Source organism: Balaenoptera musculus, chromosome 10 (genome assembly GCF_009873245.2).
Source record: "Balaenoptera musculus isolate JJ_BM4_2016_0621 chromosome 10, mBalMus1.pri.v3, whole genome shotgun sequence".
Lineage (NCBI taxonomy): Eukaryota > Metazoa > Chordata > Mammalia > Artiodactyla > Balaenopteridae > Balaenoptera > Balaenoptera musculus.
Genome location: NC_045794.1, coordinates 42,001,030 through 42,069,779, shown reverse-complemented (window position 1 = coordinate 42,069,779; position 68,750 = coordinate 42,001,030). Strand labels below are relative to the sequence as shown.

The following is a 68,750-nucleotide window of genomic DNA, read 5'->3' as shown; positions in this document are numbered from 1 at the left end:
CCCAGCAAAGGCTCCTGGGCTTGGAGAAGGGAGCCAGGGCTGTGCGGTGTGGCCTTGGCCTGTTAAGAGTCTATAAGTGAAGGGACACTCCATGGGGCTTAAGATCCTTGGGGGAATTCACGACCCCTAGCCCACCTCCCTAAATGTGCAGAGGAGGAAACTGAGACTTGGAAAGGAGAGCTCACTTAGCCAAGGTCACACAGCAGCGAGCTCCCTCTCTGAGCCCTGACTGCCTTTTCTGCCTCCCAGGTGGGGAGGGCCAGGCCTCCCCGACTCCAGGTGCCCTTACCTGGGTCTGGGGCAAGTGTCAGTGTCTCCATGGAGACCGGGGGGGGCATTGTTGGGCTCAAGGCCAGGATTGGGATACTGCAGAAGCCAGCTTCTTCCTGAAAAGGGCGGGGAGGCCCGAAAGCAGGGAGATAGCCTGGCCTCCACCTGGCAGACAGCATTTGTTACCTTGTAAGGTACTTTCTCTTCTCCCTCAAACAGCTTCTGACCGAACTAGGTGGGGCTGTGTGTGTAGGAGGTGAGGCTTAGTCTTGGAGCCGCGCCTACTTACCCACCCAAGGACACCTGAATAGCCCTCCCTGGGAGCAGCACGGTCCAGAGCAGCCCCCTAGCCTGTCAGAGAAAGGCAAACAACATACAGGCACGTCTGAGGACCCAAGCCTGGCCTGGGAACCACGATCCCTGGGTTCCCACCCTCGCCCCTCTGGGAGGGGTTGTCTACCTGCGCTTAACCTGCGCTGCTTCCCCCTCACCTCTGATTTACAGCCAATCTGGCTCTCCTGCCCTCTCACACTCACACCCAGACATACACACAGCACCTGCAGGGGGAGGTGGGGGGCAGGAGGCAGGAGGCTGTGTGGAAACCGCACTTGCTATCCTTCCCTGAGGGCAGTGAGGCCTGGTTCCCCAAGGAGGGAGCTGCCCATCAGGCTCCCAGGGCCTCCTGCCTCTTGCCCAGAGGAAGCAGGCTGGGCACTGCCCGGGAGTCCAGCAGGGCCATGTCTGTCTCCGTCTTCGGAGGCATGGAGGGATCCAGGACCCAGGGCCGGTGGCCGGGAGGGGCAACAGGGTCGCTCACTCACCGGACCCTGTGGGGCCCCTGCCTGACTCTGAGTGAGGAGTGGTGTCCGGGGGTCCCAGTGACAAACTGGACTGAAGTGGAGGACCGGGGCCAGGCCACCATCACTGATGTCCACACCTGGCACAGGGCAGGCCACACTGAACACCTGATGAGGGGCTTTAAGGCCGGCTGGTCACTCACTAGCTATGTGACTTTGGGCAACTATGAGCCTCCTTAAGCCCTGGTTTTGTCTCTGTAAAGTGGGAGTGATAGTTTCCTCCTCCCGGAGTTGTGGACAGTTTGGACAGTAGCACATGATGGCCTGCAAATGGCCTTTACTGGGCAGCTGAGGAAGGGTCAGTGTGCTCCCCAGGGTCTCTGGCTGTGTCTGTGGACACCAAACCATTTCAGCCCCTACAGGCCCTAACCAGAGGGAGCTCCAGGGGTACAGGGCACTTGGTCACCGAGGAACACCTCAGGAGGGGCTCACAGCACCACCGGGGAAAAAGCACTGAGGACAGGGCCCATGCCAGGCAGGCCCCTCTGCCCCCAGGTCAGCATGTCCTGGCCCCAGTGCCATCTGTGCACACAACTGTGTGTGTGTGTGTGTGTCCAAAGTGCCACCAGGCCCCCTGGGCCACACCCTGGTGACTCAGGGCTATGGCATGCACCCTGCCCAGCCAGTGGGAAAACAAAGCCACCAACTCAGGGCCTCGGCATCCAGGCTGAGTCACACGCAAACACACCCAGCCAGGTGCCCCCATGCCTCCCAGGCTGGTCCCACCCCAAGGGATCTGCAGTGGAGAGCAGAGGCAGCCTCTCACACTGACGAGGGAGGGAGGGGGGTTGGCGTCAGGGGTTAGGGTTAGGGGTATGCCCGGGCGCAGCTGACTGACAGGCGCCTGACTGACAGACAGGTCTCAGGTCTAGACCAGGGCCATCATCCCACCTCTGGGCCCCCAGACTTCACTCACCCCAGGCAGCAGAGTCACAGGCCTGACCCTGGGACCCCAAGTCTGGCCCTGAAATGTGTGGGAATTGTGACAAGGTGAGACGGCCAGGCCTTCCAACTACCACTCTGGTTAAGGCCGGGTGAGGAGTGGTTTCCCCACCTGAGCCTGGGAGTCAGGGTGGTCAGGAGAGGGGCCAGGGCTCACCCTGAGAAGACCCTCCATCTCCCTGACCACCAGTGGCTCAAAGAAGGAGCAGAGGTTCCCAGACAAGTGTCCAGAGTGAGAGAAGACGCCCAGGCAGGAGGGCAGGGAGCAGGTGGGTGGCCTTCACTGGCAGGGAGGAGCCCCAAACCCCAGGCCAGCCCAGGGTGGCATGGGGCCCCTGCTTCAGCTAATACCCAGGCCCTAGAGAGTCCGGGGCTCAGCTGCAGAATGCCACCTCCTTGGGCCCCCGCCTGAGCACAGACGGTGGAGGGGGTCCTGCCACCATCTGGGGCCAGAGCATCCAGTCTCCAGCCGAGGTCTTAGCCAAGAGCAGCCCACCAAAAAGGGAGAGGACAGACCCAGCAGGACACCACAGGGCAGACAACCAGATCCCTAAGACCCTCAACCAGCTGCGACCATGCCCGACCCTAACACGGAAACCCTGACCCCAACCCAACCCAAACTAACCCCAAACTGTGCACGACGCTCACCTGGGCTTGCCCCACCCCCATCCTGAACCCATAGCCGGATCTGGCACTGCACTAACCCCAACCCTAAGGCCAAGTCTGAACCGTACCCAACCTTACCCTGAATCAACTTCACTCCAAACCCGGGTGCTTCCCTATGCCCAAACCTTACCCCATTCGCAAAACTCAGCCCTAAAGCAATCCCATCCCAAACCCCAGCTCTGACCTGCACCCACTCTCAGACTTTTGCCCAAAATTCCAATGTCAGCCCAACTGCAGCCCCAAACCTACAACATTCCTCCAAACGCTGGCCCTCCCTTAATCCTAACCCGTATTCCACATCCCAGTAGACCCCATGCCCTGTCTCTACTCTCACCACCGACCCTACCCCAAGATCCCCAAACCCCAAGCTCCCCACAAGCCCACTTCTACCCCACCCACCCCCATTGAGCCCACCCTGTGTCCATTTTCTGACAATCAGAGACCTCTGCTGAGCCCTGGAGTGTCAGGTGGGGCATAGATCCAGGGTAGTGGGTCAGGTCCCACATGCCCAGGCTGCGAGTTGAGGTAAAAGGGCAGGGGCTGTGTACAGGACATGCCCCCAGTAAGAACAGCAAGCACTCTGCCAGTACCATGAGCCCTGCACCCAGTGGCCCCATGTGAGGACTTGTATGGGGTGGGGAGGGTGTCATTCAGACTCTGGGCCTGCGCTAGCATGCCTGTCCTCCCAGCTGAGGGGGGAGTTCCACTCAGGGCAGTCCAGGGGCCCACTGTGCCCACCCGGCCCAGAAACCCACCACAGTACAGCCCCCAGCCCACTCCTCTACCCCAGACCCTGGGGTACCCACACCTCGGGGGAGGGAGTCAAACCCAGGCCCCTGAGACTTGTGCCAGCACTCCCCAGGGGGCCCCAGCACCCCTACCCCCTGTCCCTGGTCTATAGGCCCAGTAGGCTGAGCTCGAGGCCCTCCCTCTGCAGTCTGGGGGAGAGGGAGCAGGGATGCCTGGCTGGTATCAGCCGCTACCTCCTGCCCCCAGGCCCAGGCTGCATTCCCAGCAAGCCAGGACCTGCCACTGGGTAAACAAGCCGAGCTCAGCACCCTCCTCCGCTGTCCTCCCAGACTCCAAGGTAGCTGCTGCAGCCAGATGAGAAGGTCTCTCCCTCCGCTCTAGCCTGGGGCCTTCATGCTGCAGTTTCTGTCACGAGACTCCCCAGGACTCCTCTCAAGCAGGCCCAAGCACCCCAAACTCCTCAGGCCACCACAGCCTTCTCTCACCCACTCAGCCCTGCACCCCAGGGACCCTGCACCCATGGCAGCAGCATGATCCTGAGTGGGTCCTTTCCTTAGCCTGCCACTCTCTGTCAGAAGACCTGGCCCTTAGTGGGACAGTCAGGAGCTGCGGCTTCATGCCCCCCACCATAGTGGGCAAGGGAGACCCTGAGAGGCCGTTAACTCATCACACCTCACCTAGGAGGGTTAGGGGGTAAATTGCCTTGCCCCACCTCAGGCCTCAGCCAGTCCAGGGCTCGCTCCAGAAGCCTGGGTAAGCGTATGGGGCCTCTGGAAGCAGTGGGAGCTAGAAGACGCAGGGGACTCAGGGATGGGGAAGGCAGGACCAGGCCCCCGGGACAGGGCCTCCCCAGACCTCGGCCCTGGAAGTTCTTGCAGTCATCCAACCTGATTCCCTACAACGCAGTCCAAGGGGAGAAGGAGCTTTTCCTCCTCTCCGTCGCTCCGGGCACCAGTCAGGTCTGGACCCAGGCGCCTCTGGCCTGGTGCCCACTCTTCCCCACCCCTGCTGCTCTCACTGGCCCTGACCCTGTCGCTCCCATGCTTAGCAGAGGGACCCAGCCCTCCCTCGTCCGGGGGTCCGGGCTGCCCAGAGTCTCCCCACAGCTCCGCTGCTGCCCGTGGAATTCACGGCAGGACTCCCACAGAGTGTCAACCCACCCATCCCAGCAACCAGACCCCTGCTGCTCCCCACCTGCCCCTGCCCGGGCCACGCTGGCCCCTTACGTTCTCCAGAGAGGCCGTGCGGTGTCAGCCTCCTGGCTTCGCTCAGCTGCCCCACAGCCTGGAAAGCCCTCCCCTCCACTTCCACACAGGAAGCAAACCCTATCTGTCCCTCAAGCACCAGCTCAAAGGCAGCCAGGACTCCTCTCAAGCAGGCCCATCTCCTGCCTGCCGCGCCAGGGACGGAAAGCTGTGGCCGGGTGGTCTGTGCCCTTAGGAAGCAGGAGATCAGGGGTGGCAAAGACCCATCACAAAGCTGCAGGACAGGGGAGGTGGACGTGCCCTCAGAGACAGAGCACAGTGGTCTGGGCCTGGGCTTCCCGGAAGGGGACTCCTCTTGGAGGAGATGGGGCTGTGATTTCACGGTGGTCTTGTCTGACACCTCCATCCCTCCGCAACCGGCTTCAGGCCACTGGGTGGCAGCTGGGGGCTAGTGCTTCCCACCTGGAGCTCCAGTACTCACGACAGTTTTGTGACATTGATGTTACTGTCCCCATTTTACTTACTGGGACACTGAGGCTACAACAAGGTAAGTGACTGCCTACGTGGCAGAGTGGGAATTAGATCTCAAAGCCCACCCTCCAAAGAACTAAAGACTTGCCACAAGTGGGTGTGAAGGTAGGGTCCCCTGGGGAAGGGCCAGGAGGGTGGCAGAGCCAAGGCCAGACTTTCACCTAAGTCGTTGAAACCCTACAGCAGGGTCCCCGGGCCTGGGGGAGCAGCCGGTACCCCAGGGCACCTCCACAGCCGGTAAGCGACTGATGCCCTGCCCGCCCCCCCCCACATTCCAAGTGTCGTGAGCAAACCCAGCACCGCAGTCCGTGCACCGCGGAACACACCCACACACCTCAAACCCGCCCCCGCTTCCGCCCCCACTGTCCACATGCAGACCAACCAGACCGGCTGCGCCAGCCCCGCCACCACCAAGAGAGGCTCCAGAGTCTCCCCGCCCCCACTCGGAGCCGGCGTGAAAAAATTCCGTGGCGCACTAGCGCCCCCAGCTGACCATTGTGGGACAGGCAGGGCACAGGGACCCAATCCTGGCACCAGGCCAGAAGGAGGAGTCCTGCGTGCCTCAGGATCCCTGCCCGCCCACCATTCCTCGACCTCCCTGAGCGCCCAGGGTCAAGTCGGAGGGGGTGAGCCAGGAGCAGAGGAGAGGAAAGGGCGGGCCTGGGGACCGCATTAGCACAAACATGGAGGGGAGAACAGCAGGGCCTGAGGCTGATGGGTGGCTGGAGTGTGGGTTTCTGCCTTGGACTTGGTGATGGATCAGGCCTGGGCTGGAGAAGGGACAGTCGAATGGGCCTCCCAGATTTCTGGCACCGGCTGGATGACGATCAGAGCTACAGGTGAGAACAGGTCTGGGACAGTGGCTGAAGGACTTGTCTTGGTCATGTAGGCCTTGAGGGACCTGAGCGACATCCTGTGGAGACCAGCAGGAATTGGGCTGGAGAGTCCGTGGACATGGCAGGGAGGCAGGGACATTCATTACAGCGCTGGTCCCCTCTCTGGCTTCTGACCCATCCTTGGGCAAGTCTCTCAGTGGGTTTGGTGTGGATTAGCTGCTCCTAGGGTCCCTTCCTGTTCTTGTACTTGTCATTACCTGCCCAGCCTCGCTCTGCCTGGGCCTCAGTCCCCTGCAGAGCCCACCTAAGAACACACTGAGGACACAGATAGTATTAACTCCATTTATTGAGCACTTACTAAGTGCTAGGCACTGCGCTAGGTGGCCTCACCAGCCTGGGGGTAAAAACTGGCCACTTTGACATCAGTGCCCAGATCAGAGGGGCTCCTGGGCCCCACCCATGTGACCCCCACCCATGTGGCCCCCCAGGTACTTCCAGGGCCCCCAGGGATGCTGCCTTGCCCACAGACAGGCACATGTAAAGGCACCCTGCCTCAGTGGCACTACGTTCTAGATGCTGCAATACCACCGTGGGCAAGCCTGATCCCTCCCTTCATGGAGCTTACATTCCATTCTGGGGGAAAAGGACAGTAAACAAATATGTACAACATTGTTGGGGTCACTTCATGGGTGTGAAACCCACGCAGTCACCCAGGGCCCCACACTTGGTTTAACGCTCTGCTGCCACTGTCTTGGAATTCTCAATAATTTTTTAACAAGGTGCCCACGTGTTCCTTTTGCATTGAGCCTGCAAATTACGTAAGCAGTCCTAAACATAGTATGTTCGATGGTCGTTGCCATGGAGAAAAATGAAACAGGAAAAGGGAATGGGGATGACAAGGAGGAGGGATGATAAATTTAAATAAGGTTTCATCCAAAAGCGATGGTTAGTGAAGACTTGGATGAGGTGACGGAGCCAGCCAAACGGCTGTCTGGCTGAGGACAGGGCAAGGGCGGAGGGCAGAGGTGGGACGTGGCTGGGGTGTGAGGAGAGGCAGGAGGCCAGGGTGGCCAGAGAGAGGTGATGGAGAGAGGGCTGCTAGGAGGTGAGGCCCGAGAGGCCCCCGGGCTAGTCACTCAGGACTTGGCTTTACTGTGAGAGACAGGAAGATACAGGAGACTGGTGACCAGGGTGCTGACGTGATCTGACTTGAGGACGTACCAAGAGCCTCCTGCTGCCACGCAGAGGAAAGCCTGCGGGGCAAGGGCAGAAGCAGGAGACCACTCTAACACTTTACTGGGATCCCCGTTACTTTTCTGTGTCCCCAGTAGACCTGATGGACTAGGGGTGGGGAAGGGGAGTAGAGGCCTCGGGGCTGATGCCCAGGTGTCTGGTGTGGGCAACCAGGTGGGTGGAGGAGCCATTCCACAAACCAAGACGGGGACCATCACAAGAGGGCAGGGCCGGTGGGGAGATGAGAGGCCATGGCTGCAACTTTCACCTCCGAAGCTGACCGCAGGCCCAGCCGGGGTCAGGGGTCCACCCACAGACACCCACCCCCCACCCACCCTCGAGCTCATCTGTTCCTAGATGCTGTGGGCAGTATAAAAACCTGGCCCTGCCCCTCCCTTCTCTCCCCTCTCCCTGACCCCGCCCACCCTTGACGAGGGAGCTTCTCCTGTTCCTCTCGGACCTCCCCAGCCCTTCCTGTCTCTCTTACAACCTCAGGGAGGTGAGGGCTCCAGCAACAGTTAACTTGCATTTCACTTAGAAACGGGACCAGCAGGCAGGGCCACCAAGTCCAGCCTTCAACCAGGGTCCCCTCTGCTGCATCCTGTGTAGCAGGTGCCCTCTGCTTTCATGTCTCCAGGGCCCAGGAGCTCACTCTCTCACCAGGAAGCCCAGCCCATGCTTGGACAGCTCAACCAGCCACCATTCACCTCCCTGTTAGTCCCTGCCTGGTCTTCTCTGAAGCCACGTGGAACACAGCGGCTCCCTCCTCCGTGAGATGCGGGCAGGGGGAGACAGAAATGGCTTACTAAGCACCTGCTCCGTGCCAGGCACTTGGGGTGCAGAGGCAAGCAGCGTGCTAGGTTCCTTGCCCTTAGGTCACGTGACAAGTCCCTGCAATACAAATTGAAAAGGAAAAGAACAGCGAGTTTTATCGAGCACTTAACTATGTGCCAGACAATGTTCCAGTGCACTTTATGTGTAATAAAATCATTTAGTTGTCCCAAAAGCCCTCAAAGCTGGGCTCTGTTAATTATATTCACCTATGCATTGGCCCAAAGTCCTGCAGACACTATGGTGAACCAGAGTTCATGCTCAGAGGAGCAGGCTGCTGGAGTTAGCAACTAACTGCCTGTTTTAAGTGCTGGCCAGAGTTTCGCTTCTCAGTTTAAAGGGTTTCTCTCTTCCATCATCTCCAAAATACAAAATGCCTCTTCTCCCGAGAATGGCCCGCGCAGGTGGGAAGGGGCACAGTCCTCTGGCGCCATCTAGGGGCAGAAACATGCATTGCAGAGGGTTAAGTGCCGCCGAGGTGGGCGCCCCCGCCTGGTAGGGACCCAGAGGGACTAACTGCAAAAAAAATCCTATTAGGACGTCAGGCACCTCCCACCTCCCACCACGTGGGTGTGGTTCAGCACTGTAATGATGACTGCACACCTGCTTCATCTAGTTGCCAATCAGAAGACGGCTCCCTGCAGAACTGTGTCCCTAAAACGTTATTGTTTCTTTGGAGGGGTGGGTCCCAAGCCCTTTTTATATGAACACAGGTGACTTTTAAGTTCTGCAATCTGATGCTCTGACAGACGGCTTCATACAGTCCCTGAGCACTGTTAGATTGTCCCTGATTCTGGAGTTAGGTAGACTTGAAACAGAGACCTTACTGGGGGATGCATGTAAGGGGGTATCACTCACAATACTGGCAACATCCTTTTCCTTAGGATGGGGGTGGGTACATGGATATTCATTTTATTATTTGTTAAACTTTGTCTATAAATTTTTATAGATATGAAATATTTTATTTAAAACGTATTAATTCTTTTAGACAAACTTCCCAATGTTTGAAACCAACTCTATTATCGCCCAGTTGTACCCACAATGAACCACAGTGAAACAACCCTGGAAGCAGGCCCCCAGGGAAATCTCCGTTTCTGACCCCACGCCAGCCACCCAGAGAATAAAACCAAGCCCCGAGGCCAGGAAGCTGCATGCAGCTCTATCCTGAAAACTCTGCCCCTTGAGCTACCGAAGCTTAATGTGCAAGAACTACAACGGGTGTTTCACTCATTTGACAAATAGTTAGTAAGCACTTACTATGAGATAAACACTGTGTGAGGTGCTGGGAATCCAAAAGTGAGCTAGGCATGGCTTCTTCCAGCAAAGAGGTGACCCTTTCGGAAATGAGTTCTGACCATAAACAACAACAGGACAAGATGGGGAGTGGGAGGTGCCATAAGAGGGAAGGGGGGGGGTACAAAATGATCACTTCTATCTTGGAAAATCTGGGAAGGCTGCCAGGAGGAAGAGGCATAGAGCTGGGCCTTTAAGAGCACTAGAGGTTGGCTGCTGGAAGGAAGAGAGTCATTCCAGAAGGAGGGAAGAGGGTCAGGAAAAGCCCAGAGGGAAAGGATCCAGGGGTAGGTTTAGGGAACAGCAAGAAAAAGATGGATTTTAGAAAAAGAATCCTGGATTCTCAGGCAGGACAGGTAGTTTGGTTTGCCATAGTGGCAGGCCTGGAGTGGGTCTAGACTTGACTCAGGAGGAGTAGGGAGCCATGGCAGGTGTTTGAGCAGGAGAGTGCCCCATCAGAGTTGCAGCTGTGTGCTAGGTGCTCGGAGCAGGGAGCAACTGAAGCTGACCAGTGAGCTGGCGGTGTAGGCCTGTGCTGGGAGGGGCGAGCAGAGGGAGAAAGGATTGCCCCTTCGGGTCTGTCTCTGTCAATGAGTCTGTGCAGGGTCAGGAGTCATGTGGCAGACCCTCCCACCCACCCACCCGACCAGAGGAGGTGGGAGTTAACCAGACCAAAACAGTGTGTGCACAGCACCCACTGGGCCCTGAGGGGCCACAAGAGATACAGGACAAGAAGCCCAAGCCCACCCATAGGAGCCAGGGGCAGCTCCCTGGAGAGTTGCCTCTACGAGGTGGAGCTTTTAGGAGCCCGCTGAGCCCTTTCCTCCCACCAGAAAAATCCCCCCCACCCATCTACTCGCTAAGGACTGGTCTCACCACAAGAGATGCATTGCTTAGATCCAAACTTTAGTCCTTGTAGTAGATTGAATGGTGGCCCCCAAAAGATATGCCCACGTCCCAGAATCTGTGAATATGACCTTATTTGGCAAAAGTGTCTTTGCAGATATAATTAAGGATCTTAAAGTGAGATCATCCTGGATTATCCAGGTGGACCCTAAATCCAACAACAACTGTCCTGATAAGATACAGAAGAGAAGGGCCTTCCCTAGAGGTCCAGTGGTTAAGACTCTGTGCTTCCACTGCAGGGGGCACAGGTTCAATCCCTGGTTGGGGAACTAAGATCCCACATACTGCGCAGCACAAAAATTAAAAATAAAATAAAAATTAAACAAAAAAAAGTTTTTTAAAGTTTCAGAAAAGGAGGCATGGATACATAGAGAAGGAGAAGGTGATATGAAGGCAGAAGCAGAGGTCGAAGCGATGCAACCAGAAGCCAGCTGTTATTGTTATTATACTGATGCACAGAGAGGTTAAGTGATTCACCCAGGGTCACACAGCTTCTGAGTGATGGAGCTGAGATCAGTAGCCAGGTTCCTGCCCGCACCCTGAATCATTACAGGAGCCTCTCACATCATCTAAGTGCTCCCTGCTTTGCTTCTCTCACAACACTGCTCTGTTTCCTTCTTTCTGAGGACAGCCTTGTAACCAACGCCTTTCTGCCCCAGCTGCTGGGAAAATCGAGTCAACACTAACACCCAAGTACAGCAATGGGACTACCCTTCGTAGTCCCACCAGCTTTGTTTTCTTCCCAATTAAGGGGCCCTAGTTTTCTATTTTATTATTAATGATAGCCTGCTTCTTTCTAGAGAGAATGCGGAAGGCAGCATGTATTAAAGACGTAGCAGTAAGACCAACACAGAGAACTAAAACGCTGGGCCCACAGGAAACAGCGATTGTACAAGGCTGACCGAGTGGCCACAGATGCTGTGATTAAGCGTCCGGGCAGCCAGGGCGGAAGAGGAAAGCTGATCTGTTACTATCTGCAGGAAGCAGGCTCCTTTCTCAGTGGGAACAGAGTTTTTCCCTTATAATAAACTCAAGTGAAAGTTGCTCACATGGTCCTTGGTATAGGGAACGCTGAGTGATGTGATCCACTGGCTACGTCCTGAAAAACTATTTTTGCAGCAAAAGGAAAGTGTATTTCGTGTGACTCTTGGCCAACGTCAAGGGCACCGCACTGAGCCACACTCAGGGAGGGAGAGTCATCCAGGAGAGAGACCAGCATGGTCCAAGGACAGACTGGCCAGAAGTCGGAGACCCAGACCTGGATGGATGGCTCAGCCCTTCAAAGCTGTGCCCTAAACATCCTCCACAGGCTTTGGGTTGTGAAAAATCATGTTCCCTGAGAGCAGGGTCTAGTCTTTTCGTGTCTGCAGTGCTGCTCCCGGCTCAATGCCCTCAACAGCTGAGCTGGTTGGGAAGGTGGGCAGAAGGATGGTTGGGGCCGGCACCACGCCCCCTTGCCTAGTGCGGCAGACACTTCCTTCGCCCCTCATGTCTGCTCTCCTCTTCTGTAGAAGCAGTGGAGCCCTGATTTGTCACTGGGCACATGGGTGCCCTGGTGTTTCCCAGCACCCCGGGCAGCTGGCCGTGGTCATGCAATAGGACAGCCAACAGGACGTGAGTGGAGGTCATGAGTCCCGCCTCCACTTTGAGGAGACACCCTCTCCATGTCTCGCCCCCTCCCGCTGGCTGGAAGCCAGAGGTGGGGTTGGCAAGTCAGCGTGGATGGAGCTCGCCTGTCAGCGTTTGGAGCAGCAAGACAGAAAAAGCCTGAGACCCGATGCTGTACAGCTGCTAAGCCAGTCCTCGATGTTCCTACCAGGACGGTACGGGACACAAAACCAAGTTCCATCTGCTTAAGTCACTGTTATTTTGAGCCTCTGATGCATGGAGAATGGATAGCCCAACTAATACCCAGGAACTCGGGTGAAAAGCCATCGTCTTTTGTCCCTGGGTGCTGGGTTCAACCAAGCAGTCTCCCCTGAGGCTAGTTCCCAAGTAGAAGGATGGCTGTTCCCACTGAGGCTTTTCACGCATTACCTCTTCCTCACAGCAACCTTGCAAGGGACTACACACTGTCCCTGTTTGGCAGATGGGGAAACTGAGGCTCAGAGACATGACCAAACCTGCACAAGGGCTCAGAGGCACTGAGAGGGGGAGCCAATCTCAAATCCAGGTCTGCCTGCTCCAGAGTCTTTGCTCCCATGAGAGAAATGAGAATTGTTCACCACTGAACCAAATGCAGACACGCTGTTCTCTGAGCGGGGGAGACCCGTGTCTGCAGGAAATGCCTTGGTAAGCCTGCCTGACGTCTGAGCTCAGATCCCCCAGGTCTGCGTGACGGGTTGTGACAGTCAGTCGGCAGGGCTCACCAAGCGTGTGGGGTTTCGCAACCCTACTGAGGCCTGGTTCCCCCAAATATCCACTGAGTGCGGGGCGTGGCGGGGACCCCACGGGAGAAGGGCCCTTGTGTGGGCAGGGACCCAGGCTGCAGTCAGCTGCCGCAACGTTTCAGACCTCCTCCAACTTAGTAACATAAACAGCATCTGGTTTATTGTGCTCACAGAGTCCAAGGGTCAGGGGGCTGGGACAGGGTGTGTGTTGGGGGTGGGGGCTGCGGCCTCAGTGGGGAGGACTCGAGGGGCCGAGGGTGGCTCAGATGGACGGCCGGGGCTAGAATCATCATCACTCCAGCTTCTTCCTTCACATGTGTGGACCAGACGATTCAAAAGCTGACCTGGGCTGCCACTGGCAACTGGAGGATCCACGCAGGCCTCTTCACCTGGCTGCTCGCAGCATGACAGCTGGGTCCCAGGAGGAAGTGTCCGGAGAGGGTCATCGGGAAAGCAGCGTTCCCAGAGGCCCAGGCCAGCGCTGCCTGGCTTTTATGACCTAACCTTAGATATCATATGGCATTGCGTCCACTGGGCCTATTGGTGAAGTGGTCTCAAGCCCACCCAGTTTTAGGGAGGGGACATAGATCCCACTTCAACGGCAGGAGTGTCAAAGAACTGGGGGCCATATTCTAAGCTGCCTGGTCCCATAACACCTGAGGGTATCTCTTCAGTCGACTTACCTGTATGATTCCAGAGTGTTCTAACGTCAAAAAATAACTCCCCTTCCCATAGCTGATGCCCAGAATTCCCCTGGAGAGCTTTAGTCTTTGAGCGTCCCCCCCAGCCCCAGCCGCCATGGGGACTGTGCTATAGGCCTGACCCTCCTTATGCCTCAGTGTCGGCAGGTGGGCTCACCAGGTCTTTCCAGAGAGCAGCAGTGGCTAAGAGAGGAAGAGAGAGCACCTGGGCCATTGTGTTACACCAGAAGTCCATGCTGACTGGATGCCCGGGAAGGGGGAGGGAAGGAAAGAAGGGGGGGGTCCTAAGGTCCAGGGGTAAACTTGGCAATGTCACCATTTAGCTGGTCCTCTCACAAGCGTCTGTCTCACCCCCACCTATACCCACTGCCCCACATCCCACTGGCTTCTGAGAAACAGGACTCCTGTCCAACGCTGTCCCTCTGAGGGTCCCTCCCGACTCCTATCCCCCAATCTGGGGTGGCCCTCTCTCTTGTAGAGCCAAAGATCTGTTAGGAGCAGATTCAGCATTGTTTTCCATTCAAACCAGCCTCCTCTGAAAACTTACTGTATCAGCAGTGTAGGAAACAAGCCAATCTAGGTTAAGAAAGGGGGGTGGGATTCAGGGAATTCGATGCTTATAAAATCACGGGTGGAGGCAGGAAACTGGCGGCTTCCAGTGGAATTGTTGAGTTCAAGGACACACCAACATACCACCAAGTCACCATCTGCAGGGCAGGAATTGCTGCAGCAATGGCCCCCACGGCACCTCCGCCTTCCAAATCCTGCACAAGCGGGATTTGCATTGGCTCTACCTAATGCACTCTAGCTGCAAGGGAGTCTGAGAAGGGCGGTTTCTGGCTTTCTGGCCTCCACAGTGCAAAGGACGCATTGAAAGAGGAGGGAATGGATGCTGAGATCCAGGGCACCGTACCCAGCACAGATGACAAGGAAGGAGTTTGCTGGACCCATCCCCCTCCTCTCAGGCACCTGCAGAAGGTGGGGTCTCTCCTCCCCAACACGTGTCCCCTGATTTATTTTTCCTGCCATTGCTGTGTCATCTCTAGAGCCATCAATCGCCCTGTGCGCTTCCTGGCCTGAGTAAGCTGACGTCCTCTCTGATGCAAAGTGGAAGGAGATGGGGTGACACTGGCTCCCTTTGCCACCGTGTCCCTTAAATCTCCCCCAAAGGCACATTTACTCCATATGCAAATTTCTTTACTGAAACATTTACATAAAAGGGAATTACCTCTTCTGAGAGAAAACGGGTAACTCTCCAACTGACTTGGACTTTCCCTTGTGGCTCACTAAGGAATGTACCTAAAGACAAGGGCCTTTCCAAGGAAGGGACTTCCCTACACGGTGTACCCCCCTCCCACCTCTTCCTCCCTCTCCCTCCATCTCCATCTAGCATCTGCCTCTTCCCACCAGATCCTCCCCCCTGCACCTTCCTTCCTAAAGCCTCAGGTCTGGGTCCTGCAGCCCTAAATAGTGTCCCCCGCTTCAGTGGGGTGGGGAGAGGAAGCAGCACCTGGCTGCCTATCCCTACAAGCCCTGGGGGGTTGGGGGATGGCTTGGAGGAAGTGGGGTGCAGTCTGGCCTGACATTGACTGGAATCCTCCCATTGGGTTCCTTTTCATGATTCCCACTAGAGGGAGCTAGACACCCACCAGTGCCTTTGCAGGTGGCTCCAGCCTAGAGGACCACGGGAGCACCTACCAGGGACCAGAAGTTTAGACAAATGAGATTCAGAGGAAGAGCATTCCCACATTTTCAAGGTGCCTGTCCTGCTCCAGAGGTCATCGGGTCCCCATTAATCCGTCCAGAATCCTTCATTTCTTCCTGGTCCCCCAAGGCCTAATGGAATCAGAAGAGAAGGGCTCTGGCCTGGATTACCTTCTTTGGTTCAGAGCTTCCCTGGGAAGAAATGAGGGTTCTTTCAACTTCCCTAGCACACTTTCAGGGTGCCTTGGGAGCTTAGAGGAGGGGGTTTAAGCTGAGACAGACAGCCCTCCCTCATTCCCACCACTGCATAAGTTAGGGGGTGCGGGGGGTCGGGGGAACATGGTAAGGGGAACATGGGGTGAGGAGAGTTTTGCCGTGGGGCTCCTTGGAAAGTGGCTTCCTTGCCCTCCTAAGAGAGCCTCCCAAACCCATCCTTTCTCTCTCCCAGGACCTGGATGGGAAGCCACAGCCCAGGGAGCTGCTATGCCCTCTTGGGCCACACGAGGGCGCCAGTCTCAGGTGGATGCTGCACCACATCTGCCTGGAGAGAGACCACTGACTCCCCAGGCCTTGACAGACTGAGCCCACATCAAACCAACCCTGAAGTCCATCCTTCCTCTACACTGACCAGTTGGTCGAGCTGAAAAGCTCCCTTTACTGCTTAGCCCAGTGTGAGTGAGGTGTGTCCTTGCAGGTGAAAGCTTCCTGCTAACTCCAGGTGCTTCTCAGGATTGTGTTCCCCAGTCTCTTCTGACCCCACCCCCAATCACCACCCCTACTACTGGGCTAGACGTGGGGAGTGCAGATAGGAAGGAAGCACAGCCGGACTCACAGAGAGACAGACAGACAAATTGTCGCCAGAGTGCTAAGTGCTGCAGTACAGCTGTGCTATTGTGAACGTGACCTGGCAGGTGTGGGGTCCTGGGGTGGGCGCTACAGAACCCCAAACAAGAGGTGTGTTTGAGCTGAGTCTGGGGTTATGCAGGTAAACAAGTGGCTCCAGGCTGCAGGACCAAGGGCGCCCGGGCATGAAGGCAGAAGACAGTCGACACAGGCAGGGAGCTACGGGGAGCTGGGGTGGCTGGAGCGGAGGGTGCATGCGGGCACAAGATGGGGGATGCAGCTGGACAGGTGCACCTAGACGGGGTGGAGGCATAAACCAGGTTAAGGAGACTGGACTTTATCCAGAGGGAAATGGACAATCAGGGAAATTTTAGGTAGTAACGTGATTACAGGGCAATTCTGGCCAATAGAATTTTCTGCAGTGATGGAAATAGTCTGTATCTGCACTGTCCCATACGGAAGCCACTAGCCACATGTGGCTACTGAGCACTTGAAATGTAGCTACTAGGACTAAAGAACTGAATTTGTAAATTCTACTTGATTTTAATTAATTCAATTGTAGCCACAGGTAACTAGTGGCTACAGTAGTAGACAGTGCAGATCCAGAGGAAGGACTGGAAGGGAGATTTGGAGGCAGGGACATCGGTTAAGAGGCTATGGAAATGGTCCAGGTAAGGGCCTGAAGACAGTGGCAAGGAATTGGAGAGGAGGGCACAGATGCTAGAGGTGGATGCTAGGAGGACTCCCAGGGTGACCTGGGTGATGGGAGGCTTGCTATATCATCACTGAGAACAGGGACCCAGGATGAACAGGGGTGGAAGAGGTGGCAAGGTCAACTTTGGACAAGCAGACATTGAGACGCCTTGGGACATCCAGGTGTATGGGCATCTAGTAGGTAGTTCTGTATGCGGCTCTGGTGCTCAGGAGAGAAGTAAAGCTGGAGAGAGAGATTTGTCAGTCACCAGTGGTCACAAACTGGCAACCCAGGGCCAGCTTTGGCCACAGGTGGAAGTTGGGATTGGCTCACGCCATTTTTTAATGGATCCTACATTTTAAAATCAGTAGAATTCATATAAAAATCTGGATTTCCATCTCCTCTTGAACAATCAGAAGATCTGACACCATCAGGCCTGAATCCCTCATGCAACAGTCATCTCAGGTCCCTTAGAGGGGCGCCCTACGTTTCCCGCCTAGCCCTCGTGGGCACTGTATTTGATCACCCGATAGTATATTGGGTAGCTATGGTAGATGGTTTTGAAAGAAACTCACAACAATCCCCCCATCCCACAGGCCCCTTTACCGTGTGCCTTTGCCCCTTCTTTCATTAAGAATCTCTTAACTTCCACTCTTTTAAGTCCAGCCACACAACCAACATGACAACCACCAGCCGTAACCACAGCAGCCAGAGTTACACTCAGAAATTAAAGTTCAGAAGGTATAACATGGTAAAAACATACCCAGGTAAGGTCAGATTCATCTAACAAAACATCTCTCAACCAATGCAGCCAACTTCCCCACAGAGCCAGCCCATCAGGCCTTCGAGCTTCCGAGCCTTGGCCCCCGGTCCCCACTCCTCAGCCAACAGCCCAGGCCACCAAGCCTACTCTCTGGGTCAGTTCATTTTAGCCGACAAGGTTGCTGACTGGCAGTAGAGATTGGTCAAACCAAAGCAAACAAAATAGCTATTCAAGGAATGGGCTTCCTTCGTGACAATCATGTTAAAGGGAAACCAGCCAAGATCTATTGTGTCGCAGGAACCACGGAGCACGGTGAACTTTGGGTAAAATAGTTGTGGCACACTGAAATTCTTGAATCACATTTGCATCCTGCATGAAATTCTTGTACATATTTGGCCATTGCTCCATGCAGAGATTTGTTTCACATAAGTAGTAGTTCCGAAATGTGTTTTCTTTAAACTCTCTTTGGAAAAAAAAAGTGAATTTAAATTTAGTAATGTGGCATTACAGTCCTTGGAAATAAAATTAATTTTATACTGTTGTTCTGACAAAGTAAAGGAAATGCACGATCCAAAGAGGCATGATTTATGCTTTTTTTTCCAAAGTTCTTCTTCTCTTCTAAAGGGAAGGTTTTCAATGTTTCCCCAAAGGATGTTGGTTGGAATGGTGGTCCCATGGGAGGCTCCTTTAAAAAAAAAAAAAAAAAAAGAGGAGGAGGGGGAAAATCAATTCTTTGGTCAAATCTGCTGGGAAGTGCTCTGTGCTTCTCTTAGAGTCATCATAATATTGGCATAACAATGCCTCTTACAGGAACTGCAATAAAGAAACAATTTTAACTTTGCCTAACGCAATAATCCCCTAATTTATTAGACCACAGAACCCTATTTTCAAGCAACACCCATTAAAGTCCCTTGAGGCTGGAGGATCATGGAACCCACTTTAAGAAACACCGCCTTAGCCACCGGGGGGAGGGGAGGTGGGACATCAGCCTTGCTTTCCACCAAATGGTTTTCAAATATTCATCATTTCTCCCAAGTGACAAAGGACAAACTATAAGTTTCTACTTTTAATTCATTTCTCCAACAATTCCTATAATATTTGGTGTCTGATAAAGACATTTTAAATGAAAAGATACATTCAAATTTGGAACCAAACAGGCAGCACGATGTTCCTATTCGCCTGCCACCTGTGCCTTTGAAGTGGCTGTTTCTGCTCCAGCCCTTTCCACAGCCTCTGGACCTCGCTCCCAGGTGCTGGAACATGCTGTTCCAAACTTCAGCCAATCACACAGCCCAGTCCTCTCCACCCGGCTTGCACACAGGAGAAACAAATGTGCTTTTTTTTTTTGGCAAACCCATGAAGAGTGATATCTAAAGAACGGACAGTATTGAAAGCATTTGGAGTTATTGGATTTCCTCACAAAACCTCATTGTTGCTAAATCCAAAAGATGAGCATGACGATATCCAGAAGTCTGCCGACTATCCCCCTTAAACTTTGCTGTCATTTCTCTAAAGCTTCCGTTCATGCCAGCAGCATGTCATATGATCAAACTCCAAGGTGCCTCAGCTAGGTTCTAGCACATTTCTGGGAGCTAACACATCTTTCACTCGAGAGAACTAAGGGGCTAGAATCCATTTATACTTTCTCCCTCCTCCCCACCCTGTGATCAAAGAAGAAATTTAAATTCAAAAATTTAATTCATTCAAAAATCGATTTCCTCATAGCCTTCTGTGTGCAGTGAATGGAACAGCAAAAATCCCTATCCTATTGGAGCTGACATTTAAGCAGATGGCTCAGGCAGAGAAGTTTCCAGCTAACATGGTAGCTCTTGTCATGACAGCCAGTCCAAGGAGGTAAATCTACTTTTAGCTGGGTTGTTGGTTTTTTTTGTTTTTTGGGGTTGTTGGTTTTTTTTAATATTTATTTATTTGGCTGCGCTGGGTCTTAGTTGCGGCACGTGGGATCTTCGTGGGGCATGCGGGATCTTTTTTTAGTTGCAGCATGCAGAATCTTTAGTTGTGGCATGCGAACTTAGTTGCGGCATGCGGGCTCTTAGTTGCGACATGTGGGATTTAGTTCCCTGACCAGGGATCGAACCCGGGGCCCCCTGCATTGAGAGTGCGGGGTCTTAGCCACTGGACCACCAGGGAAGTCTCAGCTGGTTTGTTGTTTTTCAAGGAAGGGATTCAAAGTCAAATAGGAGGGTTCACATGGGCTGTCAACTGTGGGTGAAGAGCTGCTGTCATAGGGGTGAGGAGTCCAGGCTGCTGTGGGGAGAGACCCTGGCAGAGAAATGCCCTAGGATCTCCCCCCGTCCCCGTGGAGGGAGCAGAGACCCGGGCTGCGGACACCTCCATCACGGACCCCTGAAGCCTGGGGGAGCAGCTGTGTACAAGGCAAGGTGACTGCAAGAGGAACACAGAGGGGACAGTGAGGTGAAAACGTTAGGGATCCTCAAGTGGTACGAGGGACCGAGTTAGTTAAGTCAAGTCGCCCGCACAGCTTGAAACCCTAACTGGATCCTTTGCTAAAATACATCTTCAGCCTCCAGCAAAGTTCAGTGTGATCTGGGCCAGGGGAGGGGGCCAGCCAGGGACAGGGACAGTATTCCAGCAGAAGCTGTGCCACTTGCTGGCCATCTGGGGATTCTTGGAGGAGAATAGCATCAGGCAACAGATGCTCCAGCCTGAGAGCTCTCGAGTCCGGCCCCATAGGCATCCCTCTGTCCCCAGACACCGCTCCCCTTCCCGTGGGGCGTGTCCCCTTCCCACGCCCCTGCGCCATCATTGCTGGGTTGCTCTCTGGTTGAGTAGAGCACATTCTTTGGTGGTTTCCTGAGAAAACATACGAGAGAGGTGCAGGTTCTGGCTCTCCGTGGAAGAGCTGGTCAGCCTCTCACTCATCCCCCCACCCCACCCCCTGACCTTGGCTCTCACCATGGCCCTGGTCCCTGGGCCTCCTCGCTGTTTGCCCCTTAACTGTTGGCTCGGGTGGGCTCCTTCCTCAGGCTCCCAGCTCTTGCTGTTCTGCTGTCCAGAAGGCTTTTCCCCACTTACCTTTATTGCTCTTTCTCACTCCGGTCTTTACTCAAATGTCACCTTCCCCATGACCCCACTTAATACTTCAACCTTTCCCCCGCACTCTCTGTGCACCCTCCCTGTTTTGTTTTTCTCCACAGCCCTTATTACCACTTGTTATGAATTGCAACCCCCCAAAAACAGATGTGTTGGAGTCCTACGCCCCAGGACCTCACATGTGACCTTATTTGCATTGCAGAGGCAATTGGTCAAATAAAAGTGAGATCACACTGGAATAGGGTGGGCCCCTAATCCAATATGACGGGTGTCTTTATTAGAAGAAAGATATTTGCAGTCAGGTGCACAGGTGTCACGTGGAGAATGCCACATGACAATGAAGACAGAGGTTGGAGTTACGCGGGTACCAGCCAAGAAACACCAAAGGATGCCAGCAAGCCACGTGAGCTCGGGAGAGGTCCCGACAAATCACAGAGGGAGCATGGCCCTGCCGACACCTTGGTTTTGGACTCCTGGCCTCTATAACTGTGTGACTTTGTTATGGCAGCTCTAGGAAACCAATACGCCATCTGATATTCTCTGTTTTAAATTACTTGTGTTATTTATCATCTGCCTCACCTCACAAGAATGCCAGCAGCACAGGGGCAGGGACTTTTTATCTGTTTTGTTCACTGCTGCATCCTCAGGGTCTACAGCAGTGCCTGGCACAGGTAAGTGGTTTATAACATTGGTGGAATGAATGAATGAATGACACCTATCATGCCTCTGTACCACTGAAGACCGGGCGCATGTCTGCCGCTACCCCTCCCTTCCCACCCCTGGGTGCCTTCTGTGAAGCATGGCTGGCCCTCCATCACACCACGCTTTAATGCAGCTCCAGTCACCTGCCATCCACCCTACCTGAGCTACCTGAGCCCACCCTTGAACTTTGCTGTCACCTGGAACTGTCCCATCTGGGTCAGCATCGGGGCTGGACCCAGGGTCTGGCTGTCTTGGGTGCAGATGTCCCCCAGAGAATCTGTTATAATCTGAGAAGTGAGAACAAATGGGAGTCAAGAAAGAGCCCTGGTGGTCCAGTGGTAAAGAATCCGCCTTCCAATGCAGGGGACGCGGGTTCAATCCCTGGTCGAGGAACTAAGATCCCACATGCCGCCAGGCAACTAAGCCTGTGCGCCACAACTACTGAGCTCGCGCGCCTCAACTAGAGAGAGAAAAACCCTCATGCCGCAACTAGAGAGAAGCCCATGCACCACAACAATAGATTCCCGCATGCCTCAACGAAGATCCCATGTGCCGCAACTAAGACCCGATGCAGCCAAATAAATAAATAATAAATAAATAAATAAATAAATCTATCTTTTAAAAAAAGAAAGAAAGAGCCCAGGGCCTGGGGCAGGGGAGCAGCCTCCTTCACCCGCAGGTCTGAGGGCTGAGCTGGAGGAATAGAACAGGAGCAGAAAGGGAATCAGAGCTGGAGGGGGTCAGGGCTGAACGGTTCAGGACAGAGGCTGTGAGGATGTCAGGCGGGCAAGGGCTTTTGCTGTTGTTGGGTGAGGCTGAGACACGTGGGTGGGTGTGTGGGTGTCCCGAGAAGGGACACGAGATGTGTAACTGAACACTCGGAGGGAGACTGTCAGGGGCGAGCCCAAGCTGGGGGAATGTCTGACAGGGACCCCCCCAGGCCTGAACGGGGGAAAGAGGCCAGCTGGGCAACGGGAGGAGGAGGGTCAAAGACCCAGAAGACACGGTGGAGAGTGGGCAGAGACGATGAGAAGAGGGAGCAGAGACCCAGGAGGGCAGCAGCTTGGGGACCTCATTTTGGACTCCATCCTTGGAGCAGTGAAAACCCATGCTGGCAGGTGGGGATGGGGGCGTCCAATAGGGACGGGCTCGACAGTCTACTCCTTTGTAAAAGACCGCTCTGGTGCCCGTGGAGAAGGGGTGGACAGAGAAGCACCGATGGACGTGGGGCTGTGGGAGAGGTGAGGCCGGTGGCCAGGGATGGAGCAAAGCTTTCTAAGGGGTAGAATGGACCACATCTGGTGATGGGTGGCTGTGCAGGGGTGGGAGGGGGTGACTCGAGGACAACTGCTGGGGAGGAGGTGGTCCCTCGCGAGGATGCTGCGCCCGGAACAAAGGGCTTCCTCCCCGACTTCCGTGCTCCCTCTCGCTCATTAAGCTCCCGCCACACCAGCCTCCTTTCGGTCCCTCAGACGTGCCAATCTCACTCCCGCAAGAGGACCTTTTGCCCCGCTGTCCCTCTGGCAGGAACACTGTGCCCCAGCCCTCAGCCTGGCTAGATCCTCGTTTGGCCGGGTCTCGACGCAGATGCCGCCTCCTCGGAGAGGCTTTCCCTGACCACCTCCACCTGAAGTCGGCCCGCAGGTCTCCGCCCCATTGCCCTGCTGTGTTACCATCTGCAAATGACCATTTGTTCACACGGCCGTCAAACATCCCCTCCCACCGGCACGTGGGCTCTGTGGCGGGGTCCCTCTGTCTCATTTACCACGTATTCTCCAGTGGCTGCCAGCGGAGCTGCTGAGGAAATCATCGCAGAACGGACCAATGCGTTAACGCGGCGTTCAGGACCCGAGTTAGGTAGGGGCTGCAGCTTTCAGAGCCATGGCATACAGATGGCAATTTAAGCTCCAGGAGAGCAGAGGAGCACCCAGGGCAAGAGGGTAGGGTAAGAGGAAGGCCTCGGACAGTTCTGAGACGCTTGGCATGCAAGCCCTGGGCGAGGAGAGAGGAGGTGCTGGCACGGGACCTTCAGAGAGAGGTGAGACTGGGACGAGGCAAAGCAAGACCTCCCCAAGGGCTTGCGGCTGGGAGCCAGGGAGCCTGGATTCAACTCAGGCAGGCGCTCCAGGGACCTGGGGCTCATTCCCTGAAATCCACATCACCTCGGGAATTCCCCGAAGTTGGTGTTATCCTTACCCCACTTCACTAATGAGGAAGAGGGTTTCAGTTACCCAGTGAGTGGTGGACCCAGAGTGTGGACCCACTATTGCAACGGAGCCCACGGTTTCAGCGTCTCCCCTCCACATCACCAAGCTTCCTCCCTAGCTATCGCGGAAGCCACGGGGACAGCTGTGAAGAGGAGGGAGAGGTCGGCAGTAGGTTGAGTGGCCAGGAGAGCAGCTGAGATAAGAACTGAAAAGCAGGTTCAAGCAACCATCCGGGAGTGGATCGTGACCGGTCAGCGCCAGTGTAGACAGGAGCCAGGCTGGAGAGGAGTGAGTGGGAGGTGAGGACGCAGGGACAGCAAGTGGGGGTAACTTTGGAGAAGTCTGACTGTAAAGATGAAGCAAGACACAGGGTAGTAACTGGAGGCGCCCTGGGTGCACAGGAGGGTTATTTTAAGGTGGAAGAAACCTGAGTGTTTTGAAGTTGGAGCCAGCAGAGAAGGAGTGGTTAAAGGAGCATTAAAAAAACTAAAGTGAAGGGGGTGAGGTGCAGAGGTGGAGAGAGCATCCAGTGGGGGGGAGAGGGGTCCTTTCCTGGGGACACATGGAAAGCCCCTGGCTCCAGAGGAGGTCTGGGGACAGAGTGGAGGGAGTCTTGTCTGAAGGCACCTCCTTTCTGTGAGAAGTAAGAGGTGAGGGCATCTGAGCAGAAAATGGGAGATGAGGGGTGGGGTGGGAGCAGGGGCAGAGTTGAGAGTGGGCATGGTCCGCAGTAATTCAGCTTCGGCAGAGCTGCCAGAAGCCGCAAAGGGTCCTGTGCGGGTCTAGTGACCATTCTTGGTGCCATCGGTCCACCCAGGGGTGAGGTGTTCTTTGGGGGCACTTGGCAGGCATCCAGGGCTGAGGTTGTACCAGGAGGGCTCCATGCGAGGAGTGAGGTCAGGCAGTGGGCAAATGGGATTGGGGCAACGCACCACGGAGTCTAACCTGGAGGAGAAGAGAGTGGGGGTGGGGAGGCGCTGACGGATAAGGAGGAAGTAGGGACAAATGAAAATGTTGAAACGCACAGAGTGAAAGAGTAAAGGTGTGACCATAAAGCACAGCAGCATCTGAAGTAGGGACTTCAAAGACGGAGTAGTTTCCAGCTGTGTCAAGGTAAACAGAGGAACCGTGGGTGTGGGAGATGTGACTGAAGTCTCAGCCCTCCGGGCAGGATGCAGGCCTCACAGAAGTCACCGCAGCTTGGAAGGGAAGCACAGTAGCCGTGGAGTAGGATGAGATCTTCTGTGTGTGCGTTTTGTGTTGTTTTGTTTTGCCCAGGTGAACCGTGTGTGTGTGTGTGTGTGTGTGTGTGTGTGTGTTAGAGCATTCACACATACAAAGGAGTAAACTATAGAAAGGAAACCCATCCCTCTCCCTACAACGGCTTTGCCGGCCCAGAGGGACCACGTTCCCACTTTCTTCTGTATGGGGGCTCCTCCCCCATCACGCAGGCTTAGGGCAGTGGTGGGGAGGGGTAGCTCATGGAAGCCATGTGCTCCAGAAAGAAGCCTTCCGCCCTCCCTCCCTCCAGAACTGTGGGGCGGGGGGCGAGGGGGGGGGGTGTAGATGGACACGCCCCAGTTCCAAAATCCTTTGTTCCCCGGCTTGCCTCCCACCCCTCTGGGCGCCCCTCCTCCACAGCCCACCATGTCCTCTCGTCCTGCCCTTAAGGGGTGGCCTGCTCGGCCTCCTCCCTTCTCCCCCCAACCTGGTCCCTTCCCACAGCTTCATTTTCTGCCTCTAGAGTCACCATGGCCTGGAAGTCCCTCTGCTGAGCCCCAGCCCCATACACTAATTGTCCACCTTGGATGTCCCTAACGTGCTTCCAACCCCACACACCCGAGCTGGACTCATCACCGCCCCCTCTGCCTGCGGCGCCCCCATCTGCAACAGCCATGAGTCAGTTTATGGACACCCAGCCTCTCTTCACCCCAGGACTGAACCGGGATTAGATTTGGTGAGGCGACAGACCGCTCCTTTAGGCCTTGTGGTTTGGGGTGTCTGAGTAGAGCACGTGACCAAGGCTTAGGACATTCCATACTGGCAGCACAGTACCTCCAGGGTAACACACAGCCACAGCTGTTCCCAGGGTTTGGCCTGAGGGACCTGGGACCTGAGGGACCCTAACCCCGCCTCTTTCGTGATAGATATGAATCTGAGAGGCCACGAAGCCAACATCCCCTCTTCAAATAGAGGCTGAGACTAATAACAGGCACACTTACTGTGCCAGGCTCTCTACACATGGGGATCTCATTTCATCCTAACAAAACGTGTACTAGCTCGGCCCCACTTTTCCCCACTCTGAAGAGGAGGGATTTGAGCCACGAGGGGTTAAGTACCTTGCCCAGGTCACACAGCTAGAGAATGTGGTGCCAGCTTTCAAATCCAGCCACCTGATTCCAAGGCCTTGCTCTGACCACTAGACCACCCTGTCAGAGGCTGACAGAGGCTGCAGACCAACCAAGCCACGGGAGGCATAGAGGCCAGGCCTGCTCTCACTGTCAGACCTGAGTCAGGGCGGACCTGAGGCCAGAACTGCCGCTAGCCTTTGCAGTTATGTGCAGTATAAATTCCCCTCTGCTCAAGCCAAATATCTTTTGGGTTTCCTGTAAATTCAGACCAAATAAGTCGTAACTGATAACACAGCCCCTCAGTGGGTGGCAGGCATCACCACCCGCTCAGTAATTCAGTCCGAGAGCTGGGGCTTCGTCCTCCCTGCTCCCTCTCCTTCATCTCTCACATCCAACAAGTGACCAAAGCCTGAATCCCAAACATCACTTGGATCTGTCCCCTTTTCTTTCCACCCCAGTCCAGGCCACCATTTTTTTTAAAATAAATTTATTTATTTTATTTATCTATTTTTGGCTGCACTGGGTCTTTGTTGCTGCGCGCAGGCTTTCTCTAGTTGCGGCGAGCGGGGGCTGCTCTTCATTGTGGTGCGCGGGCTTCTCATTGCAGTGGCTTCTCTTGTTGCGGAGCATGGGCTCTACGCACGCGGGCTTCAGCAGTTGTAGCACGCGGGCTCAGTAGTTGTGGCGCACGGGCTTAGTTGCTCCGCGGCATGTGGGATCTTCCCGGACCAGGGCTCGAACCCGTGTCCCTTGCATTGGCAGGCGGATTCTTAACCACTGCGCCACCAGGAAAGCCCTTTTGCTGGGTCTTGATCACAGCCTCCTTGCTGTCTCTCTACCTCCAGCCTGCTCCCACCCACAGACTTACCCCCCATTCCCTAAGATCCAGATCTTACCATGTCACTTCCCGGCTTAAAACCCTCCAGAGCCCTCACTGCCTTCAGGGTAAATTCCACTCCCGTCCAGGCTACCACTCCTCTGGTCTCACATCCCTTCACAGCCAGCTCTACTTACCTGCTTCTAGGGTACCACCAGCCCCACACCCCACTGCGCCTCTGCCCCGAACGTTCTTCCTCCCCTTCTTCACTCCGTGAATGCCCATTCAGTACCCCTTCCTCTACAAGCCGAGCCAGTCACGCTCTGCTCCTGGCTCTGTCAACGCTGGGCACCTCTTACCGTCTGCGTTAGCTTCAGTCTCGTAAGCATCACTCTTTACTGGACTGTGAGCTCCTTGAGGGCAGGGCCTCTGCCTCATTCATCTCATCCGCAGCCCCAGAGCCAGCCTGGCACAGAGCAGTCCCTCAATAAACACTCATGGAAAAGATGAATAATCGGAGTGTTCCTGGGAACAGGGTGGGTGGTGGGTGGTTCTATACCTTTCCTCTGGGGGTGGCCAGGTTCGGAGGAAAAAATAACAACGTCACATGATGATCACCGCCTTTTATCTACAGACAAGCACACTATATATTTGATCCTCATGCCATTGTTGCTTCCATTTTATGGATGAAGATACTGAGGTTCATGAAGGTTTACAGTGTAGAATTCAGCGCACACGCTCACAAAATCCACTCTTTTTTTGAGGCACAAGCTCTGGCCAGACTATGATCAGACGTCAATAGGTCAGCTGAATGAAGACGTGTTCTTGCCCACACTGGCCACAGGGGGGCAATCGATTGTTGGCGTGAGAGTCACTGCCCCACTCTTACCCACCCTTGGAAAGCTTTGGATCTGGGTGTGGAAAGGGAATAGCCAGCACTGAGGAGAGACCAGGGGAGAGGGGCCATGTCTGGGGTTGCTATTTCAGGATCTGCCAGAAACAGTCCAAACTGGAGCGGGGCCCGGGGGTTACCGCTAATGCCAAGAGTCAGGAGCTGGAAACATAGACCGTATACCCCAAACTTGCATTACCAGCATATTTAATAACAAGCCAAAGGAAGAGATAGGGCAGTGATGGGGCATTGCTGGGGCACCCAAGACCTCCAAATGGGGGACAGTGACCCACAGCCCTCAGCAGGGACAAGTCACTGGCTTGTCAGACCACGGCCACCCTGCATCAGAGATGGGACAGGGCCCAGCAGGCAGGGGGCTGGTCGGCGTCTGCGGGCACTGAGCATCCTGGGGGTGTAGCCTCTTCAGTGTCCAGGACACACAGCAGTTGCCCGGGGACCCATTCATTCCTGGAGCGCTGACCTCCCAGACCCACACCATGAGCACTTCAGGAGGTTGGATGGAGCAGATCAGAGGCAGCAGCTGAGTGCAAGGATCCCAAGTTGAGTTCTCAGCACAATCCAGGTTTCTCCCAGGCTGTCATCTGCACCGCACATGGATCAAAGGTAGCAGGAGTTCCCCGTGCAGCCGGTGCGCTGGAATGAGAGCTCTCTGGGAGACAGACCACGCAAGGCTCGGGAATCTGTAACAGACAGCCACCCCCTGTCTTTGCTGGGAAGGGAGCCAAGGAATGACAGACCTTTCCAGCTCAGAGTGAGACTCAGGGGCTGGAGGAAGGTTAAGGCAAGACGTCCAACCATCTGTGGCCCCGGCCTTTCCATCAAGGACAGCATAGGCTAATGGGCCATCTTGCTGGTGACCAGGTGCCTGGCCTCACTCCACGGCACTCAGACCTACAGCCATGCCCCACCTCTCCCTCCCAGCCGGAGTCTGAGAAATGCCTTGACAGCAGCACCCATTTCCCAATTTTCTAAATTCTTTTCCTCCCCACTCAGTCTGACAGCCTTGACCAGGGTCAGAGTTCCACAGCAAACATCTCAGTATCTTTCTCCAGGAACACTGAGGTCTCCAGCACATGCCACGGGCCAGCTACCCAAGCCCTGAGCTGAAGGGACAGCAAAGGCAGGAAGTTGGATGAAGAAAGCCTTTGCCTACCCCCTCTTCTCTCACCCCACCGGGACACCCCCAGCCCTGCCTGGGTGCAAGCAGACACCATGATGCTGGGGGCACAGTCCGTCCCTCCATCAAATCTCTCTACGCCTCTAACACCAGCCAGACTTGAACCCAAAGGCCAACGCAAGTCATCACCTTGACCTCCGATCCCTCTGCCCTGTCCACTTGGATTTTTTTTCCATAGGTGTATATATTCCAGCTGACCCTCTGAGCTCACCCCCACCCTCAGGTTCGGGCCAGGAAAGCTTAGCCCAGCTGGTTGGGGAGTTGCTGAGGCACCTGGAAGGCCATTCCCAGCAGCAAGAAGGTATCTAGCAAGGCTGCTGGGAAGTAAGGATGGGAAGGAGGACACGGAGCGAGAGGGGAGGAGTTGAGGTTCCAGTCCCGGAAACCATATGCCGAATGTGGTGTGAAGGTTCATTCTTTTGGGAAGAGAGGCCATATTTTGCATCAGCATCTCAAAGAGTGGTGAGAAATCAGGGAAAGAGAGGACAGAGCAAAGAGGGCAACCCAAGGGGTCCTTCTCACTCAGGGATGCCACCCCACCCCCTGAGCTCGGAATCAAGCAGGAGCCCCAGGGTCCAGTTCCGGCTCTGTCATTCACTTGAGCATGTCACTTTCTTCTCTCTGAGCTTCCCCATTTGTAAACTGAAGGGTTCACAGCAGAACTGGAGACGCTGTCCCAGATGGGGAAGGAGAAAAGAGCATAGTATGGAGATGGGAGAAAGGATGGAAATGCAGCAAATTCAGCAGAACTTATGGGAAAGGGGGTGGGTGAACCTGGACACAATAAAGAGGGGGAGTTCCAGCCCCTCCCCCAGGACACAGCAAAGGGAGGTGGGGAATGTTCCCGGGCTGGCCTGCCGCCCTAAGGCCAGGAGCAGTCACAAACACACACACACACACACACACACACACACACACACCTGGCCAGCCCTCTCTCCAAGGGGGTGGGATCAGCATGCCTGAGGTGAGAAGTCCACAGCTCAGCAAGGCCAGTGTGGCACAGCTGTCCGGGATTAGCACCAAATCCTGGACTGCTCTGCACAGGGATCACACGTCGTCAGCTTCACAGCTGAACCCTGCCCACTCCGGCCCCTCACCCCTCATCGGCCCCTCCTCGCCAGCACTCACTCCCTTCTCAGAGGGAAGGTGGGACCCTGCCTCTGCCCTGGCAGGCAGGGGAGGGGCTTTAGAGTGGGAGGGGCAAGAGAGGTCAGAGGCACCCCTGGTGAACAGCCCCACCCACAGAAACCTGGGAATCCCTCGGTACAACACTGAACAGAGGAGACAGACACAGAAGGCTTCCCTCGCCAACCCCTATGGCTCTGCCCAAGGCAGCCTTGGCCTAGAATTACCTTGTCTTTAGGCCACCCAGGCCCTTCCCTCCAGATGGTTCCTGTCCTTGGAGAGACAGAGGCAGGAGGGCCAGATGGAGCCCCTACAGCTGGGAACCCTCAGCCCCAGCTTCCTGGAGCAGCACGCTCCTGAGGCCCCCCAGCTGTTAGGAATCTTGTCACCTATCCCCCCCCGACGCACACCCCAAAGCCCCTTGCTCTGGGCCACACACGTCCCCCCACCTGAGCAGGGGCTGGGGGGAGGAGGCCCCAGCACACCTCCCCATCCCCCAGGGTCATCCAGGTTCCTGGCTCTGCCCTAAAACTCGATCCACACTCCCATCCCTGCCTCAAGAGGGAGGCCACAGTGAGGAATCATACCAAAACCCCTCTCCGGGGAAAAGGCTTCCTGAAGGAGAGGACGGGAGGAAGCAGAAGCCGGGGGCCTGGGTTGGCTGAGTTCCTGTGGCCATGGCTCTCCCCAGCCTCCCAGTGGGATGGGCAGTGCTGGGGTGACACCAAGTTGGGCCTTAGCACTAGGTGGGGCTGGCGCAAAGCGGGGTGGCGTGGGTGCAGGGAAGAAGGGCTCCCCAGCACACTGTGGCCCCTCCAGACTCCCTCCTCTTTGATTCGCCCTGCTTCTCCCTCTCCCGCAGTTACACAGTGACCTAGAAAAAGGCCGTGGGTCGGGGCGCCGCTGGGCCGGAGAGACGACCCGGAGAGAGAGGGAAGGGCAGCCTCTCCGCTCAGATCCCGGCACCCCTGGGATAGCCGCCGGCCCCACCCCGTGGGCTTCCAGAGCTGGAACGGGAGTCTCTGAAAAGCTGGGTCTGTGGCTGAGCGCAGCGAGCCCGGTCAATACGACGGTTTCCAGCCCCTGCGCCCCCAGTCCCGAGGCGCTGCGGCTCTCATCTGGGCGGGCTCTCACCTGTGTGCGCGCGCGCGCGCCAGCATCGCCGGAGGGCTTCCCGCTGCAGCCGTCTGGCGCTGGGGGCCGCTCCCTCGAAGTCGAGCGTGGAGTCCGCGGGCCGCCGGGAGGCCGCGACCCCCGAGCGCAGCCGGGCGCGCCTTAGGAGTCATCCTCGCCTCCGCTGGCGCCGCCGGGCTCTCCCTCCCGGGACGCGCGCAGCTCTCGGGCCAGCAGCGCCGTCAGACCCTGGGCGCGGAGCAGGAGGCCGGCGCCCAGGAACAGGAGCCCGCAGAGCACGAGCAGCGACAGCACGCCCAGCACCGCCGCCTGCACGGCGCGCGGCCCCTCGGGGGGCTCCGGCAGCACCCCCGACTGGTTGCAACAGGAGCTCAGCCAGGCGGCCCGGGCTGTGACGTCCGCCTGCGAGCCGTTCATGCTTCACGCCGGCTGCCCAGAAGTGCTGGGGACCGCCAGATGTGCGGGAGCCCGGGGCCGGCGGGTGGGCGGCGGCCGCGTCAGGGAGGGGCCCAAGGGGCGGATCCCAGGCGCCGTGCGACCCCACCCCCTGCGTCGGAGCGCTCAGGCCCTTTCTAGACAAAGGGCTCCTCCAGTGTAGCTATGGCCCAGAATCCCAGGGCCGGTTGTTACTTCTCGGCCCAAAGGCCCACACAACCACGCACGCACCCAACCGGCCAAACCCAGGAGTCCTGTCCCCAGGGCTCTCCCTCCCCCTTAGCAAAGGTCAGGAGATAGCCCTCCCTCAGAATCCCGAAAAGATCTTCCAGACCACATCCCAGGTGCTGGCAGGGTGCTGCCCCCGCTGAGCGGGACACGGGACAAACAAGGGCCATCCCCACTCCTGGGCTTTCTGTCCCTGGGCCAAAAAGGTCAATACTGCTAGGTGGCCCAGGTGGCCACTGGGACAGGAGGCAAATGAGCAGCCTCTAGACCCTTAGTGATCATAGCCTTCATCATGCATCATCCCCTTGGGAGCCTCCTGGGGCTGGACAAGCAGGCCAGTGCCTCCTTGGTCCCAGGGGAGGGAGATGGAGGGCAGGAGGACTTTAAGGCCTGCCCCCATTCCTTTGCTCAGGCCCCAGAGCTCAAGGAGAGTTACAGACCAAGGGGAAAGCACAGATTTGAGTCACCAGGGCTCCTGTCCTGACCTTGAGTAAATCAGTCCCCTACCTCCGGGAAATCACACCACCAAAAAGGGATGGAGATGTTACTGAACTGCCCACTAAGGGGAGCTTGCTGCCAACTGGGTGTCCCACAGCCAAGCCAGGGTGGGAGACTGGAGCAGAGCCTGGCTGCAAAAAAGTAGAAAGTCTGGGGAAGCTGGGATGGAGGAAAGATCCTCCCGCCCAGGTCTCCTGAGAACTCCTGTAGCAACCCTGAGCTCGGTTTAAAACAAAGTCACTGTCGGCAAACACCTGACTCAGCCAACTCCCCAGAAGGGATGAGCTGATGGCCTCTAGGAGGAAAAGAAGGTCCCCCAGACTGCAGCAGGCCAGCTAGGGTCACACCTCATCAAGGACTTGCTGAGAACTGGCCTTCCCCATCTCCAAACCCCTGAGAACCTCCTGAGTTCTCCAACTCCCCAGTGCCCCAGAAGTCAAGGGTAGGACATCAGAAAACCCCTCATGAAATAGCACATGGCCAAGAGTGGCCTGGAATGAGAAAAACGTGCAAACACTTCCTGGCCATCCTGGCACCTAACTGCTCCAGGACCATGGACAAGACCCCCAGCCCCTTTCTCCCTTAGCACAGCTGCTTATGTACTGCTCATTTAGTTTGGTTAGAACTGGCACCTATGTAACAAAAGCATTGTAAAATATGGAAGACTAAATCAATGAAAAGCACACAGTGGAGTTCACTGATTTTCAGCATGCTTGCCTAGAAATGAGTGAGTTACCAATGTCCTAACAACTGGCGAGGGCCAGCCCAAACTGGAAGAAGTGTTACCGGACACCAGTCTCAAGGTGGCCAACCTCTCTCCAGAGAGAGAAACACCAAATCAAATGAGCTTTCTGGTGCAAGTGGGGGCCTGTGTGTGCTCTATGAAGACAGAGGAGATATTCTTTGGGGTCATCTGAAGGAAGACCAGATAATATAGAAGGCAGGGATGTCATAGTTTCCTTAGGAAGGGAGGAGAAATAGCACAGTCATATCCGAAAGCAGTAGATCCTGATCTGTGTCCTCATTCATGGGACTGACCATGGTCACACCTGCTTATGTGAATGTCCAACAAAGTACAAAATCAATCAGCTTTAATCTATCTTTAATCCCATCCACCCACTCCCCTCATCTTGGAATACTGCCCTCAACACACACGTGTGTCCTGGCAGGTCTGCTATAAAAGTGTTAATGTTTCAGGGCAGAACACCAGCCAAGGGAGAGATGGCTCAACCCAAACTCACATTCTCGACTTTATTCACCATCCTAGTGACGGCTCTTCTGTACAGTGTAGGAAAGGGGACCCCCACCAGGGGTGCGGAGAGACAGTGTAGGCCGGACTTGACCATCAGTGAAGGTGACAAGGATGACCAGAGACTGGCAACCACACAACAGGAAGCCAGGGGTGGCCCTTCCAAGTCTCATCAAAGACCCGGAGCGGGTTCCAGAGCCCCAAGGGCTAACAGGGCCTACCAGTACGATCCCCAGAAGCCAAGGTCCGCAACCATCAAGGAGCGCCCAAGGCCCAGCGAGGCCTAGAGGGCCAGGGTGTCTTTGATGAGCCTGCGCATGGTGGTGGTGACGGAGGAGCCCAGGGCGTCGGTGATTTGGAAGGAGATCTTGTAGAGATAGGGCTGCACGTCCCGCAAGCCTGTGTCAAACACGTTGTCCACCTCCGACTGCGTGGGCATCTTGGGCAGGTACTCGTGCCGGTTCATCACCTCCACAATGTTGATGATCTTCTCGCAGAGCTTCTCACCCACCTTCTCCCGGCAGATCTGCCGCTCCTGCTCCGTGGCCAGGGCCACCACGTGCACCTTGACCGTCCACACTTCCCAGGGGATGCACTCGTCTGAGAAAGGCCAGCGAGACTTCTTCTTCTGATAGAACTCCAAGGACATCTGCCCCAGCCCATCGCCCCCGGAGTTTCGCAGAGCATCCTGGGGAAGGAGGAGCAAGAGTGAGCAGCCAAAGCCTCCGAGGGGTTCTCGCTCTGTGAGGGCCTGCTTCCTATGCCCCAGGGAACTGCTCTCCTAGCTTCTTTAGTCCTTCGGGGAGGCCAGGGAATGAGACCCGGAGAGTAAAGGATTCGTGTGAAGTGCCACAGCAAGCTGCCGGCCTAAAACTGAATGGTTCAAGCAAACAAAATCCGTGTGCTCACCCAACTCCTCCAGCTTTGCTCAGAAGTGATGTCTTTAAGCACATATTCTGAGCCAGGCGCTTTGCACACACAATCCTGCTCGCTCCTCTCAACAGCTCTGTGCGGCAGGTATGTAACCTCCATTTTACTCAGGCAGAATGAGGCTCAGAGTCACTGGCAAGTCACCCTGCCAAAGTCCCAGGCCAGTGGATGACGGCGCCAGGGTTTGAATCCAGATTTCAAAATCTTTGCCTTTCAACTTTACAAGAAGGGCCTTCCTTCTCCTTCCACAACCCCGCCCCTTTGGCCCTCATCCTTCAGAAGGTTCTCCAAAACCACCTTCTCTCCAACGTCTCCTTCTCCCCAGGCCAATTAAGCACAATCCTACTTCATTCACTCAATGACAACGTAAACTCACAGCCTCTAAAGAAAAGCCCAGTGATCCTTAAATAGAGAGACAGAAGCCAAGGAACCGAAGGGGGACAGGAGGGGAAGGACAGACCAGACCTGGAGCTTCTCCCTCTTCTCCTCTGAGAAGCCAATGGGGCCACCTGGTCCGATAAATCTGCCTGTCCCCCCCGTGGGGTGTGGCGACCCCACACTCCTCCTCCTAGTGCAGCCGAGACCCTAAAGCACCTTTCCGAGTCAGGGCCAACCCAGAAGGTAAGGATGCCTCCCTCAAGTCCTTAACTGCCCATCAGGAGTAAGTCTCTCCTTCACGAACAAACCAAGCTCGTGTGCCCTCAGCTGACAGTAATGACAGCTGCCACTTCTATAATGCTTCCTGTGTGCAGGCTGTCAAGCACTTGGCATATCTGACTCATTTAATCCTCATGGTGCATATATACCCCATGAGGTGGGTACAATTTTCATCCTAAGTTTACACACAGGGAAACTGAGGCTGGGAGGAGTGGACTCACTTGGCCAAGGTCACACACCTGCTGGCTGGTAGAGCCTGGCTCCAGAGTCTGTGCTCTTACGAGTCCACTGTGTTCCACGTGCCGCTCACAGGCATCCGGAGGACAGAGGGCTGAGTACCGCTGCCTCCCTTTGAAGGGGCACTGGGAAACTCTTATGAACTTGCCCTTTCTGGCCTTGGAGGGATGGGGGTGGGGAGCCCACTGTGGCCTGGGAGAGGGTCCACCCCCTGCAAGGATCACACCTCTGTGGAATGGAAGTCAGACAGACAACCCTCCTCCTCTGACCTCAGGGAACACCTTAAGAGAAATTCCCTTGGTTACTTTAAAATTTAAAAATATGCACTCATTGAAATAGTGAAACACTGCAACACTGAATGAAGACAAAATAAAAATCACGCCTCCATTCCCACCCCGAGGTGACCAACATTAGCAGACTGCCGTGTCCCTTCCACCTTTCCCCTCGCCCCTACAGGCACACACAGACACGTGCCACGCTGCCCAAGAGACACTCCACTTGGACGCCCACTGCCTGAGCCCAGCAACCCTCCCTCTCAGGGAGTTTCATATAAGAAAGGCCCAAATGCGGAAGCAGAAGCAGAGGGCCATCAGTAGAGAGAGCTGCAGGGTCAGAGAGAAGGTCAAGAGCACAGGGGCAATGATCACCCCAGGGGCCCTGACCGCCAATGCTACGAGGGCTTCCTGCTCTGCTGCCTTGTATTTTTACGAGGTCCCCTCACCTCCCCGCCCCCCACCAAGCCCTCCTCACCCACAGAAGCTCTGAAAGTGCCTGTGCCTTAGAACCTGCAAGAAGCCGACAAGTACACGCAGGAAGGGCAAGCTGTCCCGGCAGCAAGCCGGGGCGGGGCGGGGCGGGGACGACACTCAGGGGCCACCTGCCGCCCGCTGCGCCCCACCTTACCCTGAACTCCCCGACGACCTTGCGCAGGGCGCGGTCCAGCTCCTCAGAGGAGACGCGCACGTAGGTGAAGTCGATGAAGTCGCAGTCAACGTCCTGGGTGCCCACGGTGCCGATGGAGTAGGTGCCCTCCTTCTTGTAGTGGAACTTGCCGGTGCTGCGGTGCAGGAGCACCGTGTGCAGCACTGCCAGCATGGCCTCCTCCACCTGCCGCCCCTCCACCGACACCTCCAGCACCTCCGAGCGACAGTTCATCTTGCAGCCGGTGGCCCACGCCGGGGTCGGGGACGAGAGTAAAGACGGGGGAGCTTCGCCCCACCCGGGGACCGCCCTGCAAAAGGAGCCGGATCAGATGTGGACACCTTCTGCATGACCTGCGTGTCACCCGTTCACTTCCTTCCAGGCCCAGCCCAGCCCCTGCCGCCGCAGCCCGTCTCGGCACTGCGCAGCACGTGCTGGCAGAGAATCACAGACTCTCGGCATCAGAGAAGGGGAGAGCCTCAAAGTTACGAGCCCAAACAACCAGCCCAGGCCTGAATTCCATGACGGTATGCAGTGCGGTTTACAGCATATGCTCACTGTGCAACACCTGTCAGCCCCTGCCCTTGAGAAGCTGCCAGGATGGAGGAGAGACAGGCAGGTAAACATTACCGGAGTGGTGAGACTACACGGTGGGAATAAGAAGAAAAGGAAGATTGGAATCTGATTTCCTGGGATCTTGAATGACCAGATTAAGGCATCTGGACTCTGTCCCGAGGGCAGTGAAGAGTCAATGCATCACTGTCCGACACTGAATCTGTGCATCAGGAAGTTAACTCTGGTTGACAAGCAAAGAATGGCTCGTCACTATTTTGGGGTCACAGACTGCTCTGAGAAGTCAGTGAAAGCTAAGAAGACTGGACTTGAAAACCTGACTGACACATACACACCAAGTCTCACGTTTCCATCCACAGACTGAGGTAAAAACTTGCCAATTTAAGGCAGAAAGGGCTGGGCAAGGAGTCCAGTTAGAGGCCACTATACAGCAGTGACACAGAGACAGTGCAATGAGATACAGGAGAGTGAAGTACAGAGTGTGGGGTTTTCACGTCCAAAGGGCCTGGGTCTGAATCCCAGCTCTCCTATATCTTGCTCTGTGACCTTAAGCAAATCATTCAACCTCTGAGTCTATTTTCTTATCTGTAAATATGGATCGTTATGAGGATTAAATAAAATAACACATGTAAAACACAGTAGAATAGTGGTTAAGAGCAGTGACTCTAAAGCCAGACGGCCTGGGTTGGAACCCCAGCTCTGCCAACTGCTCACTGTGTGATCTTGGGCAAGCTGCCTCACCCCTATGTGCCTCAGTTTCCCCAATCCATAAAAAGGGCATATTCACAATAGCTACCTTGAAAGGGTCGTCTCAAGGACAGGATGAGTAAGTATCTGTAAAGCACTTAAAGCAGTTCCTGACAAGTAGTATTAGCTGCTGTAATTATTTCATTGTCATTGATGAGAGATGACGCAAGGCTACAGGACAGGACTGGTAGAGGGAGTGGGAAGGAAAGAAGAGACTTGAGGGCTTCTCTGGTGGCACAGTGGTTAAGAATCCGCCTGCCAATGCAGGGGACACGGGTTCAAGCCCTGGTCCGGGAAGATCCCACATGCCGCGGAGCAATGAAGCCCGTGCGCCACAACTACTGAGCCTGTGCTCTAGAGCCTGCGATACACAACTACCGAGCCCGTGCGCCACAACTACTGAAGCCCATGCGCCTAGAGCCCGTGCTCCACAACAAGAGAAGCCACCACAATGAGAAGCCCACGCACCGCAACCAAGTGTAGCCCCTGCTCGCCACAACTAGAGAAAGTCCGCACGCAGCAAAGAAGACCCAACATAACCAAAAATAAAAAAATAAATTTTAAAAATTAAAAAAAAAAGAACAGACTTGAGAACCAGAACTTCATCAGTAACTGAATATGAGCCCAGCAGGAGAGGGATCAGTCAAATTTCTTAGCTGAGAGGGTTCAGCCTACCACACCTCCCCTGACAGAGAATTCACTACCTCTCCCAGCAGGCCATTCCGTCTTTTCAAAGCTCTACGCAGTGATTCCCTCTATGGAAGGAATCTGTCTCTTAGTGCTTCAAACCACTAAGCTTAGTTTTGATATCAAGAGCCACGCACAGAATAAGTCTCACCTTTTTTCCACAAAGGAGCCTTTCGGATATTTAAAGGCAACTCTTCCATCACCCCCTTACCCCCCCGTCTACAGATTAAAGGTCTCCAGTCCCCATAAACATGCCAGCTTGACATCACATCTTATATCCTCAGGTCTGGCAGCTCTCTTCAAAGTGTACTGGTCTGTCTCTTTGTCCCTGAAGACAGGGCAGCAGTCCATGGACTGCTGAGAGATCAAGCTGGCTCTGCCTCTCGCTTGGCAATCAGCCCAGGACTACCTGTATTATCAGTTATCTTTTCACAGGTGTTAATCTTGACTGATCTCTCCAACTAGGCAGACAATTCCTTGAGGGCAGGGACTGTATCCTAGTCATCACTGGAATCTCAGTATACCTGATTCCTAGTACAAAGTGACTGCTCAATTCATCCTGATGCAGGAATTGTTGCTGGGTTGGTTCTCTAGTCTAACTCCATCCAGCAATTTCCATTTAAAGATTCCCAGCTCTGGTCCAGCTCCCCTTTCTTCCAAAAACCCCCTCTTGTATCCCCTGCAAACCATCAAACAGGCCATCCATCTCTTCACTTTTGCCCCAAACCCAGGCTCTTCCCTCATTCTCAGCGCTACTCTAGACTCCACTTCTTCAGGAAGTCAATACTAACCAACCTCAGCCTCCTTCCCAACGCGGCCACCTTTCGTCTGTGATGAGCTTGTCTGCTCCCTCACCCCCGACCCCGGTGAGCAGGGGACTTCTCCAAGGCAGGGCCTGGGAAGTCTCGTCCCTTCGGTGTCCCCAAGGCCCAGATCTGCAGAGCACAGGGGCAGAGGCTGACTGATGCCTTCTCTGAGTCAGGCCGGAGCCCAGGGTACCCTCATCCTCACCTTATGCGGAGAGGCTGGAGCGCGGGTCCCTCAGGCTGGATCTTGCCCTTCCTCCTCCTCAGGCGCAGGTACGCCCTCCGCAGGTGCGATCTCCGCAGGTACGCCGCAAACTCCGCGCGCCCGATGAGCCGCAAGAAATGGGCTGAACGCAAAAACACACAGTTATTCGGCTCCGCATCAAGAAACCCCGGCCGGACGCAGGAAGCACTTCCCGTCCGAGTCACGTTTCTCCAGCCACCAGTCCCGGCGAACCTCCACGGTCCAGGGCTACGCGGGAGGAACGGACTCCTCCAGGTCTCGGGAGCGGCGCCCCGCGCCCAGCCTGGCCGGTCCCGGGAGTTCGAGGCGCGCCCGCGCTCGCACAGAAGAAGGGGGGCACTCGGCTAGAACGGTCCCCCACCTCCCCGAATCGCCGTCCTGGACCTTCGGGCCACGCAACCACCCTCCCCGCGGGCGCCAGATCACCTCGGCAGGAGGCGGTGCCGGCGCCGGAAGCCCTGACCCTCCTCTGCGAGCCTGGCCGGTCCCACCTGCTCCATCGGCCTCCGGCGGGGGCGCGAGCAAGGCTGGCCGAGCCCTGACACTAGTGCAGCTACCCAGATAGTTCTACCTCCACTCCAGAGGACAAATAGACTCATACGCTGCTCTATAATTTGAAAGCTACCTTTTTCTGGATTATCTGTCGGCTTTTAAGATTTGATGGTAAGAAGTATCTCCCTCATTTGGACGAGTCCATTCACTCCCACCACCGAGGATGTTGTGTTTCGGCTGGAACAACTCACTTCCGCCATAGAGATTAGAGGGAAGGAGGGGCCTGATGGGCTCTGTGCTGCCTCCCTTGGCCGAGAGTAGTCATCGGCGGCGAGCCACCCCTGGAACGGAGCCCCAAGTCTGGGCTCAGAGTACTGGAAGGGGCATCGATCCCCCAAGATGAGGGGCATGCCATTTGGAGAGGTGCCCTGGAGATGAGCTCACACCAGTGTTCTGAGTGAATGGCAAAACTTTAGCTTGTTCAATGTGCATGATAGACAAGATCCCCGACCCCACAAAGATGCTGGACAAAGGGGCTTAACCTTACTCCGTTATCTTCACACAGGAGCACTTCTTGGTGCTCTGCCATGACGGATCTGGTGACATTTCTTGTAAAGCTTGTAATTGTGCCATTGCCTCTGTGTCTGCCTCTTGATGTCATTCATCCATTCTGATTTTCTCCTCTATAAATGGGGTCTGGGGAAGGAGAAAGCTGCCTGCTTTACAGACCAGCATCCTCTTCTAGAGCCTGGACTTAACCAGAAGGGAATCAGGATAAAATATTGAGAGGGGAGGATCTGTAAGGAGCCAAAGGAGGGGGACCCAGGGAGGTTAGAACCAGCCCCGGGGAGGGGGAAGAAACAGAGCCTAGAGACTTCCCTGGCGGCCCAGTGGTTAAGACTCCCCACTTCCACCGCAAGGGGCGCGGGTTCGATCGCTGGTGGGGGAACTAAGACCCTGCATGCCCTGTGACCAAAAACAAAAAACAGAGCCTAACTTCCAGAGACTGCCAGTGAGTGAGGGGAGTGAATGACCGCTCTCTGTCCCCTGACACACTCATCTCAGGGCCCTTCACTGCCACTGTCCTGACATCCCCATCATCACCACTGCCAGTCACCGAGCTTTCCAAGGTACCACACCAGCACTTCACATGCACTAGTGCGTTGATTTCTCCAACTGCCTTTGAAAGTAAATACAGGTTCCCCCCAATTTACAGATAATGAAACTGAGGCTCAGTGATATGTAGTGATGTGCTGTGACGGCTAATGTTATGTCTCAAATCGACTGTGCCACAGAGTGCCCAGACATTTGGTCAAACATTATTCTGAGTGTGTCTTTGAGGGTCTTTCTGGAAGAGATTAACATTTGAATGCAGACTTAGTAAAGCAGATTACCTTCCCTAAGGAGGGTGGGCCCCATCCAATCAGTTGAAGGCCTGAATAGAATAAAAGGTTCTGACCCTCCCTGACTGCTTTCAAGATGGGACATCAGACTTGAAGTGAACTATCTGCTCCTCCTGGGCCTCGAGCCTGCCCGCATTTGGAATCGCACCATCGGCTCTCCTGGATCTCCAGCTTGCTGACTGTAGATCTTGGGACCTGTCAGCTCCCATAATCACATGAGCCAATTCCTCATAATATATCTCTTTCTATATATACACATCCTATTGGATCTCTTTCTCTGGAAAACCCTGACTAATACACTTGCCAAAGCCACACAGCTACTCTTTCCTCATTCTGCCAGTCTTTTTACCCACTCTCCTCCCTCCACACCTCACCTTGTCCCTGGAGCCTTTCCTGCCTGAGCCCCCTCACCTATCTTATCTCACATCCAGACACTGGCCAGTCCTTGCCTCCTCGTACCTCCCTGAATCCTTACAGGGCCATTCTCATTGCAACTCTGACCCTGAGTCCTACACACAGCAGGGTGGTCCTGTCAGGGAGCAAGGGTCTCAGCCCAAAAAAATGAGGCTGTGTGGAATGAATTCTCCCATCCTATGCCACTACTCCTGATGACCCAGATGGAATCATTCAATCATGCCACACCTGTGTAACTGTCCCCATGCCAGGCCGATGTCCTACCAAGGGGGACAAGTCACAATCCTGGCCCTCCAGAAACTCAGAGTCTCACAGAGGAAATGGACCAGAAGTTGTACCTGGGTGAGAAAACACAACCAATGGTATGAAAAATGGCAGCAGGCTTTGCAGGGGCCAGAAGGGGCCAGGATGGAAGCCACTGCTGTCATCCCAGAAAGACGCCTGTGGCCTGGAATAGAAAGTGACACATTCAGAGTGAAGAGGAGTCCCAAGCCCTGCTCTCAGCAAGCTGGGAGGTGACTGGGCACCAGTGGAAAACCAGGACGACTGCAGAGAGCACACAACAGCAACCTGAGGAGATGGACAAGAAGGGGGCTTGGCAATTCCACGAAGAAGTGGGGCTACAGGGAATTATGCTGGGGAGGCTTCCTGGAGAAGGAGACAGAAAAGAGCTGGAGAAAGAGGTCTCACTGAGGGCTGAGAGTGGGAACTGAGAGTTCCGAGGCAGGACAGGCCAGGACAGAGGGAGCTGACTTCTCAGCCAGAGTCACGGCCAGCCAGTCAGACAGGCAACTGGCGAAGGCCCTCTGAGGCACGTCTGCAGCAAAGGCTTTGTGGAGGGACCTCGAAGGCCAACCCAAGACCTTGGGAGTAGGCAGCTGGCTTCGCATGGCGAGTGTGGCCTCGGATGGCCCCGCCCCATCCTAGTGCGCCCAGGGGAGAGCTGAGCCCTGAAGCTGGCCCTGCAGGCCACCCCCAGCCACTCCAGAGCTGACCCCAGTGCGTCACAGGGAGTGACTCAAGCCTCTGCAGCAACAATGAGTGGGACTGACGTCAGGCTGGGGGCCCCTGACAGTGGCCAGCTTGGCTGTGTAGCCGGCACTCTGCCTGCTGACCCTCTAATCTGAGCCAAGCCACAGGGGCGATGAGGACCAGCTGTCCCCTTCTGACATCTGCCCCCTGGGATCCTGGGCAGGGGTTGCTCCACCCCCCACCCTTTCTGGATGTCACTCCCAGCCCCACCTCTTCCAAGGCAGAGGAAACGGCTGGGCGGATGAGAGAGTGGCAGAGAGCATGAGAAAGAGGTGGCTCCCAGCCCAGTCTCATCAGGCAGCCTCTAGACCTGGGCTGGGTGGGAGGTGGCACATCTGCTGCCCTTTCCCCTGGGATACATGGGGCTCTGTCCTTCTGTGATGGGGAAGGGTGGTGTGCCTCTTTCTCTGAGAAGATCTACGTGTTTGTCTCTCTGGCCAAGCTGGGGCGGTGCTTTATTTCTGTGTCCTGCCGGGGTACGGGGTCAATCTCTCCTTCCTGCGAGGTCTGTGCCTCTGTTCCTTTGGGAAGTGTGTGCACATCTGTTGTTCTTTGGGGCAGAGGATTCTGCGAGGCTATCCTTGCAAAAGAAGAGGCCTGTTTACCCACCCTTGGTAAGGGAGTCTCTCCACCTACTCCTGGGGGGCTGCTTTTCTGTCCCAGGTTTCCTATCGGGTGGGGTCACCTCTGTAGCTATTCTCATGGTACCCCAGTTACCTGGGATGGGGTCCAGGTCTGCTGCTTGGGCTACCCCAAGGCTGGGCGGGAGCCCGGGTGGCGGCCCTTTCCCTCTGATGTTCCTTGACTAGGGCAGTGACAGTCAGCACCCTGCCCGCCCGGCTCGCAGCTGGGCACTGCTCCCTGCTAACACAGCATGTACTGAGACAGGCCCCCCCCTGCACTCCCCTCCCCAGCCCAGCTGCCACCCCCGGCCCTCACAGCCGAGCTGGCATGATTTATGGTCCTGAGCCAGCACCTGGGTGAGACCTTGAGGAGACCTCAAGTGGCCCCCTGGCCTGGCAGGGTCAGGGCCCAGCAGGAGGCAAAGGGGAACCAGGGTGGTGGGCAGGATGGCCGGAGCATGGGCCTAGGGGTGGGGGACGGGAGGCAGACGCCGAGGCCAGAGCCTCCAGGGCCCCAGAGCCCTCAGAGTCCAGCTGGGGACCCTGGAATGTGCCTCCCGCCCTCAGAATGTCCCCAGCTGTGTGGGGAAGGGGATATTGAAGGGGTGGAGGGGGGTCTCCTCAGCCTTGCACTCCTTCCTGCCCTTCCCACAGGGGGCTGGACGTTTCCAAGTCCCACTAGGCAGCCTAGGCCTTACCCAAGCAGCCCCCAGCCCGGGGGCCCGGGCAGGGCTGGTGGCGGCCTGAGCCTGAAGCAGGGAGGGGCAGCGGTCCGGGGCTCCAGGGAGAGCAGAGCAGCCGCCGGCTGAGCTGTGGGGCTGCAAGGCCAGGCCCGGACAGGGAGGCAAGGCGGACGGACGGCGGCGCATCCCTTCAGCCTCATGTTCTGAGAAGGCCCAGCAGCCCTGGGGTCACTGCTAAAGTCAGGGGCTCGGCGGGGCTGGAGCTCATCCAGATTTAAGCTAAAACACGCTGGGAATCCTCAGCCCCAGCTCTCACGTGAGGGGACCCAGCAGTGCCCTCAGCCGGAACAGGCCCAACGCAGCTGCCTCACAGCCACGGAAGGACATCGCTAGACCTGCGGACCGTCCAGCCACCACACAGCAGCCTGCCACCTCTGACAGGCTGTCACAGGCTTCCCTCTGCGGCCACAGAGCCGGCTGCCACCCAGCCCGGCGCACGGACACTCAGAGCAACCGTGCGGTATCGTACAGCTCAAGTACCGGCTGGTTGCCTGTGACCTTCAGAAGCTTCTCGACTTCCTTGAGGCCGACCCTCACCACCTAGCTCCATAACCACGTCTGGGTGTAGGACGGCTTCCCCCATCCCAGGCCCCAGTGAAGGGCCATTGGCCCCTGCTCAGAGCCCACACCTCAGAGCTATGGCCCCAGTCACCGAGCCACCTCCAGACTGGGGAGGGGGCCAGGGCCTCTAGGCACAGGGCCCTGCGTGGGTGGCGTGTGGGGAGACAGGGAGCTAGGCTTCCTGGGTCTCCTGTGAGGACAAACAGCGGGATCTGAGGCCTTGGAAAATCCCGCCTGGGATTCCAGGCCCTGCCGGCGTCACTGCCTTTTGACTATTGTCCCCGACGGAAACGGCCCAGCCCCCGGGCCGCAGGGACAGAGCGGCCATTGTGAGGCCCCACCAGGCTCAATGCCCCCTTGTTCGCCCTCCTGGCCCCTAGCAAGAGTCAGAGGCCAGTTCTTCCAGTTGCTGGTTGGAAAGAAAAGGCCTGCCTGCAGGCTCCAGCCCTTGGGCAGGGCAGGGAGGGGCAGGGCAGGGCAGGGCTGGAGAAATCAGCCCCCCACCCCGTACCCCAGTCGCCGGCGTCCTGGAAAGGAGCCACCATCCATGGAGCTTCTTTCATTTACAGGGACAGGGAGACCTAGTGGTTAAGTAGTTAGACCCATCCAGCTCAGCCACTTAGAAGTCAAGTGACCTTGGGAAAGTCATTTCCTTTCCTCTGAAATGAATTCTCCTCTTTGGTAAAAACAATAGCTATTATTTATGGGGTGCCTGCTACATGGCAGGCACTGTTGGAAACAGTTTGTATACATTCATTCATGTAATCACTATTAGCAACTTTGTGAAATAGGTACAACTAATTTCCCCATTTATAGATGAAAACACTGAGGCACAGAAAGGTAAAGTGACTTGCCCAAAATTGCACAGCTAGGAAGAGCTGGAGCCAAGATTTAAAGCCGGGTAGTCTGGTTCTGGAGTCCTCGCTCTTTACCACTCTGCTGTGTTGCACGCTTTCCTTACAGTGTGGTATCGAGGGCTAGAAATAACAAATATCATATGAAAAGAACTTGGTGGACGATAAAGCATAATATGGGGTAGCTACTGTCATCACTATGGGGCCTAGATATCTATAGGGACCAAGATTCTCCACTGCCCCGGCCCATTCCCGACCCCTGGCCCCTCCTCAAACACCTTTTGCCTTCCCCCAGGGGCCTGCCCTGTCTTTGCCAAAGAGTGATCCAAAGGGAGAGGGACTCAGTCCAGCCACAGCTGGTGGGGGACTTCCCAGCAAGCTCTGCTCCTAACCAGAGTACTGCCACCAGACTCACCTCCGCGTGGAACAGACAGGAAACCAAGGCTCAGTGAGGGGCTTCTCAGAGAGCAGCGTGGAGCTGGGGGCAGGGCTGAGAACAGAAGCAGATCTCCCAACCACCCCACCCCTAGCCCCACCTTGCCAGGTGCTGGCGCTGTGATACAGGCTCACTCACGAGCTCTGGCGGGGGTGCCAGGGATGCACGCTTGGAAGTCCACACACTGCTGGCCGTGGCAGTCATCATGCACACGGCCCAGGACTCCCCAGTCCACCCCACGTGGACCCTTCAGAACAGAACCTGAGCAAGGGCAGGTGGCTGGGGACTCCTTGGGGAACCTGCAGACTGGGGCTGGAGTACCAGGGAAGGCCCTTGATTCGGTCCTACTGCAGAGCAGAGCCCTATTTTGTTCGACTTCCATCCAGCAGGGGCTGCCCTCATTCAGCCAGTTCCTAGGGGCTGTGGAGGTAGAGGTTCAGGGGTCCTGGGCCAAGGGCCCTCCTGGGTCATGAGGCTGGAAGGGCACTGAGAGCAGGGAAAGGGGCCGGACCCCGCGTGGCTACCTTGGGCCTCGGGTTAGGGTCAGGCTACGTTCATGTTTCTCGAAAGAGTGGCCTCCAGGCCTCCAGCCTCACGAACACCTGGGTGCTGGGTAAAAGTAGAGCTCCATGAGCCCCGCCCCGTCAAATCCGAGTCTTTGGGGTAGAGCCTAGGAATTTTTTTTTTTTTTTAAAGAATCAATTTTATTTATTTTTGGTTGCATTGGGTCTTTGTTGCTGCATGCAGGCTTTCTCTAGTTGCGGCAAGCAGGGGCTACTCTTCGTTGCAGCGCGCGGGCTTCTCACTGCGGTGGCTTCTCCTGTTGCGGAGCACGGGCTCTAGGCGTGCGGGCTTCAGTAGTTGTGGCACGCAGGCTCAGTAGTTGTGGCGCACAGGCTTACTTGCTCCGCGGCATGTGGGATCTTCCTGGACCAGGGCTCGAATCCGTGTCCCCTGCATTGGCAGGCAGATTCTTAACCACTGCGCCACCAGGGAAGCCCCTAGGAATTTGCATTTTAAGCCAGCTAAGCATCTGATGGGCTTGGGGGTTGGAGAACCTACATGGGGGTATTTGGGCACAGGTAGGGACCTCAGAACAGTTTTCCTGCCAAGAGGGTGCTAGACGCGTGGGGAGAAATATTGAAAATGGGGATGGGAAAAAAACTTATACTGGGTAATGATAGCTGCTATCACCATCCTGAGCTGCCTTGTACCCAGCCCTATGGTGAGCACCACACCCACACTCTCGCAATCCCAGCAGCCAGGTGAGGTGGGGAATGCCCTCCTCCTCCCTGTGTTACAGATGTGGAAGCCGAATCAGAGGCCATCGCCCCAGGTTAGGAACTTACAGCCAAAGCCGGTGCTCTTATCCCTGGATGAATCAGCCTCCAGGTGCAGGCCCCATCCACGAGCCAGGCCTGTTTCCCAGAGGCTTTCTCCGCGACCGAAACTAGTCTCAGTGCTTTGCATAACAACCCCATGAAGCAGCTGCGATTATTTCCACCTTTTACAAATGAGTAAACTGAGGCCAGTAAGCTCAGGTTAGTAACATCCAAGATTTACGGGTGCCACCCCTGCCTCTCATGCCATTTTGGGGATGGGTGGTATGGGGGGAGCGTGTCAGAGAGAGACAGGATCCTAGCTTCAGCTACATGTCTATTTTTTATTCAATATATTAAATATATTAATCAGAAAAGTCACATACTATAAATCCAGGAAAATACACAAATATAAATGTCAGAATCTGTCACTTGTCTTCCTCCTAGAGTGAGTCTATGTACACGTGGAAGGAGGGCGGGAAGAGAGAGCAAGTAGGAGGAGGCTGGTGGGGGCCCGTCCCTCCCTCCCAAACCCCACTCCCACCTCAACCTCTTCCTTCCTGTATTTACAGCAGCATTCGGCTTATTTACAGCATGGCGGTGTGTGTGTTAAAAACGGTTTTATCTTACAAAAACATGAAGACCAGGGCTGGGCTGGGGGGTAAGACAAATAGTAAGGGTCACCCCTGTGAATGCATCCCCCCCTCCCCCCAGGGCATGAACTCCCTGCCGACCTCCCAGAGCAGGTGGCGGGGAGGGGCGGCCAGTCTGCAGCTCAGGCCCAAGCTGAGGGGTGGTGCTCCAGGGGTCCGTGGGCCGTGGGCTAAAGGCACGTGGGGTGGCGTATGAGCGTGCACACAGAGTGCACACGTGTTCCCGGGCTGGGGTCAGAAGGGCAGTGTGTCCATAAAGATCTTCTCGACGATGGGCGGAGGGGGCACCAAGTCCTCCAGCTTGAGGTAGAAGATGCGCTGCAGGCCCTGGGTGCACAGAGTCCGCAGCTCAGGCAGCTTGCCCAGCAGGCGTGACAGGCAGCTGGCCGGCTGAGGCTCGCCTGCCTCGGCCGAGACGTGCTCCTTCAGGCAGCTGGCGATGCGGTTCTGCAGCTCCTCTACCCTGCAAGGCTCCTGCAGCCCGTGCCGGTCTGCGGGGAAGGTGCAGGATTAGCTGCACAGCTGAGGAGCAAACGTCCCTCTCCCCTGCAGACCCAGCCTCTCCCAGGTCTCTGGAACGGCTGCCAGTGACCAGGCCCCACAGCCCTCTGCACTGTGCAAAAGCACAGGAGCCCGTTTCTGAGCCCCAGCAGAAGCCTAGCAAGGCACCAACGCTCATTATCCTCATCTTCCAAGTGACAAAGGGAGGCCCAGAGAGGTTAAATGACTCGCCTAAGGTCGCAAAAAGGAAATAAAACCCTACGCAGGTTTTCTGACGGGGCCAGTGTTGCTTTTTGGTTTTCTTCCCCCCAGACTGTTTGTGAGAAACCCTGGGTTTGAGCAGCAGTGTTTCAGAGGCCACCTCCAGGGAAAGCAGGCCTCAGAACCCACCATACTCTCTCTGCAGCCTAGAGTGCCTCAGATTTTGTCCTACAGTTTTTTGTCCTATGTAGCTTTGTGAAATTTCAGTTAAAAACATTAAGTGAAAAAGAGGTGGGGGCAGATTCTGGTGCTTTAAAAAATAAAGAGACCCGAAAACCTCCGCATCTAATGCCAAAAACTCCATCCCGCGTAATTATATTTACATGACGTACACAACGAGCACAGCTAATCTGCGCTGTTAGCAGTCGGGATGGCAGTCACCCTTGGGGGAACTGATGACCGGAAGGGGGCACAAGGAGGGGTTCTGGGGTCCCGGTCATGTCTGTTTCTTGATCTGGGTGCTATTTATGTGCACATGCTCCGTTTGTAAAAACTTCCTGTGTGCAACACGATTCAGTAAGATTTTAAAAGCAAACCCAAACTTTAGGCCACACATGACACCTACACCACCAGCATCTTCGGTCCTCTGGGATAACTCACAGGCTGGCTTGGTTTGCAGTCAGCCACAGCTGGGCCTGAACCCTGGCTCTGCCACCTGCCAGCTGTGTTGCCCTGAGCCATGCTTACCCCTCTCTGCATCTAATCACCCTCGCTTCACAAGGCGGGGGCCCAGGAAGCGCCAGATGCCCGCCCATCCAGGGCCAGGCCCTCAAGCCCTCCCCGTCTCCCCAGGTCTGTGGAACTAGCCACCCACCTGTGATGAGGACGAGCGCAGAGAGGCAGGCAAAGGCAGGGACATCGACGACCAGGCTGTGCAGGGAGCGAGAGAAGGCCAGGATGCTGTCGATCCAGTCCCCGAAGCCGCGGGCACACTGCAGCCGGTGCAGCACCAGGCCCGAGCAGAAGATGAGCTTCCCCTCAGCCGGCTTAGACCTGGTGGGCAGGGATGCAGACACTAGTCAGAGGGGCTTGAGGGCAGGGCGGCAGGGCGAGGGGTGAGCAGAAAGCTGCAAGCTCACCGGTAGGCCAGGCGGAGGATGAAGAGCTCCAGGAAGGCCGACTCCAGCAGCAAGTCCTGGTCCCCGGGGGACAGCTCGGCAAAGCCGGGGATCTTCTCAGCCCACTTGCGGATAACCTCCAGGGAACCCGAGAGCAGGTCGTAGAACTGCTGCACGTCCCCGGCATCCTCCTTCCCGAAGTGGGGCAGCACCAGCTCCTGGAACTAGGAAGCGGCCTGGCGGGGTCAGACCCCAGGAAAAGCGCCGCACCGAGGCCGCCACGTACAGCCATGTCGTGCCCTCCCTCGGATGCCAGATCCCGGGGGTGAGAGTGGAGCTGAGATTCCGCCCATGCTTGCTTGCTAACTTTCACATATTAACCCAGGGCCGCGGCTGCTAGAAGGAGCACGTTTTTCTAGTTGGCCACTGCCCAAAGGGGTACATTTTCCCATCTGGTCAGCCTGCAGGGGCCTCCTCTCTTTTCAATTTGTGGAACTGGGGGTTGTGGGGGGCTTTTCTAATGTGCAGGAAAGCACTGAATGCGGGGTGGGCGGGGCCTCACCTTGGAGTAGTCCAGTTTGGAAGTGCTGGGCCCTGAGTCCAGGTGTGCCCGGACCAGGGAGGTGAGGAGATTAGCAGGGGAGGCATCCGGGGGCTGCTTGGGCTTTGAAGGGAGCCGACCCCGCCGCCCCTTCAGGCTGTCTGTCCGGACAACTGCAGAGAAATGGGCAGGGGTGAGCAAGGGAGGAAGGGACCCAGGGAAGGGACTCTCGGCCCAAGCCGTGCACAGCAGTGCTGGGCAGCACCCCCAAGTCCAAGGACCTAGAGCCCCCGAGACCCAGGGGACTCTGCAGGGACCTCCCCCACCACAAGGCAGGCAGGTGGACCAGAGGTCAGGGAGGAAGTAGGGCCCAGGCATGCCCTCCCCTGCGGCCCACCAGAACAAATGTCTGGGGGTCTCTGCCGGCCCCACCCCACTCAGGCCCGCCTCTGTCCCACTGGGCCTGTGCCAGCCACCCACCTTCCTTCACCATGCCCACAGCCAGGCACTTCTGGAAGCGACAGAACTGGCAGCGGTTTCGCCGTCTCTTGTCCACAGGGCAGTCCTTGTTAGCCAGGCAGATGTACTTGGCATTTTTCTGCACTGTGCGCTGGGCGCGGGGGCAACACGGAACAGGCTGTCAGAGTGTGGGGATGGGGGGAGCCCAGGGGAGGGAAGCGTCCAGATCCTACTGCCATCGCAGACAAAAGCGCTCTCTGTTCACAGCTATTTTTCTAACATTTGGGTGGCAGGGGAGGGAGAGATGGATGGGTGGGGGAAGGAAGAGAAAAGTCTTGGGGACACTGGGGGAGGGTTCGGCCTCACCCTCAGGACACAAGATTAGGGGCTCAGGGCTCCCCAGCAGCCGGTACTTCTTAACGTGCCTGCGTCCGCCTGCCCCTTCCCTGGGGCAGACACGAGAGGGCTGAGGAGGGGCTGGGGGTGGGGACGGGAAGCGAAGCAGGCACCCAGCACTGGGACAAACACACAGCCTGTTCCCAAGTCCGCCCCCAGCCCTCAAGCACCAAGCCCTCTTCTCAGATCCTTTCATCTTGTGCCAGGAACACGAGTGCCTGGGGCCCCCCTTCCCACCAGGACCTTGACTGGGGGGAGGCCAGGCAGAGGACAGCTAGAGGCTGGTCACTGAACTTCCCCTCGTGGGTACCCCTGCAGCCCGCACCCTCTGCCCAGCTCTCACCCCTCCCTCCATTATCTCTACAGCCCCAGTCCCAGCATGAAAAGGTCCCAGGTCCCAACTCCCTGCTCCCAGGACAGTGGCCCATCTGGCAGGCCTGCCCTCTTCTAAAAGAGCAAAACTTGTTGGGAGGAGAACCCAAGGGAAGCCACCACAGACCCCGCAGGGGTGACAGAGCGGCCTGTCCCACCACTCATAAAAAGCTACCCCCCGGGCAGCCCAGTACCTTGAAGAAGCCCTTGCAGCCCTCACAGGTGCGGACACCATAATGCTGGCAAGAGGCGTTGTCCCCACACACAGCACAGCGGCCCTCGCTTCCACCCGGAGCCCCACTCCGGGCCTTGGCTGAGGTCACGGGCGCATCCACCATCCCCAAGCCATCAAGGTGTGAAGAAGCAGGTACCAGGCCTGGGAACGCTGTTGGCATGGAATAGCTCTCTCCCTCCCCCAGCTGGTGGGCAGCCTGCGAGGGGAACAGCTTCAGGGGGCTTTGGGCCAGGCTGGGACTGGGGCCGGTGGGAGGGCTGAAGGAAAAGAAGGTCGGCGGCTGGGGGGGCCCAGAAGCCTTGGGCAGCTGCTCTGTCCATGCCCGCATGCCTTCGTAAGTCTGGCTGGGCGAGAAGGGGCCGAAGGAGCCGTCCCAGGGAGAGAGCTGGGGCGGCTGGAAGCTGGGCGTGGACGGGGATGGGGCTGAGCAGGGACTGCCATAGTAGTCAGAGCCGCTGGAGGACAGGGTCTCATCGAGAGGGCCGCTCAGGGTGCCGGGGTAGCAGCCGTACACCTGGAAGTCTTCAAACTTGAATGAAGCAGAGGCAGGGGAGGTGGCTGATGATGAGGATGTGGAGGAGGCCGAGGAGGAGGCCGAGGAGCACGGCTGGGCTGTTCCCGGCAGCGGGTAGAGAAAGGTGTCAAACTCCCCTGTGTAGCCGTCCATGAAGGTGCTGAAGCTGGGCAAGGCAGTGGGGACAGCGGGGGCCGCCTCAGGGCTGGCCAGGTCCATGGTGGGCTTGCTGAGCTCGGGGGTCAGGGGGTCGCTTGTCAGGTGGTCACGGGGTCCTGGGCTTGGTGCTGGTGTCCCATACTGGGCTTGGATACAGGGCATCTCTGGAGAAGGAAGAGACCAAAGAGTGGGGAGGTGGGGGAGTCAGCGAGAGAAGCCTGAGGCCTGACCTCTAAGTATAGGCCCCTGAGCTGCCAGGTGGCAGGAATCCCAGCCAGACATGGGACACGAGGCGTTAGGGCCACAGCCCACCACAGAACCCAGGAATCCTGGCTCCCGGCCAGAGCACCATCTCGACCTCCATGTCACAAAGCCCCTGGGCAATGGCCCAGCAAGAGTGGGCTCAAGTCGGAAGGCCAGCCACACCCCAGGCAGCCTGGGAACCCTAGGGAAGGCATCCAGCCAGCATTTCTCTGCTGGAACAGGGGAAAGCTGTGTTCCTCCAGCCCCCTGCCCTTCCCTCACTGGGTAAGGCACGGGTGGGGGCTGGGAGAAGGGTGGGTGGGAGAGGCAGCCGGGCAAAGCCTGAGCCCAGTCCCGGCAGCAGATATGTTGTTCCTCCAACCTGGCACTTCTGGGAATATTCCCAGGCATGGCCCAGCCTCTCCAGAACCCCCTCTCCTCCTCCCCACACAGTGCCAGTGCCTGGGCTGAAGGACATCCTGCAAACGGAAGAGGAGCTGGGAGTGAAGGCCCAGCTGCCTACGAAAGCAGCCTAAGCAGCAGTGAGCCTGTGCCCCTCCACCCCCCACCCCTCAACCCCACCCCCGTCCCCACCCTATGTACTGAGCAAAGGCTGCAGATCCCACGCGCACCCCAGTCCTGCCATCTGGGGACAGGCACCCACTCTACACTGCCTGGGATGCTCCCAGAAGCAAAGAGAAAGGGAGCCCGGCCTCCTTACCCAGTCCCCAGCTCCCCAAGGGATCAGGTAACCTGGCTCCAGACCTTTAAAGGCCATATGCTGGAAGGGGGAGCATGAGGGAGAAAGCAGCCCCTGGACTTCCAGGAGAAGTCCTGAAGAGGAATTCCTCTGCTACCCCCAAAGCATTTCCCCCTGTTACTTTTATGAGAGCACTCCGAGTCCAGGAGACTTGAGGTGGCTATGCAGGGAAGAAGGGGAGCCTGCTGGTGAGTGACAGAAGCCTGAGTCCCTCCACTAAAGAGTTCTGTGCCCTGAAGAAACCAGGAGCTCAGGCAAAGGGGGTTACACCCTGCCCCAAACCTGAGGAGCCTGAAGGAGCAGAAAGAGCATCATTCAGGGGGGATCCTTAAGTTCGCAGACAAGTCGAAAACTAACACAGAGGAGGCTCTGGGACTGTTCCCCATCCCACGTCCTGGCTTGGGGGTCTCCATGACCCGGGCCTCATCAGTCAGGGAGGGAGGCTGGGTAAGAAAGCAAGCTGAAACAAAGAGTGCCATAACCAAGGGGGGACAGCAGGAGGGGGCAAAGGCTGGCATCACCTCCTGGCCAAGAGCCCAGGGAGTCCTCTGGTTCTAGCCTTTCTCCCACCTCCTTGGGCCCTGGACAGGGCAGCTCCACCCCTGACCTGACACTCCCACAACCAACCCAGACAACAGAGCCCCCAGAAACTCTGGCCCCACCCACCCAGTGGCACCCGTCCAGAGGCACTGAGCACCTGTAAGAGATAAGGGTGGCCACGTCTGCCTGCGCTACGACAGCCTGGGCAGGGATGGGTTTGGGTGGAGGAAAAGAGGCAGCAGCTACACAGGGTTGGGCTGGGTGTTCCAGCCTTATTCAAATCCCGTTTCTCCACGTGGACGTCCCACATCCGGATCAATCCCCACCAAACTACCCCCACTCCTGCCTTCACGCAGGTACTTAATGACACAAGATATGGACCTACGTCTAGCCTTTGGCGGAAGCACAGAGAGAAGGAAGAGGTGGGGTTGAAGGAGGGAGCAAGGAGAATCCAGCTTCAGGCGGGTCCTGGCAACAATGTGGTTTGCACCTGTTGTGCTAAACAAGCCTCAGGCTGCACCCTACCTGTACGATCCAACACAGACTGAGGCGGGAGTGGGGCGGGGGTGGTATCCTCTAGGTGGTACCACACCAGAGACTGCAACATTAACAACTGCCTACCAAGGATCCCGAAGAATGACGCTTTCCACCTCTCTCCCTCCCTCGCTCCCTCTTTCTCTCACACACACATACAGACAGACACAGATCCAAGCTACAGTAAAAACAATTTTCCCTACGCTTCCAGAGACCCTGCTCTTGCCGGTGAGAAGACTCCTTTATTGCAACACACAGCAGCACCCCCTGCACAGTTCAGCCAATGCTGACCTCAACAATCTAGACCTCTCCTAAGATAATTCAGGCAGAAACTTCCAGCTGGGGGTCACCACAAACTAAGCCACAGCTTCTAAAGTGTTAAGAAAACAACTAACAACTAACGGCTGGGGTGCGAGCTGACAAGCTGGGAAGAAGGAGACCCTTGTGGAAATTCAATCCTGGTAGGAGTCAGATACATCCCAGCAGCCCAAGCTCTGTGCACCTTCTCCCCCACGCACACCGTACTGAGACCCCAACCAGCAACTAAGTCCCAGGCGCCCTGTGCCCACTAAAGGACCCTGGGAGACAACTCTAGCCAGTCTCCTACTGAACAGGTCCCCATTGCTGGCGCCAACCTAACCCTCTGTGGCTTCCACCTTGCACGGACATCCCCCCGCCCCCGACACACACACACACACACACAGCGCTCAGTAAACTCCAGTCCGATCTGGGTCCTTACCCCTGGGTCCTCATCCCGTTTCAACCGCTAACCCCCAACGCCAGAGCTGCATCCTACCCCCGCCCTCCTTCATGCTGACCCTAAAACACCCTTTCTGCCCGCGCGAACACCCATCTCCTTCATGCAGCAACCCCCCCCCAACCCAAAACAGAGCTCTGTGGAGATGCACGCTTCCCGGGGGTCACCTACCCGGCTGGCTCCTGCTCCCCCTGCCCAGGACCGGCGCCCCAAGTCGCAGCCCGGTCCCGCGTGCGCTCCTCCACACTCCCCCAACTTTCGCAGCCTCCACCACTGGGACTCCGGTCGCGCCGGACCCTGCTCTTATGCGCTCCGTGACGCACGGGGAGGGGCGGGGGCGCCACTGACGCACGCGGCCCGGCGAGCTTTGGCCATACAAGGGCGCGGGGGGCGGCGCGGTTCCGGCGGGAGGCGGCCAGGGGGAGGCACGGGGACGGAGAGCCCGAGGGGGCGGGGCGAGAGGGGGGGCCTGGAATGTCTGCGCGCGTGACGCACGCGGGGTTCCATTGACGCAGGGAGCGCGGATTGTTTGATCTATAAATAGTCCCCTCTCACCCTCTGCGCCAGCTAAAAATAGCAGCTCGCGGACGCGCGAGGCTCCTCCGGCCGGACCCAGCACCGGCCCGGGGCCCCTGGAGCCGAAATAAGCAGCCCGAGGGCCAGAGGCCGAGAAAAGGGTGCTCTAGCGCCGTGGCTGCGGGGCTTCCCCGGACGAGGAGCTCCTCACCCTCCGGCTGCTCCCGGGAGCCACGACCGCGCCCGGCTCCGCTTTTGCACCCTCCCCAGCCCTTCCTGCGGGCCCGGGGTGCCCACTACCCTCCTGTGCGGCCCGGGGAAGGCCTAGGGCTGGGGCGGGCAACTCAGGGACGCACCCCGGGGAACCTGCGCCCCCCACCTCAGCCCAAGGCGCTGCCACTGCACTTGACCCTTCTTCCCCAGCGGGGTCTCGAGCTGAGAGGTTGCCCAGGGACGTCAGACACCACACTACCCCCACCGCGCGCGCGCACGCACACACACGCGCACACACACACACACACACACCCGCCTATTCCCTCCCCCCAATTTCTCATGCAAAGTACCTTCCGGAGGGCAGGGATTCGCCAAGCCCAAGACAGGCCAACGGGCTGTGCTTCACAGCTGAAGCTGATTTCTCACCACTACCCTCCCCAGTCCCTGACAGGGTGAAAGCACTCTAGTTGGGAAATTACAGAATTTCAGAACCGGGTGGAGCCTGAGAAATCTTTTCGAATCTGTGCCGACTCTTCCCCATTTTAGAAATAAACAGGCTCAGAAAAATAATGGCACTTGCTCAAGGTCACAGAGCAAGGTGGTGGCACACTGGGGTGGAACCTGACTACATCTCTAGGGGATCCCTTCACACCCTCCGCTGTCCATGATCAAGGAGTTCCCACCTGCAGCCTTCCCGGGAGCCCTCGCCTGCTAGGTGGGAGAGGAAGGAAGAAAAGGCTAATATTTAGAAGAAGAGAGCCCCTCCCCACACCCCTCCCACTCTCTCAACACTGAGCTTGCGCCCACGGACCCCACTCTGGCCTCCCCTGGTCACCCAACAGCACTTTCCTCTACCCTTGAGGCACTTCATGCTCCTCACTTCCACTCTCACCTCCGTCTCAGGTTTCCCACACCCTGCTCTCCAGCCCCCACTTCTGTCCACTCAAAGGTCCCACCAGCACCTCAAACGTCACCCATTCCAGACAGAGCTTGCCGTCTCTGCACTCCCTGCCTGCCACCCATCTCTGCTCCTGATGCCCCACATGCTACTTTTCACCTTTTCCTGAAATTGTATTTTGGAACTTCTCTTGGATCTTCCGTTCGTATTGCCAGCCAGAGCCCATGCCTCACTGGTGCCTGAAGGCAGCAGACCGGCTGATTGAGGCCAGCGACTTCCCCTTCTCCTTGCCCACATCCATTAAGAAACTGCCCCTTCACCAGCTTGCCTCCTCTTTCCAAACCCTACTGTCCACCACGGATGGAGCAGTCTTCATGTAACACCAGCATCATTCGGTGATCCGGTCAGAACCTAGCATAGCTCCCCCATTGCAGCACACAGTCTCAACATGGACCAGTCTTCAGAGAGCTCTGGCCTTTGCTAAAACATCTTCCAAAGACGCTTCACGGCCACCTGCGTGAAGGTGAAGTGTGGGCAGGCTGACGTTTAGCCCAAGTTTTGTTTTTCTTTGTCTTGGGCTTTTGCAGAAGATATTACTTGGATAAAAAGGATTCCACAGCTTAAAACTGGTTTGAAACCACTAAGATAATTCATTGTCTTCCCATTTTGCGGATTAGGACCCAAGGGCTCCCAGAAGAGCTGCACCTTACTCAGAAGCACAAGCAAGTCCGGGCTGGTGAAACTAACCCAGCTGGGTCACGGGCTGGTTTCCCCACCTAGCCCCCCGCAGCCTCAGAAAATAAAAACAATTCTAATGTGTTAGCAAAAGATGATTAGCCAGGCCAATGTTCTTCCCAGGTCAATGTTCTTCCCTCCAAAACTCATCAGCAAAAGAAAAAAAAGAAAAAAGAAAAAGTATATTAGCTGCAGCCTTAATGGCTCTTTGAAAGCTGACCTAGCCTTGAGCCCTAGCACCCCCTTTCTTCCCCACCACTTTCCATCTGTAAAGAGCAACACAGACCGTCCCCTACCTTCCCATGGGGAGGCCCACCCAGGAGCCCCAGGGAACTGAAGTGCGGTGAGGAGCTGTCCAGGTTCCCAGTCTAAATCTCCACGTCTCAGCATCCAGCCTCCAGATTTGTGCCTGCAGCCCAGGCCCCATCTCCGCGGGAGATTGCAGGTTTGGAGGCTGCAGTCTCGCTGCCCCAAAGGCAGAGGGTGGAAGAGACAACAGCAGCTGCCACCTGGCCATGCTTGTGGAGGTGCGGGATGCTGGGGGCTTGGAACACACTACACTCTGAAAATAAGTAAATAAGGAGAAAAAGGCAGTCCCTCTTTAGGAACACACCCAGGGAGCACCTAGCCTAAGACAGAGAGGGGAGAGGCGAGAGGGGCTTGGGGACCTCAGGCTTCATCCCTGCTGGCCAGATGCCCTCCAGGGAGGGTGGCCTGGGGCTCTGAGGTGGAATCTGGCCAAGGTGGAACTCTTGAAAAGGCATAACTGATGCAGACTTTGGGAGACCTAGAGCATAAGCTGGTCGAAGGCTGGACGGAGACTCCAAGGGACCCCACTAAGCCCAACCTTTAAGAGCAAGGTCAGAGTGAACAGCTCATTGTGGGGTAGGTAAGGGTTGGAAAGAGACAGGTAATGATGGCAGAGGTATCCAAAACTAGAGGTGAGGACCAGAAGGTAAGGCAGGGCCATGGTAACACAGGAAGGGCAGGGAAAGATGCTGTGCTGGAGACGAGACAGCTGCCCAAGGTCAGGCTCGCACAGCACAGCCCACCAATCTACCCTCACCACCCCCAGGCTCCCCACTGCTCCAATATAAAGACCTTGGGCTAAACCTTCCCACCACCCATTGGGCACATTGTTCCTCTTCCTTCTATTCTAATCCTACTGATCCTCTAAGACTTCAGCTCATAACACCCTCCTGGACCAGCCTAACTCTAAATAATAAGTACCTTCTCACTGGAGGGTTTGGGGGGAGGGGGAGTGAGGAATACCAATGAAGGGTCAGACCTCGGCTTAGGGCACTTCACATGGATTCTTCCACTTAACCCTCTCCCTAACCTTCTATGTTTGGAATTACCACCTACATTTTATAAATGAGGAGGTGGAGGCTTAGGGGCCAGGAATCAGACTCCCCTAACTCCCAGTTCTGTGCTAGACCCACTGCCCTCAACTCTGAACTCCAGAGCTGTGGCTTCTGGCCCCATGAGCCTTGACTCTTACAAGTGCACCACAGAGCTGGTACGCACACGGCCTATAAACTGAACACAGCAGTGCCTATGAGGGCGTCTTTGGGGGGACTGGAAGCATCCCGGTTCCTAGTCTGAACGATGGTCACCTGGGTGTGTTCAGTATGGAAAAGTAATCACACTATATACTCTTTAAGATTTCAACGTCTATGATTTGTATGCTTTTTTGTATGTATGTTATACTTTCAGAAATATAAGTTTATTTACAAAAATAGCCACACTTAAATGGGAGAGACATATTTATTCAAATGGATGCAGATGCCGCTGGAATTTACTGAAATCACAGAGAAACAGTGGCTGTTTCTCATTATGTATTTGTTCTATCAACACATACTCAAGAGCACAGCTACGGTTAGGGGAGGCTGCAGCATCTGACATTAGAAAGGGGTCCTCTCGCAGTATGTTTCCTGAACCACTCAGCTCGGGCCTGGCCCCTGCTAGTCAAATCTTGTGGGGCTCGGGGACTCTCGTGCTCAGGCCATCCCTCCCCCGACAACCAATGTGTGAACGTGAGGGCAAGGCCCTGTCTCTCCCACCTGGGCAGGAGGCCCCTTCATGCATCCTCAACAGGCAGGGCAGGCCCAGGGCAGGCCGCAAATGGGCAGCCAAAGTACACCAAAGTACACCAAAGTACACCATCGTCCCCCAGCCAAGACAGTGGGTAAATAGGAGATGGAGGAAGTGGAACTGCACAGCCCCTTTCCCACGCTGCCCCGCCCACCTCAGGCTGGCCCCTGCCCCTGCGGAGCAAAGGGCAGGAACTTGCCCTACTTTCACCAAGACCATCCCCACCCATGGGCCCCCACACCCTTCCCACAGGGTGGGCAGAGGGAGTGAGCTTTGCCTTCTCCCCAGAGCTTCCCCACCTTAGCCCCAGGACCTATCACCAGGCCTGACCCGGCCACTTCCTCTTCCTGCCCTGGCAGCAGGCAGGGGGATTTGTGCGGTGGGCAGGGAAGCTCTGCCTACTGCCCCAGGGGGCTTCCACGGACAGCTCTGGGAACTGAGGATGTAGGGGCAGGCCCAGGTCTGATCTTCTGGCCCTTGTCCAGGCCCTGCCATGACCACACGTGTCGTTACCTCCCAGAACACAGGCTCCCAAGGACACGGGCAGGTCAGCCGCCGCCCTCCACTTCTCACCCCAGCCCCCAACAGAGGCAAAAGATAAAGGAACTCTCAGAGGCATCTTTGACCTGGAGCCAGCAAGCCTGGTGTGTGACCCGGGGCCAGTCCCTTGCCCTCTTCGAGACCGTTTCCTCATCTGCCCAATGCTGACAACATCACTCGTCCCGGTGCTGTTAGAATTCAAGTCACTAACGGAAGGGGGAGGCTCGCAGTGAAATGGGAGCACTGTCTGGGGACTGGGGCTCTAGGGACCTGCAGCAGGGTCCCGAGGCAGGCACAGAAAGGAGACACCAGAGCCGTCAGCTCGACTGGGGAGCCAGCACCCTCCTTCTTCAAGAACCTGAGATAAACAGTACCCCCATCCCCACCTCTCCCTCTCCAGGGCTGCGTGAAAGGAAATGAGAGTATGCCCAGAGATGTGGCTCCAACCAGCACCAGGAAAATTCCAGACTGTATGCAGCAAGTGCTCAATTGATACTCTGAAGAAAGCTGGTTAATTGAGCAGGTCAGACCTCTCTCCACAGAGGTCATTTTCAGTCCAGTGATTTCTCAACCCCCAGCCTGCTAACAGGCCAGAAGGAATCAACATACAACATAAAGGAACAAGATCAGACTTCAGGAAGAACGTTCAGACAGAGCTGGAAAACACAGACAAGATCATGGAGTTCCTCTGGGAAGAGGTGGCCCACGCCTCATTTGTAGCCTCCTCAAATCTCCTTCCATGGGCTTCCCTGGTGACGCAGTGGTTAAGAATCGCCTGCCAATGCAGGGGACACGGGTTCGAGCCCTGGTCCGGGAAGATCCCACATGCTGTGGAGCAACTAAGCCCGTGCGCCACAACTACTGAGCCTGTGCTCTAGAGCCTGTAAGCCACAACTACTGAGCCCACGTGCCACAACTACTGAAGCCCGTGCGCCTAGAGCCCGCAACAAGAGAAGCCACGGCAATGAGAACCCCGTGCACCGCAACCAAAAGTAGTCCCTACTCGCCGCAACTAGAGAAAAGCCCGCGGGCAGCAACGGAGACCCAACGCAGCAAAAAAAAAAAAAAAAATCTCCTTCCATGCCCCTCAGTCTGCTCAGCTCCTGGCCAGCTCTTCTCTCCCCCACCCTTGGGGGCTCTCCCACCACCTTGCACAACATCAACAACCCACCAAATTCTCCTGTCCCTGCCCAAGGTCTCCACCCAGCCTCCTTGGGCAAAATTTCAAATTCCAAAATAAAAACCCTCTGATAACGAGGCCCAGCCGGAAAGACTGATGCATTTTCCTATTGTTAAAGTATTTTTAGTCACAGGCTCTGGATTCGTTTAAAGACTCACGTTCAGAAAGGGAAAAATTTTTTTTCAAGAACCGAGAAGGAGAGCACACAGCCTCCCACGTAAGGAGCTCCGCTTATTCCACGCCGGCCCAAGCCCCTGGCCCGGCTCCCGGGGAGCGTGTTTGTGGCAAGCCGGTTGGCGGACTTGCCAAGCCTCGCTCCAGTCCTGCTTCTCAGGCACCAAACCAGGCAGGAAGCCAGGCAAGGAGGGCGGGGCAGGGGCCGAGGGCTCAGGGACGTCAATCCACAAGTTCAGACCCCAAGTCCCAACCAGCTGGGGGGCCAGGGACCCTACTCAGGGACGAGTGCTGAGGTACCTGACTGACACCCAGCTCACTCCAGCATCCCTCCCCAGCCTGAGCCGACCAGTGTTATCCAGGCCGGGCCAACAGGGCAGGAGGATGGAAGACCCTGTTGCAAATCTCTGAGGAAGGAGAGAGATGGCATCACGTATTTCCTCGTCTCCTGGTTCTCAACCACAAAGTGGTCGAAGTCCAACTCCCATCATCCAAGTGCCATCAAGCCTTTACTCTCATTCCTTGGGAGGGTCGGCCACCCTTGCTTTCTCCTCCGCCCCTCCTCCTCTCGAGGCCAAAGAAACCACAATGCGGACAGTCACAATGGAAAAAGATCCAAACAGCCCAGCCCCTGTGCCTCGGTTTCCCCATTCCTAAGACTCACCAGCTTCCTCCACACGATCTGCTTTGATTCTCTGAGGTCCTGGACAACTGCACCAAGGGAGAATCCCGGGGTTGGTTGGGGACTCTTCCCGGTGGCCTCAGGAAGCCCTGCGGGAAGAGACGTGACCGCCCAGTCAGCCCGTCCTGCCGACCGAGGCTGTGCACCAGCTGAGTGGACTCAGGATGTGGAGCGGCCTCCAAGCCAGCATGTCCTCCTCTGTTTATATAGCTGAAACCAGAGCTGGCCTCTGGGGGCAGGGGGAGCTGCCTCAGGGCCCTCTTGGCTGAGGCCTGACTTTGGCCCAGGTCAGCAAGAGCCTAAAATAGTCAGCTGACGGGAGCCCCGGCATGAGCGTGACCCTGGGCCCATGCCCGGGCCTGGCAGACAGGTGCCCACGTCACAGGACCAGCAGCTCTAGCGCTCATGGAGCCCCCGCTGGCAGCCCTCACGGTGGCCTTGGCAGCGTCTCTGGCATGGGAATTCGACCCAATCATCACCCTCACCCAGACAACGGACTGACCGCAAGGAATTCTGACCCCAGGAGCCACTGGGTACCCAGAGGGAAGGCTAGGCGCTCAGCAGGCCGCGTCTGACCTGAGGGCGGAGGTGGGGGCTGAGCGGAGGGAAAGACTCCCGGCCGCTGCTGTCATCTTCACTCACGTGCTTCCCGAGTCCAGATGTCTGGCTGACCAGGGACACCTGCTTCTTCCACTTACAGTAATTCCTCGCCCTGCCCCAGCCCGAGGTTGGTGGCACAGCGCCTGCTGCCAGCAAGAGGCCAGGTGCATACCCAGCGCAGCCCCCGGAACAGGAGGCCCTGCTTCCCAGGGCTTTCCCTCCTTCCCTCCAGGCTTGGAGGGCTGGTACCCCATCCTCCCCATCCCAGCCACCTCTCTGGGACTCTCTACACCTCGAACACCAACTCCACAAGAGGCAACAGAGTTTGAGGGTCCAGGGGGGGATACTGAGCCAGCTCCTGCTTCATCCGGGGATCTCTCAAGGCCTGAAGGGAGTGTTGCTCAGAGATGACCCCCGTTTCTGGGGAAGGAAGAAGGGAATAACAGGGTCTCTGTCCAGGGCGCCAAGCTGAACTCCAGCTCTCTCAGGTAAACACGGTGACCAGGACTATGTACCCTTGACCCCGCCCCAGTATCTCAAGTCCCCATGGAAAGGCCTGGTGGAAATCCCATTCCCACACTCCACCCCTCACCCACAGATCAGCTTGTGTCTTCTCTCGAGGCATCTTCAGGCAAGGAAGGTGTGTCCTCCACCAGCTGACCAGGCCACTGGGCTTGCCCAGAATCCAGAAGACCTGGATTCTGAGCTTGGGTCTACATGTCCTCAATGTAGGACCTTGAAAAGTGCCTTTTCCCCCCTCTAACTCAGTTTCTTCAGCCACAAGAAGAGGAGGGGAGCTAGACAGCCAAGGATTTCTCTGGCCAAGCCCACAAGTCTGAGACTTTCCCTCTCAGGGATGTTGGATGAATAGTGAAGGGTCTGTCCCTGCCCTTTGTCAGCAAGATCCTCCCCATTCATAGAGCCATCTCCCCATACCAGACCCCACAGGACCTATAGGCCCACCACAGAAGGGGGCAGTCATCACCCTTTCAGAGAGGCAAGAGGTGGTCCCAGTTTCCCTTCATGCACTCCCCTGGTACAGTGTCTACATCCTAGGAACAAGGCAGCTTCCCATCCCCCAGGTCTGCCCCACTATACTCCCAGCCTGGCCTTGAGCTACACAACCCCACCCCATCGGCTTCCTGGAACCAGACACATGCTGCCCTGGGAGCAGCTGTCATCCCCGACAACCCCATGACACCCAGGCCCAGAGCCCCCCAGTCTGTCCTGCTAAGAAAGTCAGGCTTTCCCCCTTCCCTGCCCCCGCGTTGCCCCCACCACTGAAGAAATCAGATCTCCCCATGCTGAGCAGCACCTCACCTACCACCTCTGCAGGGCTTCCCCCTCCATCCCCCAAACCACATCCGCTTCAGGCAGCTCCACACCCACCTCAGCCCCCCAGCCACCCGCTCAAGGGCCCCGGGGCTGTACAAAGGGTAACAGCAGGGCACTCACCACTCTGGATGGACCAACAGACCTTGAACAACACTCGACCATCCCTCGGGCCTTCAGGGCCTGGCAGAAGGCGCTGACACCAGGGAGGGGCTGGGGCTGGCCTCTGTCCACGGTGGAGGCCTACAGAGGGAGAGTCCACGCGAGAGAGGAGGAACCAGCCGGCAGGACCATTCCCTGGAGACAGCACAGCCAGAAAACACAGGAGTGGGAACAGAAGCAGGACCCAGGCCATGAAGGGGGACAAGCCAGCCCAAGGGCCTCCCCGAGCTGGGCGTCAGAGGCTGGGGGCCCACACCGCAAGCAAACAGCACTTGGGAATGTGGGGTGTGGCCAGGAGCTGCCGACAGTGTCTGGGGCATCTCAGGGCCCTGGAGACACAGCCCCTCAGCTTCACATCCCACTCCTGGGGGGAGGGGCGTACCTCAATCCAGCTTTCAGCTCCCTGACGTGCACAAAAGGGCATGTTGTAGGCAGAGAAAAGGGAGCTATTGTGAGGACAGAGCAGAATACCCCTCTCTCCTTTAAGGGGCTCCAACTTGGCCCCCAAAGCCTCAGAGGCCGCAGAGCAAGGGCTCCATGCCCCCATCTCTAGGCAGCCCAGCCTTCTAATCCGAGCCATGGGGACTCTCAGGAAATCCTCTCTGAAGGGATTCCAGACACAAAACTGGAAGGTCCAGCTTGGGGTAGAGTGGTTAAGAGCACGGACGCTGCATCCCTGTTGCCTGGGTTCAGATCCTGGCTCCATCACTTGTAACCTTAGGCAAGTTACATAACTTCTCTGTTACTCATCGGTGAAAATGAGAATCTGTAGGACTTCTCTGGTGGCGCAGTGGTTAAGACTCCGCCTGCTAATGCAGGGGACATGGGTTCAAGCCCTGGTCTGAGAAGATCCCACATACTGCGAAGCAACTAAGCCCGTGCGCCACAACTACTGAGCCTGCGCTCCAGAACCTGTGAGCCACAACTACTGAGCCCACATGCTGCAACTACTGAAGTCCGCGTGCCTAGCGGCCGTTGTCTGCTACAAGAGAAGCCACCACAATGAGCAGCCCATGCACCGCAACAAAGAGTAGCCCCCGCTCGCTGCGACTAGAGAAAGCCTGCATGCAGCAACAAAGACCCAACGCGGCCAAAAAATTAATAATAAATAAATAAATAAATCTAAAAAAGAAAAAGCGAATCTGTAATTGACATCTCTAAAATTAACAACCATACGGTTACCAGCAGGCTTAAAATGAGCTCATATGTGTAAAGGACTTAAAACAGTGCTAGATATACATAGATGCTATCATTATTAGGAGAAATTGAATGAAGACACATAAAAGCTAACCCCAGACCCTGGTTCCTATTCCAAGCCACTTCTGGGCACCTGGCCTCTACTTCCAGAGCCACCTGTGTGTGTCACCCCTCCAGCCTCTTCAAGCTCTCCCCCTGACCCTGCTGGTGCCAAAGCCTTCAGCCAGGGCAACACAGACCCCACTTCTCTCCTTCCCTTTTCCTACCCTTACTCAGCCCTCGCCTCTCTTGACCGGGGCCCCAAGGTGAGGGCAGGACCAGCCAAGGCGTGATCTTCCCTGGTTATCAGGATGCCCTTCAGGCCGAGATGAGATCTGGGAAAAGAGAAGTAGATGCTTCCACGGTGGCAGGCAGAGGGAGTGAGGAGGAGGGGGTCCCAGAGGGTAGGTGATGGACTCCTTCACCCTCCTAACCTCTGTCCCAGGGTCCACAGGCTAAGGGGAGCTCCTCTGGCCCATGGTACCCAGATTCTCCTCTTACACAGCTATTAGCACCCCGATATCCCTGTGGGTATAATGGGGAGCAGGGCATGAAGAAGGGGAAGGCGGTCTGGATCATCTGGAGGGAGTCCGACCCCAAACAGAAGGCAAAACCAGGCTGCAAACCTGGCCCAGCCCACAGCCTACACCTGCTTCCCAAAATGACCCTGTCATCTTCCCGTACCCCAGAAACGGTCTGCGGTCATGCCCTAGCCTCCCCCCATCCCCGACCCCACCAACCTTCCCTTTTCTCCCTTCCAGCCCACAGCTGAGGACAAAGGGTAGGGAGGGCCAAACACCTCCTACCACAGTCAGGCCCAACCTGAGTGCCCGGGAAGACCCTGTATCTGAGAACAGAGGTCAGAGTAGGGGATCCAGTTGGTGCCCAGAAAGTGATTCATAACATCTTAGAGCAGCCATCTGATCCCACCTCCTGCCCCCCCATCAAAATCCCATCCTCAACAGTCATTCCACAAGCATTTACTGAGGGCCTACTGCGAGCCAGACAGTGAGCTTCAAACAGTGGGAGATCCAAGAAGCAGCAAATCAAGATACCTGGGCCCCAGGAGGTTACAAGGCAGGAATGAATCAAGGTCGGTTACAATCAGCACTGTGCAGAGGACAAACCAAGGGCTGAGTGGGCTTGGAGGAGGAGAAAGTGATTCCCCCCACAAAGGAAGTGGGAGCCTCAGGCCAGACTTCAGTACCCAGCTCCTGCTCCCCTTCCTTGCTGTGCTCCAGCCCCATGGGCTTTCTTTCCCCACTCAGAGCCTCTGAGTCACTGCCTGCAATGTCTGTATGGCTAGCGCCTTCTCATCAATCAGGTTTCCATTCCCATTTCACCTCCACTCCCACCCCGCCGTATGAACCTATTTTTATCATCTCCATAGGACTAATGCTGTGCATCTGTTTACGCATCTGTCTCAACTGCTGCAGAGTTCAGTCTCTAAACCAGAGCTCAGTACTAATAGGTGCTCAGTAAGTATTTGTGGAATGCGGGAGAGGGGGACTCAGACATGCCTGCGTCAGGACGGGTTTAGGAGGAGGGTCAGACAGTCACTTGGAAGGAGGCAGGGAGAACACTGCAGCTAAGGAGCTGTCCCTTCCATTTGGGGGCAGACCCAAACTCCAAGGGTTCTTTCCTATGTTGAGTCACGACTGACTAAAGAGCCCCCAGCCCTGGAGATCCCAGCCCTGCATGAACCCACCTGAAACCTCCTTCTCCTCCTTCCTATCAACTGAGTCTTTTCTTATCTGAACTCCTTGCAACAGGACATGAATGACAGACCCTCTGCAGCCCTGGTGGCTTCCTGATGGCATAAACTCTGCATTGGCCAATGTCCCCACCCAGAAATGGGCATATTACTATTATCAACAATAACAACAGCAGCTAATATTTGTTGAACACCATATGCTAAATATATCACTAAGCACTTTACACTCGTGTTCTCATTTTAGCCTCACAACACTGTGAGAAAAGCATTATTCTTACTATGAACATTTTAACAAGGAGGAAACTAAGGCACAGAAATGTTAAGCCATCTGCCCAAGGTCACACAGCTAGGAAGTGACAAAGCTAGGATTAGAACCCAGGGAGCCCAACCAGGGAGCCCAGGGCCAGGCATCCCCCTTCCCTCCTTGGACCTGCTTAGTGGGCACAGAGCAATTTGACAGCCAACACCAGAGAACCAGTGGGAAGCTCCGGGGCCTGGGTTGCTGGGTTGAACCTCTCAGCTAATTTTCTTAACTCCAACACAGGCCTCAACATTCATAATCAGTCTCATTCATCCTGTTAAGACTTGGCCCATCCTTCTGCCTGGCTGCCATCGCTTGGAATCTTGGCTTTACCATACTATACATTTGTCATTGTCATTCCTCTCACCTCTAGGTCACTACAAAGAGTTGGCTGGCTTCCCTTTCAAGTCTTCATCCAATTCACTTGGTGTGGGTCTAGGACCAAGCCTGAAGTCACCACTGAAGCCTCCTACTACATCAGCACGCTTTGGGCATAACTACTCTCAATCCACCTACCTCTGCCCAGCCTTCCTTTTCCCAGCACACCCCTAATACTAGCCCCCAACCCAAATTATTACTCCACTGGAAGCCACCTCTGCAGCATTTCTAATCCCAGGTCCGCTCCTTACTCCACGAGACCCTCTCCAGGCTCGGCTTCTCGGCTCAGTCCCACGAAGGGGTTGCACCGGGCAACTCTGGTCCCTCCCGGCTCGGTGTCCTGGCAGCCGAGCTCCCTAACTCCTGGAAGCCAGCGGGGAAATGGAAGGAATTTCTCCGGCCTGGCCACCTCCAGCACCCCTCGCGGGCCAAACCCCACCCTTGGCGGGCTGGGGCGAGAAAGCGCTGGCCGCCACACTCGGGGGCTGACTCGGATCTAGCCGCTTCCGCCGGGAATCCAGTCCCTGCCCCCACGCCCCCCGGTCTCCAAGCGGGATTCAAGGCGCGGCCCCGACCCCCGCCACGCACCCGCGCAGACCCCATCCTTCCCGGGGCGCCCGGAGCCCCCTCCCCGGCCCCCTCACCTTGCCCGGCTCGCCTGGCTCGCCTCTCCGCCCCCGCCTTCCGGGGTCGCGCCCCCGCCGGCTGGGAGCGGCTCGGCAGCGCAGGAGCGCCCATGGCCGGGCGGCCGGGGGTCGCGGGCGCCGCGCGGGGGGCCCCACTGTTCCGCCGCCGCCGTCTCGCGCTCCTGTCGCCGCGCCGCCGCGGCCCCGCGCCCCCCGCCCCCGGGGAGCCCCCCCGCCCCCCAGTTCCGGCCGCGACCGCGCCCCCCGCCCCCGCAGCCGCCAGCGCCGCCGCCCCAGCCCCGGGCTCGCCTCCCCCAGCGGGCGGGCGGGGACCGTGACGCGCGCTCATTGACGTCTCCGGAATCCCGGCGGCGTGGCCGA

General features: G+C 56.5%; 3 protein-coding genes across 12 annotated transcripts; all 3 read right to left on the bottom strand.

The window, feature by feature from the left end:
- Positions 1-30,788: 30,788 nt before the first annotated feature.
- Positions 30,789-31,426, bottom strand: SMIM41 (small integral membrane protein 41). Its single transcript, XM_036865234.1, has one exon. The coding sequence runs from the start codon at positions 31,331-31,333 to the stop codon at positions 31,058-31,060; it is 276 nt and encodes a 91-aa protein (XP_036721129.1). The 5' UTR covers positions 31,334-31,426; the 3' UTR covers positions 30,789-31,057.
- A 1,877-nt stretch (positions 31,427-33,303) lies between these two features.
- ATG101 (autophagy related 101) lies at positions 33,304-39,800 on the bottom strand. Of its 4 annotated transcripts, none has more exons than XM_036865230.1 (4): positions 39,754-39,800; positions 39,090-39,231; positions 36,054-36,381; positions 33,304-34,014 (listed from the first exon to the last, which is right to left on the bottom strand). In XM_036865230.1, exons 3-4 carry the CDS (start codon positions 36,303-36,305, stop codon positions 33,610-33,612), a joined length of 657 nt encoding a protein of 218 aa, XP_036721125.1. In that variant the 5' UTR covers positions 36,306-36,381; positions 39,090-39,231; positions 39,754-39,800; the 3' UTR covers positions 33,304-33,609. The 4 variants fall into 4 exon arrangements, with proteins under 4 accessions (XP_036721125.1, XP_036721128.1, XP_036721126.1 ...); XM_036865233.1 differs by lacking the exon at positions 39,754-39,800 and adding an exon at positions 39,555-39,571; XM_036865231.1 differs by lacking the exon at positions 39,754-39,800 and adding an exon at positions 39,342-39,548.
- A 7,529-nt stretch (positions 39,801-47,329) lies between these two features.
- Positions 47,330-68,529, bottom strand: NR4A1 (nuclear receptor subfamily 4 group A member 1). 7 transcript variants are annotated; one of them, XM_036865227.1, is made up of 9 exons: positions 68,388-68,417; positions 64,076-64,249; positions 62,003-62,109; positions 51,441-52,318; positions 50,500-50,629; positions 50,041-50,192; positions 49,500-49,702; positions 49,235-49,413; positions 47,330-48,149 (listed from the first exon to the last, which is right to left on the bottom strand). In XM_036865227.1, the coding sequence occupies exons 4-9, from the start codon at positions 52,314-52,316 to the stop codon at positions 47,893-47,895; spliced, it is 1,797 nt and encodes a 598-aa protein (XP_036721122.1). In that variant the 5' UTR covers positions 52,317-52,318; positions 62,003-62,109; positions 64,076-64,249; positions 68,388-68,417; the 3' UTR covers positions 47,330-47,892. The 7 variants fall into 7 exon arrangements, with proteins under 7 accessions (XP_036721122.1, XP_036721119.1, XP_036721124.1 ...); XM_036865224.1 differs by lacking the exon at positions 68,388-68,417 and adding an exon at positions 65,578-65,659 and having other exon boundaries at positions 64,076-64,830; XM_036865229.1 differs by lacking the exon at positions 64,076-64,249 and having other exon boundaries at positions 68,388-68,406.
- Positions 68,530-68,750: the final 221 nt, after the last annotated feature.

Excerpts from the sequence above, each read along its gene's own strand:
- ATG101 (XM_036865230.1), bottom strand. The coding sequence starts at position 36,305 with ATGAACTGTCGCTCGGAGGTGCTGGAGGTGTCGGTGGAGGGGCGGCAG. Across the intron at positions 34,015-36,053 it reads AGGTCGTCGGGGAGTTCAGG|GATGCTCTGCGAAACTCCGG; the intron begins GTAAGGTGGGGC and ends CTCCTTCCCCAG.
- NR4A1 (XM_036865222.1), bottom strand. The coding sequence starts at position 68,481 with ATGGGCGCTCCTGCGCTGCCGAGCCGCTCCCAGCCGGCGGGGGCGCGA. Across the intron at positions 50,630-51,440 it reads GCTGCAAGGGCTTCTTCAAG|CGCACAGTGCAGAAAAATGC; the intron begins GTACTGGGCTGC and ends CCCCGCGCCCAG. Across the intron at positions 48,150-49,234 it reads TGCGCTCGTCCTCATCACAG|ACCGGCACGGGCTGCAGGAG; the intron begins GTGGGTGGCTAG and ends CCTTCCCCGCAG.
- SMIM41 (XM_036865234.1), bottom strand. The coding sequence starts at position 31,333 with ATGAACGGCTCGCAGGCGGACGTCACAGCCCGGGCCGCCTGGCTGAGC.